Source organism: Hordeum vulgare, chromosome 5H, assembly GCF_904849725.1.
Source record: "Hordeum vulgare subsp. vulgare chromosome 5H, MorexV3_pseudomolecules_assembly, whole genome shotgun sequence".
Taxonomy (NCBI): Eukaryota; Viridiplantae; Streptophyta; class Magnoliopsida; order Poales; family Poaceae; genus Hordeum; species Hordeum vulgare.
The window spans coordinates 485,268,740-485,340,828 of NC_058522.1; the positions used below are offsets into that span (position 1 = coordinate 485,268,740).

General features: G+C 46.4%; 2 protein-coding genes, 1 long non-coding RNA gene and 1 pseudogene across 5 annotated transcripts; 2 read left to right on the forward strand and 2 right to left on the reverse strand.

Annotated features, from left to right (window-relative positions):
• Positions 1-19,552: 19,552 nt before the first annotated feature.
• On the forward strand, positions 19,553-31,271 carry LOC123397919. 3 transcript variants are annotated; one of them, XR_006610046.1, is made up of 6 exons: positions 19,553-19,931; positions 20,014-20,073; positions 29,345-29,467; positions 29,545-30,224; positions 30,398-30,519; positions 30,604-31,271. It is a non-coding gene; the product is annotated as an uncharacterized LOC123397919 (long non-coding RNA). The 3 variants fall into 3 exon arrangements; XR_006610044.1 differs by having other exon boundaries at positions 29,545-30,519; XR_006610045.1 differs by having other exon boundaries at positions 29,559-30,519.
• Positions 31,272-35,173: 3,902 nt separating this feature from the next.
• LOC123399694 (transport inhibitor response 1-like protein Os11g0515500) lies at positions 35,174-41,096 on the reverse strand. The gene is made up of 4 exons (XM_045094087.1): positions 40,883-41,096; positions 39,827-40,339; positions 37,124-37,616; positions 35,174-36,174 (listed from the first exon to the last, which is right to left on the reverse strand). The coding sequence occupies exons 2-4, from the start codon at positions 40,276-40,278 to the stop codon at positions 35,413-35,415; spliced, it is 1,707 nt and encodes a 568-aa protein (XP_044950022.1). The 5' UTR covers positions 40,279-40,339; positions 40,883-41,096; the 3' UTR covers positions 35,174-35,412.
• A 61-nt stretch (positions 41,097-41,157) lies between these two features.
• On the forward strand, positions 41,158-42,867 carry LOC123399695. The gene is made up of 3 exons (XM_045094088.1): positions 41,158-41,267; positions 41,446-41,523; positions 42,449-42,867. The coding sequence occupies exon 3, from the start codon at positions 42,458-42,460 to the stop codon at positions 42,665-42,667; it is 210 nt and encodes a 69-aa protein (XP_044950023.1). The 5' UTR covers positions 41,158-41,267; positions 41,446-41,523; positions 42,449-42,457; the 3' UTR covers positions 42,668-42,867.
• A 786-nt stretch (positions 42,868-43,653) lies between these two features.
• LOC123396963 lies at positions 43,654-46,492 on the reverse strand (annotated as a pseudogene).
• Positions 46,493-72,089: the final 25,597 nt, after the last annotated feature.

The window sequence follows — 72,089 nt, forward strand, 5'->3', positions numbered from 1 at the left end:
CAGCTTGCACCCCTTCATCATATGGATAGGAGTAGCGGCAGATGTTGCCAAGATGGTGGATTCAGACATATTGTTGTACTGCTTTGTAAGGTCCTCGAGAATAATCAATAAAATGGCCGCATGCATCTTCCAGATGCAGAGGCCGGGGTCATCCTCCTTTTCTAATAAAAAAATCTATTCGTCTTGTCTATAAATCAGTGGTGGCCAAGATGTGCTGACAACTCACATGCCTCTTCCCGTTTACCAATAAGTCAATGCATCTCAAAGCAAAAAAACATAGATATATCTACCTAATGTAATTGCTTGTAACTTCAGAGTGTTGGTAGAGTTGAGAAGAAAACACCCGGACAATGTTATAGCCAGTTATAAATCAAATCTGCAAAAGATGGAGAGGCGCCAAGAAGCTGAGGGATTTGATGCCAGGACCCATGGGCAGAGGAGAAGTGCCAGTGGCTGAAGATCTGACGTGTCACAGGCAGCATGAGAAGAGGAGAAGCGGTGACAGATCAAGCCTTGGCGCGGCAAGCGTCAGCACACTCACCTCTATCGCACCCTTCCTTCTTCCCCATCCTCCTTCTTTTACCCGTCCTCCTCCCTGGATCCTCCTCTGCCTCCCTTTTCTACCAGAAAAATTGAAGCCCTGCCATGACCTTAGAGCTCTCTCTGCCAACCATGGAGGCCCGCCTCCACGTGCCAGAACTTCACGATGCCGCATCGGATCCCTCTTTCTCCCGGCCCGCTGGATCCCGTCACCGCCGTTGTGCATCGAGCAGAGGCGTGTCCCCAACCGCTCGAGCCATTGTGTTGACCTGATCCAGAAGCTGCCCTCAAGCGCCGCGGCGGGGGCGGCGAGCGGGCAGAGGTGTGGCCGCGACGGCGGGTGGATTGAGGTCGGCCGTGGTGGCGCGCGGATTGTGGTCGGTTGCACGGGGAGTGGTCTGGCGGCAGTTAGGGGGATTTGGCTCAGTCTGGGCACATGCATGGTCGAAGTGAGGAGGCGTACGGTTTTTTTTTCCAGCGAACCTTTATTTCGTGGTAGATTAGGGATGAAGTGCAGGCTGAATACACAAAATATCAGGTTTTTTTTTGTAAAATCACCGCGGCGGGTTTTCCAAAGGAAGCAATAGCCTCTTTATTATTATAGTACAAATGCCCGTGCGTTGCATCGGACGAAGAAAGAGGTCAACTTAGCATTCAAATGGAAAAATGAACCACATAAAAGACTATTTACCTTCTACGAGTAGTACAAAAGCACATAATATTCAGTTCAGGGAGGGCGAGGCATCACTCGCCCTTTTTTTCGGGGACTACAGCGCGTTTACGCCGGCCTGAACCACTTCATAAAACTGAGAACTGTATGGGATTAATAGAAACGAAAAATAAGGAAAAATTACAATCTCACATATAGGTGATACAACATAGTGCTGTAATCCATTAAGAGCCCTTTCTTAATTTCATTTGAATACCTGTTGGGCCACAACATAAGATCATAAAAAATCTTGCTATAGTAATGTGCAATTCCTCAAAAACATCCCAAAAGAGCTTGGAGTTCCTGCGATTCCATATATTCCAAAGGACCGTGATAAGCACAGTAGAGTGAATCTTGTTGAAATAAGTTTCTTCTCAGAGATCTTCAACTGAATCAGCATTCAGTAGATGAAAACTTTGTAGTTCATACCACGGCAAGGCTAAGGAGGAGGAGCTGATTAACATATGAGAAATATTCTCTAATTCATCACAGAAAGGATAATGGTTCGACTGGCATATGAGCACTATCCACTCTAACTGTCTATTACCACTCTACCGATCAAATTGAGTACCAATATTACTATTAGCAGCAATATGGAGTATATATCAGGGTCAATCAGCAACATACATATATTAATAACGGCATATGAAGCAATCGGCAATATACATATATCGGTAGCAGCATATGAGGCAATGAGCCACACCTCGATTCTCTCTCTTATGTTCTCACCACAACCTGGCTAATAAAAAGAATCTATCCCTCCTCAACCTCCCTTCTTGTTGTGTTCATCTGCACTGGACAGTCACCCAAGCGCTTAGTTTTTATAATGAATGTAAACAATTAGTAAGCAGCAAAATCCTTGAAAATACTCTTCCAATGGATCGACATGTGTAAAGCATACATATATTACAGCCTTCTCAGCAAATTGAGGAATATTGGGCATCTCAATTCCTATGAGCAGAATTGGAGTTTCTGGAAAAGAGATTGTTAAATATTGAAGATGCCTCTTTGCCAGAATGGCTAATCAACATGTTTATAAAATAGACTGAATAACTATGTCAAGTTTCAGTGTTACATGAACACAACCTAACTACGACGACTCTGTATTGTCGTCGGGCGGTCGGAGACCACCCAATACATCCTCGTTTCCAAAAGTACGCTAATGGAATAGATTAAATTAACATGTAAAGCAATAGTAATCAGTACATATGAGCATTAGAATATACTTAGTCATTAGTCATTACTACATGGAGCTAGGGCTGTAGTTTGTTTTAGTAGCTGATGTAATTCTAGCATCACCTCAATTCGAACATTTCCAATTACGTTTATTTTAGTTTTCGCAAAGTTTTAAATAGCCGGCTATAGCCCAGATATAGCGGGGCTATAGCTGTTTGAGCAGGTGCCGCTATGTGGTATAGCCTGCTAAATTTGCGAAATAGCAGGCTATTTAGCATAGCCCGCTATTTTAAACACTTTGTCTCTGAACTAAAATTATATCTAGCAGCACCTCAATTTTTTTCATATACGTAAGTTAGTAGCTGATGTAATTCTAGCAGCACCTCAGTTGTCGCTGAGCTCTTCTGTACAACCTGAAACAAAGGAAATCCTATGTACAAGCTGAAACAAAGCAAATAAACTACAGGATGAAGGCTATAAAATATATATACGACTTGATGGAATACCTTAAAATAATTTTTTTGGTTATGCTCCATAGCAACATCCTCTTTCAGGTGCTTCCCTGGAATAGAAAGAAGAACAAACAATTATGATCGAGCAATTTGTTCCCTGATCCAGAAAGAAAAATAAATAGTGGATTAACTACTAATTTCTCAAATTAAACTTAAAGTATCTAAAACTGACACACGACGCATGAATTTGTCATTTTTATAAATCAGTAATATATTTATTAAATTCATGGACATTATTTGGAATTTGCAAAAAAATATAAAAATCCGGCGTTTTTTTAATCCTATTTTTAATTCAAAATAAAAATTCGTCAGCATTTTAATCCAAATTCCTATTTTTTAATATGCAAAAGATTTTGTAATTCTAAATTATTTAAATTATAAATAAACAAAAATGGAACGAAAAATTTTAAATAAAAAAAAAGAAACTATCAAAACAGGCATTAGCTATTTTTAAAATTTTAGGACATATTTTGAATTAGAAAGCATTTTATTAAATGCATTTAATAGTTTTTAATACATGGAATTGTATTTGAGATCATGGACTATTTTTATTGTACAAACATTTTTATAAAATTGCAAACATTTTATTGTATATGCGAGCATTTTTACAAAACTCCGAGCTGTTTTTGAAGTCATAAACATTTTAATTTTTTAAATTTGTTGATTTATAATTTTCAGTTTATTAAAATTATAAAGATTATTTAAAGTTCTAAATTATTTTAAAAAATAAAAATAAAACAGAACTGAAAATAAATAAATAAACGGAACTAAAAGCAGGCGCCTGTGCATGGGCTGGCCCATACGGTGTGCTGGATATTCTCCCAGCGTGCAGAGCGTAATATAGGGGGTTTTTACATGGTCGGTCCAGTTTAAGATTTTTCGTTTTGTGAAACGTTTTCTATTACTTATCGATGGCATGATGGGTAATTTATGTAAATTTTAGGAGTAATTTTCAAAACGAACGACCAGAAATCGAATTTACTTTATTATTAGGTAGATATTAGGTAAAGAAAGTTACCCTCTTCAAGGCTCAAGGATACGTTTTTCTTAGGAATACGTTCTTAGGAAAACGTTTGAAAACAATTCTGGAGGAAATCATCCTGGACGCTCGCATGCGGCATGCCACACGTCTTATCCCTAGTGCTCAGCAAGCGGCTGGTTTCTTTCTTGGGTTAGACTAGGTAGCGGCTCCGCATAAAACGCACTCCCGTGCGGCGGCTGGTATATACGCACACAAACACTGGCAAAAGGACAAAAAGGCATGCATGCATCTAATTGTACTACTTGCATCCATGCGACACCTAATTTTTCCTCTCTTCATTATACATGCTTTTATTGATGTCATCAAGATTCTCCCTCGTGCTTGAATTCAAAAAGTTTTATCTTTAAAATCGTTAATTTAATCGATGATCTGCTTTCACCATTGACTTTCTCGCGGTGAGTTCTTCAAAACTAGATCTCATGTTGACATGTTCCGTCAACTATTTTTTTTGTTCGTACTTGCCATATTTATTAACCCACTTGTCATATTATTAACCACTTACTTGCGTGAAAAAAATAACTTAATTGCCATTTTTTAATGTTGTTTCGTACAAAGTCTTGTAACAGTTTTCATTATATTTGATATAAAAGCATATCATAGGTTGTGTTTGTCAATTTAAATATGTCAACTTATCATATTTACATACAACTTTGCCAGAAAACTATTTTGTGTTTTGGTTAGTTTAACTATGTTGAGTTGTCATATTTAGAAACAATGACAAAAAAGATTTCTTGTGGTCAACGATTTTAAATATGTTGAGTTGTCATATTTTTTGCGCGTAATCGTCTAAAAAAAGTACTTCGTACTTATCAGTTTAATTATGTCGAGATGTCATATTTATACGCAATTTCCAAAAATATGATGATTAAGTTATTTTTTATCAAACAAGTAAGTACTTAATAATATGACAAGTAAGTGCAACAAATGTGGTGAGTACGAGCAAAAAAAAAACATTGTCGAAACATATCGACATGGGATCTAGTTTTAAAGATTTCGTCGAAACAAAGTCAATGACGAAAACGAACCATCGATCGAATTAACGGTTTAAGAGATAAAAGTTTTTAAATTCTGCTCATAGGGACAAAATCCAGCGTGTGCCCGCCGCACGGGAGCATCCATATGCACACGCTTCTCTTTAGATTTTCCCTTCTTTCTTCTACCCAAGGAGATCCCCTTTTCCCTTTTGTATCTCCTAACTCTCTCAGTCAAGTCTAAGACCCATCTTTCGCTTCCCTCGTCGGAGCAGCTCATGGGGGGCTTGCAACACCAGGCGGAGATGCATCACTCTGGAGCTCGGCGATCTGTAGCATCCGCATCAACCTGTAGCTCCCTACGTCGCTGATTTGCAGATCCCTACGCTGACCTTGCTGCTACTCAAGTATTGGTGTAGTAAGCGCGGCTCACTATGGACGTTTGATACCCTAACCTGCTATCCGAATCCGAACCAAATTCAATTATCCGAATTGCCGGGTAATTCAGATATCGGATTAGGGTTCGGTTATTATTTCCTGGTTATTCGGTTTTTGGGTTAGGGTTCGGGTTCCACTGAAAATCTGAAATACCCGTACTACCCGAATTATTCATACTAACCAAATTATTCATGCTATTATCATGTTGTTTTGTTATTCATACTAACTAAAATACCCATACTATTCTAATTATTCATACCAAAAGTTGATATGTGTTTCGAATATTTTGGATTTTTAGGGTATCCGAATTATGGTTCGGCTATTTTTTGGCACAAAAAGTTTCGGTTTCAATTTTTGACTACCGAATTACCCATAAACCGAATTATCCAAACTGAAATAACCAAAATACCCGAACGCCAAGGGTGAAGCGCGACAGTGCCCAGTCTTGCAGAGCACGCCAATGCAACGTCTTTGGTGTCGCGCGCGAGCGTCCGTGTCTCCTTGCTGCTATCGGTGTTGCGACAAGTTGGGGAGGGTGATGCTGCCATGAAGCGCGCACTACTATCGATGACGCTGCAATGAAGCGGGGCACTATTGCCGACGGCACGACAAGACGTGGACGACGTTGCTGCCATGAAGCAGGCCATGTTGTCGGCGACACTGCAATGAAGAGGGACACTGTTGCCGGTGGCACGACAAGACGAGGACGACGACACTGCCATGAAGCAGATGTTGTTGCCGGTGATGTTGCAATTGTTGGAATTATGCCCTAGAGGCAATAATAAATATAGTTATGATTATAATTCCTGTATCAAGATAATCGTTTATTATCCATGCTATAGTTGTATTGAATGAAGACTCATTTACATGTGTGGATACATAGACAAAACACTGTCCCTAGCAAGCCTCTAGTTGGCTAGCCAGTTGATCAAAGATAGTCGGTGTCTTCTGATTATGAACAAGGTGTTGTTGCTTGATAACTGGATCACGTCATTAGGAGAATCACGTGATGGACTAGACCCAAACTAATAGACGTAGCATGTTGATCGTGTCATTTTGTTGCTACTGTTTTCTGCGTGTCAAGTATTTGTTCCTATGACCATGAGATCATATAACTCACTAACACCGGAGGAATACTTTGTGTGTATCAAACGTCGCAACGTAACTGGGTGACTATAAAGATGCTCTACAGGTATCTCCGAAGGTGTTCGTTGAGTTAGTATGGATCGAGACTGGGATTTGTCACTCCGTGTGACGGAGAGGTATCTCGGGGCCCACTCGGTAATACAACATCACACACAAGCCTTGCAAGCAATGTGACTTAGTGTAAGTTGCGGGATCTTGTATTACGGAACGAGTAAAGAGACTTGCCGGTAAACGAGATTGAAATAGGTATACGGATACTGACGATCGAATCTCGGGCAAGTAACATACCGAAGGACAAAGGGAATGACATACGGGATTATATGAATCCTTGGCACTGAGGTTCAAACGATAAGATCTTCGTAGAATATGTAGGATCCAATATGGGCATCCAGGTCCCGCTATTGGATATTGACCGAGGAGTCTCTCGGGTCGTGTCTACATAGTTCTCGAACCCGCAGGGTCTGCACACTTAAGGTTCGACGTTGTTTTATGCGTATTTGAGTTATATGGTTGGTTACCGAATGTTGTTCGGAGTCCCGGATGAGCTCACAGACGTCACGAGGGTTTCCGGAATGGTCCGGAAACGAAGATTGATATATAGGATGACCTCATTCGATTACCAGAAGGTTTTCGTAGTTACCGGGAATGTCGAATGGGTTCCAGGAGTTCACCGGGGGGGGGGGGGGGCAACCCACCCCGGGGAAGCCCATAGGCATTGGGGGTGGCGCACCAGCCCTTAGTGGGCTGGTGGGACAGCCCAAAAGAGCCCTATGCACCATAGGAAGAAAAATCAAAGAGAAAAAAAAAGAGGAGGTGGGAAAAGGGGGAAGGACTCCTCCTTCCAAACCTAGTTGGACTCGGTTTGGAAGGGGAGGGCTGCCCCCCTTGGCTCGGCCGAAGCCCTTAGGGGTGCTTGGACCCCAAGGCAAGGCTCCCCCTCTTCCCCCTATATATACGGAGGTTTTAGGGATGATTTGATACAACTTTGCCACGGCAGCCCGACCACATATCTCCACGGTTTTACCTCTAGATCGCGTTTCTGCGGAGCTCGGGCGGAGCCCTGCTGAGACGAGACTATCACCAACCTCCGGAGCGCCATCACGCTGCCGGAGAACTCTTCTACCTCTCCGTCTCTCTTGCTGGATCAAGAAGGCCGAGATCATCGTCGAGCTGTACGTGTGCTGAACGCGGAGGTGCCGTCCGTTTGGCACTAGATCGTGGGACTGATCGTGGGACGGTTCGCGGGACGGATCGAGGGACGTGAGGACATTCCACTACATCAACCGCGTTCACTAACACTTCTGTTGTACGGTCGACAAGGGTACGTAGATCACACATCCCCTCTCGTAGATGGACATCACCATGATAGGTCTTCGTGCGCGTAGGAAATTTTTTGTTTCCCATGCGACGTTCTCCATCAGCGATGAACCAGACGCTAGTGCCGCGACGCTGCTGCCGACGAGGCAACAAGTTGAGGATGGCAACACTGCCAAGAAGCTACCGTTGCCGCCGCCGACGCTGCCATAAAGTGGGCGTTGTTGCGACTGCTGGCGACACTGCTACCGGCGATGGCTGGCGGAACAACAGTAGTGCTGCGAGGAGTGCCACCTCAGTGTTCCTGCATTCGGACGTTGCGGCATGGTGGGGGAACAAAGATTGTGGGCATCACGCGCGTTGACCAAATCTAATGGTCAACGTTGCATCCATATCACAATGATCGACGGCTCACGAGGCGGCTTAAGTTTTAAACTTATCATTCGACTGATTGGTAGCTGTCCTCATTTTCTTAAGGCCACTACTTGCGGTCGGCGCGCCGGCCTAATTGTATGGTCATCTGGTTATAGCATCTACATTTCAGCGGGAGGTAGTTTTTTTCGGTTTTGTGAAGCTTCTAAAACCTTCCTAGCTGTTTTTTCCATTTAGGTTTTTTCAACACTAGCTTTTGTTCGTTCTATCTCTTTTCCTTTTTTGTTTCTTTTCTTTACTCTCTTTCCTATTTATTTTCCATTTTCTTATTTATTTTTTCTAAAAGGCACAATCTTTTTCAGTTTGATGGAAACTTTTTTCAAACATTCTTTTTAAATCATTGACCTTTTTCAATTTTTGATGAACTATTTTTGAAAATTCTATGAACATTTCTGAATATCTATGAACTTTTTTTAGTTTTCATGAACGTTTTTTAGAATTGATAAAATTTTCTGTGAAAATCGCTGAACCTTTTCTAAAATCGATGAACTTTTGAAAGATTTGTGAACTTTTTATTCATCTCAATGAACTTTTTTAAAATTTTGATGAACATTTTTTAATATTTATGAACTCTGAAAATCGACGAACCTTTTCTAAAATCGATGAACTTTTAAAAGATTTGTGAACTTTTTTTAGTTCAATGATCTTTTTTTGAAATTCAATGTATATTTTAAAATTGGATGATTGTTTTTTGAAATTCACTGGAGTTTTTATTTGCTTTTCTTTTTTTGGAGTTTGGGAACTTTTTAAACCCACAAACATTTCTAATGAACCCATGATCTTTTTATTTCAAGAACATATTCAAAATTGCAAATACAATCCTTAATGGGCGCAACCCATTGTGGTCGTTGTAGGCTCTTTTTTTCAAACGGGCGCCTTCAGCGCCGAATATAAGCTCCCTCTACAATCGGGCGTTTCAGAGATCACGCGGTAATCATGAAGGAGTATAATGCGTGAAGGAATATGAGCTCCCTCTACAATCCTTAATAGAGACGAGGAGTAAAAAAAGGCATCCCCTAGGCGATAAAACTAGGGTTTCTCCCTCTTCCGGTGCTAGCCGCCGGAATTTATCTCTGATCGATGCCGTCTCTCTCCGGTCTGCCTCGGTTCGGGGTTGATCGTGACCATCGCTGTCTTTGGTTCCTCTCGCGACGAGGGATCGGATTTGGGAGATGGCAGCAAGTTCCAGCATGCAAGGCCGACGGGGGAAGGAGACTGCAGATGAGTTGTTGGCTCGGCTGAACTTACAGGAGGAGGAGGATGATGACTTCGTATGGGAAGAAGAACTCTCGGACTTGGGGGAGCGAAACGAAGTGGCTCGCTATAGCCCGGGTATATACACCGAAATCCTTTAGCCCTAACGCTCTGTACGGGGACATGCGAGCGGCATGGAATCCCGCGAGGACTGTGATGTGCAGGAAGATCAAAGACAACCTATTCACAACACAATTTGGATGTCTAGGTGATTGGAGCAAAGCAATGTTGGAGGTACCCTGGATGTTCAGAGATCACGCGGTAGTCATGAAGGAGTATGATGGATTCAAGAAGCCCGAGAGTGTTGCCCTCGACAAGCTATCGGTCTGGGCTCAGATTCATCTTCTCTCGGACAACTTTCTGATTGAACCGGCAGTCAGGGGGTTGGCATCTCATATTGGGCAAGTGGAGGAGGTCCAGTTAAAACTCCCGGCAGGGTTCTTTGGGGAGTTCGTCATGGTTAGAGTGAAAACTGATATAAATGCCAAGATAAAACGTTTTGTTATGGGGAATAAAGGTGAAGAAAGAGTGAGGTACCAAGTGAAGTATGAGAATCTCCCAATCTTTTGTTATAACTGTGGCGAATTTGGCCACTGGCATGAGTGTGGAGACGGAATTTATGATGAGTCCGCTTTTGAATGGGGAGATTTTGTTTTAGCTGACAATGTGAGATTCAAGCCTGCTGGCCGAGGGGAGTTTGGCACCCAGTGAGGCAGGGGATGACCTGGGAAGTCAGGGGGTGAGGAAGAGGGGGGGACCCTATAACCCTAACCAGAGTTGGTGTTTCAACGCGCAACAACAAAACCAACGCTATGTCTGGGCACCAACAAATGAAGTGACAAAACCGGGTGATCAGGTTGTGATAGTGGAGAAACACAATGGTGATCTAGAAGGGACAGATGGGAACCTAGCAAAGAACAAACGCACCTCTATGGAACATCTATCCAGCACACCAAAGGAGAAACAACTTGTGTGCGACAACAAAGATTATTACAGCTCTACAACTCTGGCGGTCATAAATAATCCCACTGGGGTGCCTCCGCTGCCCCCGGTCTATGTTTACCAAAGGAAATAGGTGAAGAGACCTAAGAAGAGGGATGGTAAAAGAGGGGTTTTGTTCCAGGAGCCAACGACTACAGAAGAGATGATGGTCAAGGAGCCTGAGGTGCGAAAGATGCTAGCGATGAAGTTGCAGGATCGGTGGGCTCCTTCAAGGACTGTCGCCGGGCACAATGAGTTCCCTATGTTGGAACTTCCGTGGTGCGGGTAAAGCTGCGACAGTCCGAGAACTTCACGAACTTGCGAAGAAAATTACCCCTACTGTGCTATGCATTGTTGAAACACAAATAAAGGGAGCGCGTGTAGAAGCTTTATCTACTTCCTTGGGCTATGACAATGCCTATGCTATAGATAGTCAAGGGAGAAGTGGTGGAATAGGAATATTCTGGAATAATACAATAAGTCTTGAGATCTTGGGTGACTCTGTTTATCATATTGATGCAAAGATTAAGGAGAGTGGTCGAGACCCATGGAGGTTGACTTGTGTGTATGGCGAGGCCCAGACCCACCTAAGACACCAGACGTGGGATCTTTTGAAGGGTTTGGCAACTTTGAATAACCTCCCTTGGCTATGCATGGGGGATTTCAACAAAGTTTTACGTTCGGATGAACATGAGGGGGTTGCTAACCGGAGTAATTGAAACGACCAAGATGCGACACTTTCCTTATTTGGGGGCGAGGCCTCAAAAGGGGAAAGGGTCACATCTAAGCGTCTCGCAAGAAGGATAACAATGCCATTACATAAATAGAGAGATGAGTATAAGATTCGGCTTACACTCGCCACATGCTAGATTACAATCCACACAAGCATTCATTATTCATACATAAGACAGGGTCCAACCACGGACAAGATAAACGAAAAAACATGCTATCCCATCTTGCTAGTCCCACGATCACGACCATGCGCCTCTAGTCCTCGGGATAAGTCACATACAGCCTGCCACTATCTTCGTCGAACTCCCATCTCAGCCGGTTATCATCGGGAACTCCTGCATCTGGGGTACCTGTATATCTATGGGTGTTTGTAGTAAACTGTGAGCCACGAGGACTCAGCAATCTCATGACCTTGGTATCGAGTCTAACTAAGTTAAATAGGTGAGGTACGTTAAGTGTTTGAGTTTGCAGCATCCTAACACTACTAGGAAAAACCTTATAGGCAGGACCTCAGTAGTAGCGCTGGAATTAAAAAAACACTACTGACAATTAGCAGCAGCGCTGATCTAGTAAAGCACTGCTAATAACACCTTAGCAGTAGCCCTGCTAATTGAAAAGGTGCTACTACTATGTGGAACGAGACGATGCCACCGACGGTAGCTGTAGTAGCAGCGTCGCCCAAAATCCAGCGCTACTGCTAAGCGTTTAGCGGTAGCACGTTGTTTTGCAGCATCGCTCCTGCTAGTTGGCCCCACTTAGTAGTAGCGCTCGCTGGTATGAAGCGCTACTACTAATAGAATAGCAGCAACGCTCCCTGTTATCCAGCGCTACTGCTAGTTGCGGCCGTCACCTTTTTACCCCCTCCCCTTCCCACTTTCACCTCTCTCCCCTCCTCTCCCCTCTCCACACTCTCCACACAATTGTTGCTCTTCTTCTCTCTTCCTCCTACCTCTCTTCTCTCCTCATTAATGTCCCCCTCCACCATAACTCTCCTTCATAAATGACTTCTCTCACATCTCTCTTTGTCCCACCTCTCTTTCTCTCCCCATTATATTAATTTCCCCGTCCACCATAACTCCCTCTCCATTAGTTAGATAGCTAGATTCACCTCTCCTCCCCAACAAATAGATCTAGCTAGTTATTTAGCCATCTACGCATGCTCTTTCGATCGGTCTCTCTCATCACCTCACTCGATCGGTCTCTCTCAGGAGATATACATATATAGGTGAGTACAAAGTTGTTCACTTAAAGAATGGGAATATGTGTGTGAATGAGAATATGTGTATTTGGGAGATATATATATATATATATATATATATATATATATATATATATATATATATATATATATATATATATATATATATATATATATATATATATATATATATGGAGAGATTTGTGCGAGTGTGGCATGCCCTCCGATCGAGTTGCTTATGTTTTGCCGAAATGTCGATTTATTTCCGTTTCGGTGAATTTCAAGCAAACTTACTATGTCCTATTTTTAGGCAAGGTCATGCCAAAAATTTATATGACTTTGAAGCATGCATTATTTATTTTATAACCCTTTTGCTTGTTATACCGTGCAGTCGGTCATGAAGGTGAGTGGATGGAAGGTGGAGTGGTACATGCAATCCGCGATGATGGACATGCATGCAAATAATCGGACTAGGATTAGATGTTCGTGTGCAAGATGCAATGAAGGAGTCCTTTTTGACCATTTTGATCGTGGCACTTTGAAGGCGCACCTGCTGATGAATGGTTTCATGGATGGCTATACTCGGTGGATAAGTGAAGATAATGATGATGAGGAGGACGTCCAAACGGTAGGGAATAATGACATGGATCTAGACGAAGAGATGACCGATCGACACGAAGACGATGGTGCCGGACATGGCGGTGAGGAAGATTACGGAAATGACGACGGCGGAGAAGATTCTGGACACGGCAAGAAGAGTCCGGACATGGCGGAGAAGAGGTGGTGGTCACGCCGCAGTATTTGATGCTACTAAGTGCAGTAGTGCAAGACCCTCATGTTCAAGACCTCCTTCACAAGAATACGACTAGCGAGAGAGATGCTTCTAGAGAGGAGGCCAAGCTGGCTGAACTTGAAGTGGACTCGAGGACTCCATTGTATGACGGTTGCGATCCCGAGGTGACCCGCTTGAGTTTCACGCTCGAACTTCTAAAGACGAAGGCCAAAAACAAATGAACAGACAAAAGCCTCGATGAGCATTTGAAGCCCCTGCAAATTTTTCTGGATTTTTTCGAGCTTCGGAAAATTAGGTAAAAGCCCCTACAAAATAGACATCAGCAGACATAAACTGGCACTGGGTGCACTGAGTTAGTAGGTTAGTCCAAATATATGTAAAATGATATAGAAGTGTAGAAAAACATATAACATTGTCACCCAAAAGATCATGGAACAAGCAGAAATTATAGATACGTTTGGGACGTATCAATTACTCCTGCAATTCCTGAGATTTCCCCCACTGACTCTGATGACGAGCCAGAGCCAAACTATGAGTTTGTACCAAGGTCTAAGACTCAACCTTCATGGGCATCCAAGCTCAAGATGATGATGAAGAATCTTCTTTGCTTTCAGGTTAAGGGACAGTACAAGGGACATGTAGTGGCCAAGAAGGCACGCAGTCGTGACAAGCTGATCAGGAGGAAGATTGGCCTAGATGTCTAGAGCGGGTCTAAGGACAAGATCACTGTTGAGGAGGACTGGATCAAGGCGCACTGTCCATGGACCGAGTCTGAGGAGGAGGTGTATGTTGCTTCTGCCGAGTCCGAGGGAGATGATGATGAAGAGGACTGAGCTCCCCATCACTTTGGCTTGTTTTAGTTCTCTATGCCCCTTTTGGTGTCTTGATGCCAAAGGGGGAGAGAGTGTTTAGGCTGGATTTTTCGAGTCACGAGTGCTTTCTCTTTTATCTGTTGTTTCCTCTCGTGAACTCACTCATTTTATCTGCTTGCTTTGGTTTGTGTTGTTCATACTTATCTGAACTAAAGTATGGTGTAAGACATATGCTACCTCTCCTACTCTATTATGTGTACTTTAGTTATTATGTGAGATTATATTCTCTATGCTTGCATCCATGCTTAACTCAGTTGTTGTATATGCAAGTATATGGCCGTGTCTATAAAATCCAGGGGGAGTGTTGATCCTAGTGTGTGATTTTTGCATTCCAAAAGCATATTCAAATAGAGCACACATCTAGGGGGAGCCTGTCTATATTTTATAGATATTGGGTTTGCCTAAGTCTCTCTGTTTATTCTTGAAATGGCAAACCCCGTATTGTCATCAACCCACCAAAAAAGGGGAGATTGTAAGAGCACAATTTATCCTAAGTAGTTTTGGTGGTTGATGATGATGCCCCTTGGGTACTAATCGTGTGCATTAAGCTTTTAGAGATTATCACGTGACATGAGACAGTTATTATCCCATAAGTGGTTAAAAGAGAAGACAGTGATTTTCCTATTGATTTAGTGTTGGTGGATTTGAGTCGTAGGAAAATTTGTACTATCAAGAGGGGATCCGTATTTGGAATGGTTGGGAGGAACAATCACGTACACATTTGCACCCCATCCGGTTCCCGACACTTTTGAGCATGTATTATGTCCCTAAGGCCCTAAAGGTCATATAAGCGGAAGTACCGCGCTGAAGAGCGGTAGTACCACCCCAGCGGTACTGCCTCCCTCGGGTTCCGGTTCCACTTCCGCTTATATTTTCTCTCTCGTGCTTTCGGGGCCTTTGCCCATTTTGAGCGAAAGTACCGCTCAGAGCAGAGCGGTAGTACCGCTCTGGCGGTACTGCCACACTCCTCTTCTGGACCCACTTTCTCTTATTTTATGTCTCTATTGTCTTTGGCACTCGAGCAGTTTTTGAGCGGCAGTAAAACGCAGAAGTACCACTCTAGGCGGTACTGACGTACTGCCATCCTCATTTCTGCTAAGTTTGGGCGTCCTTTAGTGCCAAGCATAAGTACCGTTGGCGGGAACGGTAGTACCGCTTTGGCGGAACTACCGCCTTCGGGACCGTGACTAACTGACTGTGATGCCTGGTACTTCCGTGCAAGCGGAGTACCGCTCCCCTATGAGGTACTACCGCTTATGCACGACTTGTGGGGAGAAAAATGGTCAGATTCTTCTCCCCTATATAAGTAGGTCTTCTTCCCTAAGAGACCTCATCTTTCTTCCTCAAAAAGCTTCATTGTTGCTCCTAAGCTTAATCTTGCTCGATCTCTCTCCCTAGCCATCAGTTCTTGTTGATGCTCTAGGGTTTGGAGGAGAAGGCTTTAATATACACTTCCACCAAGAGAAATGTTGTTCCCGCATTAATCCCTTGTAGATATTGTTACTCTTGGGTGTTTGAGCACCCTAGACAGAAGAGGTTACCTCGAAGCCATATTTCATTGTGGTGAAGCTTCGTGGTTTCGTTAGGAGCCTCCAGTTCAGTTGCGGAGATTGCCCCAAACTTGTTTGTAATGGTTAGGTCACCGCCTTCAAGGGCACCACTAGTGGAATAACGTCATCTCGCACTGTGTGAGGGCGTGAGGAGAATACGATGGCCTTAGTGGCATCTTGGCGAGCATTGTGCCTCCACACTGATGTAACGGAGACGTAATTCCCTTCAAAGGGAAGGAACTTCAGAAACACATACTCGTCTTCATCGGTTCCACTTGTGGTTACTTCTTACCTTTACTTGTATTTGTTACTTGTTTGTTATTGTTGTTGTTAGCATTATATAGGTTGCTCATCTAGTTGCATATCTAGACAACCTATTTGTTGCTAAACGTAATTTGTTAAAAAAGCTTAAAATTGGTAGTTTCCTATTCACGTCCCCCCTCTAGTCAACCATACCGATCCTTTCACCAAGGAAGCCGAAACAATCATGCCTTCCTTCATTAGCTACTCATCAGGAGAGGGATATCTCACGGAGAAATGCTCATTGAGAGAGGACGACACGTCGATGTTGTGGCTAGGCCACAACAGCCGTTTGTCACGCCCATCCCTAGACCACGAGGTCTTCCGCTCTGTAATTGCTTTTTTGGAGTTGAGGGGAATCTGAAATTGCCCAAACATGAGCTAGCAAATCATTAATGAGTGGATTCATTCAACTTGAAATACGACTAAATTGCAAAAAAAAGCATCACAATTTCGTGGAGTCATGTGAAAAGCCATAAAGCATTAACGGTTTGATAAAATGGTTGGTTTGGTAAAAGAAAATTATTTGCGAAAAACTCCACACACTCTCTTGATCGCTTTTTGGGTAATTCATGTACTGTGAACATTTTCCGGTTTTCAAAATGGATAAACGATATAGTGATCGACTTTTTTGGGTTCGGGCTTTGGATTTCATATTTTTCTGCCTGCCCATCGCGACCTCACGAGTGCCCTCTCTGCCTTGGCGCTGGCCATACTGTGATGATTTCAACATAAAAGTTTCATAGCTCACAACTATTCGTACGTAATCTCTACAAACCGAACCTCGCAGCCAGCAAGCCCGTCAGGTGAGGGAGAGAAAAACCTACTATCGCAGAAACTGACGGAGGGACAAAGAAAACGTGTGCAATCACTTCGATTGGGACGGGGAAGAATCCATCGCCGTCGGGCCAAGGGAGCCGAAACAATCACGTCTACCTTCACTAGCTACTCATCACGAGAGGGAGATCTCATGGAGACATGCTCGTTGAGAGAGGAGGGACGTCAACGTTGCGGCTAGGCCACAACAGCCGTGAGCGACGCCCAACCCTAGACCATGAGGTCTTCGTCTCTGTAATTGCTTCTGTTTGGAAGGGGGGAGGGGAATCTGAAATTCCCAAACATGATCGAGCAAAGCATGAACCAGTGTATTTATTCAAAATGAAACACGACTAAATTGCAAAAAAAAGCATCACAATTCCGTGGAGCAGTGCGGAAAGCCATAAAACACTAATGGTTTGCAAAAATGATTGGTTTCGGTACAAAGAAAATATTTGCCAAAAACGCTAGACACACTGTTGATCGCTTTTTAGGTAATTCGAGTACCGTGAACATTTGCCCGAACTATCCGAATTACATTCGGGTTTCCAAGATTGATACGTGATATAGTGATCGATTTTTTTTGGGTTCGGGCTTTGGATTTCATGTTTTCTGCCAGCCCATCGTGACCTCACGAGTGCCCTCTCAGCCTTGGCGCTGGCCATACCATGACGATTTCAGCATAAAAGTTTCATAGATGAAAACTATCCGTATATAATCTCTACAAACCGAACCTCGCAGCCAGCAACCCGGTGAGGTGAGGATGAGAAAAACCTACTGTCGCAAAACTGACGGAGGGACAAAGAGAACGTGTGCAACCGCTACGATTGGGACGGAGAAGAAAACCCTCGCCGTCGGGCCAAGGGAGTTGAAACAACCATGCCTGCCTTCACTAGCTACTCATCAGGAGAGGGAGATCTCACAGAGACATGCTCGTTGAGAGAGGAGGAGACATCGACGTTGTTACTAGGACACAACAGCCGTCAATGACGCCCAACCCTAGACCGCGAGGTCTTTGGCTCTGTAATTGCTTTTCTTCGGAAGGAGGGAGGGGGTAATCTGAAATTCCCAAACATGAGCTAGCAAAGCATGAACGAGTGCATTAATTCAAACTGAAATATGACTAAATTGCAAAAAAGAAAGCATCACAATTTCGTGGAGTGGTGCGGAAAGCCAAAAAACACTAACGGTTTGCAAAAATGATTGGTTTCGGTACAAAGAAAATATTTGCCAAAAATGCTAGACACACTCTTGATTGCTTTTTGGGTGATTCGGGTACCATGAACATTCGCGCGAACTATCCGAATTACATCCGGGTTTCCAAAATTGATACCTATAGTGATCGGTTTATGAGTTTAGCTTTGGGTTTCATGTCTTGTGCCCATCGTGACCTCGGGAATGCCCTTTCTGCCTTAGCGATGGCCATAACATGACAATTTTAACATAAAAGTTTCATAGCTGACAACTAGCCGTACGTTATCTCTACAAGCCAAACCTCGTAGCCAGCAAGCTGGTGAGGTGTCGCAGAAATCGACGGAGGGACAAAAAGAATGTGTGCAAAAGAAAAAGCACCACAATTCCGTCGAGCGGTGCGAAAAGCCACAAGCACTAAAAAATAACTAGTTTCGTTAAAAAAGAAAATTGTTGCCAAAAACGCTAGACACTTTGTGTTGATGGTTTTTTTGCAATAATGCTAGACATACAAAAACTTACAAAGGTTTACTTAACCTTTCAAACTAACTCTTCTCTCCCCCCTGATTTTTAGTGGGGGTGGGGCCCCTCATCCCACAATTACCAATTACAATCTTACACATCAGTTTGTACGTAAAATCTTTACGTAAGCCTTTGTAGGTGTAGCATTACTCATTTTTTTGACACAAAGATCTGACGCTCTCAGTGCCAACATCTCTACTATTAAAGCAGGATATGCCGTCATGATGGTTCAACCTCCACGATGGTTCGACCTCCGAGCGATCGATCCCACCTCGCAAGAAAGAAAAAAACCATCGTACGATCCCACCTTTCCTTCTTTCGACCTCCTCTTCCCACGCCCACGTCCCTCTCCCAGTTTCCCCCACCTCTCGCCCCAGATCCGTCCTCTCTCTCTCTCTCATGTGAAAAATCTCCGCCGCCGCCACCACACGCAGATGAACTGCCCACGCCCAAGGTGCCCCGCCGTCCAGGCTGAGGCGGAGCGCGCGGCCACGGCAGCCGGGGTAGTGACGGTGGAGGAGTGGAGGACCTGCTGCCCCTGTTGATCCCTTCGGCGATGCAGCGGGCGCGCCCCCCGATCTCGCGGTTCCCAGTGGGCGCCGTTGGGCTTGGCGAGAGCGGACGCGTCTACGCCGGCATGAACCTCGATTTCCTGGGCGCCCCTCTCTCCCAGGCGGTCCACGCCGAGTAGTTCCTCATCGCCAACGCCGCTGCCGCCGGGGAGCCCGCGCTCCGCGTCATCGCCGTCTCCCACACGCCCTGCCGGCAGTTCCTACAGGAGATCCGCGGCGCCGCCGGGATCCGCATCCTGGTGACCTCCGACGCCGCCGACGGCTGCGCGGCCAAGTGGCGCACGCTGGCGTCGCTCCTGCCCCACCCCTTCGGCCCCCAAACCGTCGTCTTGCCACTCCGTCCTTCGTCCTTCTCGCACGGACCACACCGAACCGCGAGAGAAAAAGGAGAAAAGAGAAGGAAGAATCGGCCGTTCGATCGCGCGGCCGAAACCCTAGGCCGCAGCCCGCCTTCGCCGCCGCTCGCCCTCACCGCCGCCGCCATGAGCCTCTCCGCCCTCTCCCGCGCGCTCGCGCGCTCCTCGCGGTCGCGTCAGGTAAGTCCAGCCTCTCTCCCTCCGGCCCCGCCGCCTGCTCTCATCCCCGCCCATTCCGTCCAGCGTCTCCGGGTGCATCGGCTCATGGTGTGCGATGTTCGCCCCCCCTAGGGTTATCTGCTCGGGGGCCATGGCGTGTTCCGTGCGCCGCTACCTTCGCCTTCGCAGCTTCCGGGGGGTGACAGCGCCGGGCTGTGGCTCGTGCGTCGCTACCTGACGCCCGCTCTAGGGAGCCGGGCTGCGGCGGCCAATGGGGCCGGGAAGGTTCGAGGCTGGAGGTCCCTGCTCGCCAACTCGCAGTCCCGGCGGATGTTCTCGGACCAGTCGAAAAAGAGTAAGCTTTCTTCCTTGCTTTGTTGTTCCTTTCATCCGCTTAACCGGTGCCGTGTTGATGATGCGCCCCCTAAATGTTTCAGATTTCCCCAAGGAGAAGGAGGTGCCAAAAGGGGATGTGGGCAACAAGTCTGAATCCAAGAGTATGTATGTTGACTTTGCCGCTTTTATTTGAGCAGGCTACTTGAATTTAGGTCAGCCGATAGGGCTCACAAGCATGGGTGTTGTATTCATGAATCACATACAAATGTAAGAAATATTATCCCTGTCGTAAAGTCATTTTTGTGCATCATGAAGATTTGCTCACTTCCTCTCTAGCTAGATGTTGCATTATTTTCGTTATGTGACTCCGTATAGTTTATAGATGGGACATGTAATTTCAGTGCATGATGTTCAGGTGTAGCCACCATTACCATTGGACTGTTGGAATTATGCCCTAGAGGCAATAATAAATATAGTTATTATTATAATTCCTGTATCAAGATAATCGTTTATTATCCATGCTATAATTGTATTGAATGAAGACTCATTTACATGTGTGGATACATAGACAAAACACCATCCCTAGCAAGCCTCTAGTTGGCTAGCCAGATGATCAAAGATAGTCAGTGTCTTCTGATTATGAACAAGGTGTTGTTGCTTGATAACTGGATCACGTCATTAGGAGAATCACGTGATGGACTAGACCCAAACTAATAGACATAGCATGTTGATCGTGTCATTTTGTTGCTACTGTTTTCTGCGTGTCAAGTATTTATTCCTATGACCATGAGATCATATAATTCACTGACACCGGAGGAATGCTTTGTGTGTATCAAACGTCGCAACGTAACTGGGTGACTATAAAGATGCTCTACAGGTATCTCCGAAGGTGTTAGTTGAGTTAGTATGAATCAAGACTGGGATTTGACACTCCGTGTGACGGAGAGGTATCTCGGGGCTCACTCGGTAATACAACATCACACACAAGCCTTGCAAGCAATGTGACTTATTGTAAGTTCCAGGATCTTGTATTCGGAACGAGTAAAGAGACTTGCCGGTAAACGAGATTGAAATAGGTATGCGGATGCTGACGATCGAATCTCGGGCAAGTAACATACCGAAGGACAAAGGGAATGACATACGGGATTATATGAATCCTTGGCACTGAGGTTCAAATGATAAGATCTTCGTAGAATATGTAGGATCCAATATGGGCATCCAGGTCCCGCTATTGGATATTGACCGAGGAGTCTCTCGGGTCATGTCTACATAGTTCTCGAACCCGCAGGGTCTGCACACTTAAGGTTCGACGTTGTTTTATGCGTATTTGAGTTATATGGTTGGTTACCGAATGTTGTTCGGAGTCCTGGATGAGATCACGGACGTCACGAGGGTTTTCGGAATGGTCCGGAAACGAAGATTGATATATAGGATGACCTCATTTGATTACCGGAAGGTTTTCGGAGTTACCGGGAATGTACCGGGAATGATGAATGGGTTCCGGGAGTTCACCCGGGGGGGCAACCCACCCCGGGGAAGCCCATAGGCCTTGAGGGTGGCGCACCAGCCCTTAGTGGGCTGGTGGGGCAGCCCAAAAGGCCCCTATGCGCCTAGGAAAGAAAATCAAAGAGAAAAGAAAAAAAAGGAGGTGGGAAGGGAAGGAAGGACTCCCACCCACCAAACCAAGTCCAACTCGATTTGGGGGGGGGGGAGCCTTCCCCCTTGGACTCGGCCGACCCCCTTGGGACTCCTTGAGCCCCAAGGCAAGTTCCCCTCCCTCCCACCTATATATACGGAGGTTTTAGGGCTGATTTGAGACGACTTTTCCACGGCAGCCCGACCACATACCTCCACGGTTTTTCCTCTAGATCGCGTTTTTGCGGAGCTCGGGCGGAGCCCTGCTGAGACAAGGTCATCACCAACCTCTGGAGCGCCGTCACGCTGTCGGAGAACTCTTCTACCTCTCCGTCTCTCTTGCTGGATCAAGAAGGCCGAGATCATCGTCGAGCTGTACGTGTGCTGAACGCGGAGGTGCCGTCCGTTCGGTACTAGATCGTGGGACTGATCGCGGGATTGTTCGCGGGGCGGATCGAGGGACGTGAGGACGTTCCACTACATAAACCGCGTTCACTAACGCTTCTGCTGTACGTTCTACAAGGGTACGTAGATCGCTCATCCCCTCTCGTCGATGGTACGGCAACCGGCAGGAGCCATAGGGTTGTCTTTATACTAACGTTTGTGCTTGCAGATGCGTTTACTATTTTGCTAGGAGGTAGCTTTAGTAGTAATAGCATGAGTAGCACGACAACCCCGATGGCAACACGTTGATGGAGATCATGGTGTGGCGCCGGTGACAAGAAGATCGTGTCGGTGCTTTGGTGATGGAGATCAAGAAGCACGTGATGATGGCCATATCATGTCACTTATGAATTGCATGTGATGTTAATCCTTTTATGCACCTTGTTTTGCTTAGAACGACGGTAGCATTATGAGGTGATCTCTCACTAAAATTTCAAGACGAAATTGTGTTCTCCCCGACTGTGCACCGTTGCTACAGTTCGTCGTTTCGAGACACCACGTGATGATCGGGTGTGATAGCCTCAACGTTCACATACAACGGGTGCAAAACAGTTGCGCACGCGGAACACTCGGGTTAAGCTTGACGAGCCTAGCATATGCAGACATGGCCTCGGAACACATGAGACCGAAAGGTCGATCATGAATCATATAGATGATATGATTAGCATAGGGATGCTTACCACTGAAACTATACTCAACTCACGTGATGATCGGACTTGAGCTAGTGTAAGTGGATCATGAACCACTCAAATGACTAGAGAGATGTACTTTTTGAGTGGGAGTTTAGCAAATAATTTGGTTAAGTTAAACTCTAATTATCTTGAACATAGTCTAAGTCCACTTTGAATATATTTGTGTTGTAGATCATGGCTCACGCGACAGTCACCCTGAATTTTAATACGTTCCTAGAGAAAGCTAAGCTGAAAGATGATGGAAGCAACTTTGTAGACTGGGCTCATAATCTTAAGCTAATCTTGCAAGCTGGGAAGAAGGATTATGTCCTTAATGCTGCGCTAGGAGATGAACCACCCGCTACGGCTGATGAGGATGTTAAGAACGCTTGGTTAGCACGTAAGGAGGACTACTCAATAGTTCAATGTGCAGTCTTGTATGGCTTAGAACCGGGACTTCAACGTCGCTTTGAGCGTCATGGAGCATTTGAGATGTTCCAGGAGTTGAAGTTTATCTTTCAGAAGAACGCCCGAATCGAGAGGTATGAGACCTCTGATAAATTCTATGCTTGCAAGATGGAGGAGAACTCGTCTGTCAGTGAACATGTGCTCAAAATGTCTGGGTACTCAAACCGTCTAGCTGAGCTGGGGATTGAACTCCCGCAAGAAGCTATCACTGACAGAATCCTTCAATCGCTGCCGCCAAGCTATAAAGGCTTTGTGTTGAACTACAACATGCAAGGGATGAACAAGTCAACCGGCGAGTTGTTTGCGATGCTGAAAGTCGCAGAGTCTGAACTCCGTAAAGAACATCAAGTGTTGATGGTGAATAAGACCACTAGTTTCAAGAGAAACGGCAAAGGCAAGAAGGGTAATTCAAAGAAGAGCGGCAAGCCTGTTGCCAATCCGACGAAGAAACCCAAAGCTGGACCTAAGCCTGAAACAGAGTGCTACTATTGCAAGGGTATGGGTCACTGGAAGCGCAACTGCCCCAAGTATCTGGCTGATAAGAAGGCGGCCAAAGAAAAATCAGGTATATTTGATATACATGTTATTGACGTGTACTTAACCGGCTCTCGTAGTAGTGCCTGGGTATTCGATACCGGTTCTGTTGCTCATATTTGCAACTCGAAACAGGAACTACGGAATAGACGAAGGCTGGCAAAAGATGAAGTGACGATGCGCGTAGGAAATGGTTCCAAGGTTGATGCAATCGCTGTCGGCACAGTTTCACTTCAGTTACCATCAGGATTAGTGATGAACTTAAATCATTGTTATTTAGTGCCTGCGTTGAGCATGAACATTATATCAGGATCTTGTTTATTGCGAGACGGTTACTACTTTAAGTCAGAGAATAATGGTTGTTCTATTTCTATGAGTAACATCTTTTATGGTCATGCACCTAATGTGAGAGGATTGTTCATATTGAATCTTGATAGCGATACACATATACATAACATTGAGACCAAAAGAGTTAGAGTTAACAATGATAGCGCCATATTTTTGTGGCACTGCCGCTTAGGTCATATTGGTATAAAGCGCATGAAGAAACTCCATGCTGATGGACTTTTGGAGTCACTTGACTTTGATTCACTTGACACGTGCGAACCATGCCTCATGGGCAAGATGACTAAGACTCCATTCCCCGGAACTATGGAGCATGCAAGTGACTTGTTGGAAATCATACATACCGATGTGTGTGGTCCGATGAGCGTAGAGGCGCGCGGCGGATATCGTTATTTTCTCACCTTCACTGACGATTTGAGTAGATATGGTTATGTCTACTTGATGAAGCACAAGTCTGAAACATTTGAAAAGTTCAAGCAATTTCAGAGTGAAGTGGAAAATCATCGTAACAAGAAGATCAAGTTCCTACGGTCTGATCGTGGGGGTGAATATCTGAGTTTCGAGTTTGGTGGTCACTTAAGACAATGTGGAATTGTTTCACAGTTGACACCGCCTGGAACACCACAGCGTAATGGTGTGTCCGAACATCGTAATCGTACTTTACTAGAGATGGTGCTATCTATGATGTCTCTTACCGATTTGCCGTTATCGTTTTGGGGTTATGCATTAGAAACAGCTGCATTCACTTTAAATAGGGCACCATCAAAATCCGTTGAGACGACACCATACGAACTGTGGTATGGCAAAAGGCCAAAGTTGTCGTTTCTTAAAGTTTGGGGATGTGATGCTTATGTCAAAAAGCTTCAGCCTGAAAAGATGGAACCCAAAGCGGAAAAGTGCGTCTTCATAGGTTACCCAAAAGAGATAGTTGGGTACACATTCTATCTCAAATCCGAGGGCAAAGTGTTTGTTGCTAAAAACGGAGCTTTTCTCGAGAAGGAGTTTCTCTCGAGAGAATTGAGTGGGAGGAAGATAGAACTTGACGAGGTTGTCGAACCTCTCATCCCTCTGGATGGTGGCGCAGGACAAGGGGAACCCTCTGTCGTTGCGACACCGGTTGAGGAGGAAGTTAATGATAATGATCATGAAACTCCGGTTCAAGTTTATATCGAACCACGCAGGTCGACGAGACCACGTACTGCTCCAGAGTGGTACGGTAATCCCGTCTTGTCAATCATGTTGTTAGACAACAATGAACCTGAAAATTATGAAGAAGCAATGGTGGGCCCAGATTCCAACAAATGGCTAGAAGCCATGAAGTCCGAGATAGGATCCATGTATGAGAACAAAGTGTGGACTCTGGAAGTACTACCTGAGGGCCGCAAGGCTATTCAGAACAAATGGATCTTTAAGAGGAAGACGGACGCTGACGGCAATGTGACCGTTTATAAAGCTCGACTTGTGGCAAAGGGTTTTTCACAAGTTCAAGGAGTTGACTACGATGAGACATTCTCACCCGTAGCGATGCTTAAGTCCGTCAGAATCATGTTAGCAATAGTTGCATTTCTCGATTATGAAATCTGGCAGATGGATGTCAAAACGGCGTTCCTTAACGGTTTCCTTAAGGAAGAGTTGTATATGATACAACCCGAAGGTTTTGTCGATCCTAAGAATGCTAACAAGGTGTGCAAGCTCCAGCGATCCATTTATGGACTGGTGCAAGCATCTCGGAGTTGGAACAAGCGCTTTGATGAGGTGATCAAAGCATTTGGGTTTATACAAGTGGTTGGAGAATCTTGTATTTACAAGAAAGTGAGTGGGAGCTCTGTGGCATTTCTAATATTATATGTGGATGACATATTGCTGATTGGAAACAACATGGAGTTTTTGGAGAGCATAAAGGATTACTTGAATAAAAGTTTCTCTATGAAGGACCTAGGAGAAGCTGCTTACATTCTAGGCATTAAGATCTATAGGGATAGATCAAAACGCCTGATAGGACTTTCACAAAGCACATACCTTGATAAAGTTTTGAAGAGGTTCAAAATGGAACAGTCCAAGAAAGGGTTCTTGCCAGTTTTACAAGGTACGAGATTGAGTAAGACTCAGTGCCCAGCAACTGATGAAGATAGAGAGCATATGCGCTCCGTCCCCTTTGCTTCAGCCATAGGTTCTATCATGTATGCAATGTTGTGCACTAGACCGGATATTAGCCTGGCCATAAGTATGGCAGGTAGGTTCCAGAGTAATCCAGGAGTGGATCACTGGACGGCGGTCAAGAATATCCTGAAGTACCTGAAAAGGACTAAGGAGATGTTTCTCGTGTATGGAGGTGACGAAGAGCTCGCCGTAAAAGGTTACGTCGATGCAAGCTTTGACACAGATCAGGACGACTCTAAGTCGCAAACCGGATACGTATTTATTCTTAATGGGGGTGCACTAAGCTGGTGCAGTTCCAAGCAGAGCGTCGTAGCAGATTCTACATGTGAAGCAGAGTACATGGCTGCCTCGGAGGCAGCTAAGGAGGGTGTCTGGATGAAGCAATTCATGACGGATCTTGGAGTGGTGCCAAGCGCACTGAATCCAATAACCTTGTTCTGTGACAACACGGGTGCCATTGCCCTAGCAAAGGAACCACGGTTTCACAAGAAGTCCAGACACATCAAACGACGCTTCAACCTCATCCGCGACTACGTCGAAGGAGAGGACGTAAATATATGCAAAGTGCACACGGATCTGAATGTAGCAGACCCGCTGACTAAACCTCTTCCACGGGCAAAGCATGATCAACGCCAGAACTGTATGGGTGTTAGATTTATTACAATGTAATTCGCATAATGATGTGAGGGCTAGATTATTTACTCTAGTGCAAGTGGGAGACTGTTGGAATTATGCCCTAGAGGCAATAATAAATATAGTTATTATTATAATTCCTGTATCAAGATAATCGTTTATTATCCATGCTATAATTGTATTGAATGAAGACTCATTTACATGTGTGGATACATAGACAAAACACCGTCCCTAGCAAGCCTCTAGTTGGCTAGCCAGATGATCAAAGATAGTCAGTGTCTTCTGATTATGAACAAGGTGTTGTTGCTTGATAACTGGATCACGTCATTAGGAGAATCACGTGATGGACTAGACCCAAACTAATAGACGTAGCATGTTGATCGTGTCATTTTGTTGCTACAGTTTTCTGCGTGTCAAGTATTTATTCCTATGACCATGAGATCATATAATTCACTGACACCGAGGAATGCTTTGTGTGTATCAAACGTCACAACGTAACTGGGTGACTATAAAGATGCTCTACAGGTATCTCCGAAGGTGTTAGTTGAGTTAGTATGAATCAACACTGGGATTTGACACTCCGTGTGACGGAGAGGTATCTCGGGGCCCACTCGGTAATACAACATCACACACAAGCCTTGCAAGCAATGTGACTTATTGTAAGTTGCGGGATCTTGTATTACGGAACGAGTAAAGAGACTTGCCGGTAAACGAGATTGAAATAGGTATGCGGATGCTGACGATCGAATCTCGGGCAAGTAACATACTGAAGGACAAAGGGAATGACATACGGGATTATATGAATCCTTGGCACTGAGGTTCAAATGATAAGATCTTCGTAGAATATGTAGGATCCAATATGGGCATCCAGGTCCCGCTATTGGATATTGACCGAGGAGTCTCTCGGGTCATGTCTACATAGTTTTCGAACCCGCAGGGTCTGCACACTTAAGGTTCGACGTTGTTTTATGCGTATTTGAGTTATATGGTTGGTTACCGAATGTTGTTCGGAGTCCCGGATGAGATCACGGACGTCACGAGTGTTTCCGGAATGGTTCGGAAACGAAGATTGATATATAGGATGACCTCATTTGATTACCGGAAGGTTTTCGGAGTTACCGGGAATGTACCGAGAATGACGAATGGGTTCCGGGAGTTCACCGGGGGGGGGGCAACCCACCCCGGGGAAGCCCATAGGCCTTGAGGGTGGCGCACCAGCCCTTAGTGGGCTGGTGGGGCAGCCCAAAAGGGCCCTATGCACCTAGGAAAGAAAATCAAAGAGAAAAGAAAAAAAAAGGAGGTGAGAAGGGAAGGAAGGACTCCCACCCACCAAACCAAGTCCAACTCGGTTTGGGGGGGAGCCTTCCCCCTTGGACTCGGCCGACCCCCTTGGGACTCCTTGAGCCCCAAGGCAAGGTCCCCTCCCTCCCACCTATATATACAGAGGTTTTAGGGCTGATTTGAGACGACTTTTCCACGGCAGCCCGACCACATACCTCCACGGTTTTTCCTCTAGATCGCGTTTTTGCGGAGCTCGGGCGGAGCCCTGCTGAGACAAGGTCATCACCAACCTCCGGAGCGCCGTCACGCTGCCGGAGAACTCTTCTACCTCTCCGTCTCTCTTGTTGGATCAAGAAGGCCGAGATCATCGTCGAGCTGTACGTGTGCTGAACGCGGAGGTGTCGTCCGTTCGGTACTAGATCGTGGGACTGATCGCGAGATTGTTCGCGGGGCGGATCGAGGGACGTGAGGACGTTCCACTACATCAACCACGTTCACTAACGCTTCTGCTGTACGGTCTACAAGGGTACGTAGATCGCTCATCCCCTCTCATAGATGGACATCACCATGATAGGTCTTCGTGCGCGTAGGAAAATTTTTGTTTCCCATGCGACGTTCCCCTACATGGACTGTGTATAGTTATCTATACATTAGTTCTCTTCTTTTGCAAGGATGGCCTCTACCGAAAAAATCTCTGAAATTTTTAGTGTACAAGGAGTTTGTAGAAAATGTTTTCTGGTGTTGGGAGTTTTGAGCTTATTAGGAGCACTATTGATTCTATAGCAACTTGTAGCATTTATCGCTTCTATATTATCTTATTGCGTCTCTCTATTTCTAGGAAGTAGATCAAGCCCACCAGTTTCTACTAATTAAGTTATATGTATCATTTGTTCCATGCTTGAGAAAAACTTGTTGTGTCATTATTAAAGCCTCTAATATACCCCTATAAAAGCATAAACGAGCGGTTTGCATGGTCGCGTGAATGTCTTTGCCTCCTCCTACCTTCACTCAATCGCTACCATGCCGTGGTCAAAAGTTCACTTGCGGTCATCCCGCCTTTCGCCCATCACATGAACAGTTTACCTATTGTGAGTTCAAGCTCACTAAGATCTACCTCGTTAGGTATTACTAAGTTAATGTGTGTTGCAAATTTGCAATTGGTACATTACTGTGGTATTTATTTATTTAAGTGGATATCTTTAGAACATATTATTACTGGATCTTTGGGCACATTATTTAGATGTTGTGTTGGGCTGGACAGGAATATTCCCAGTCGGGCGGATTTGGAATGGTAAGACGCCAGTGCAGTGGTGCCGGGATGAAGGTGCGGTCGTTGCAGTCCTGGGCAGCGCTGGTTCATGCACATGTCCTATCCGCGGCAATGGTAATGTTCTTTGTGATTTGGGGTATCTATTTTCATTATTGTTTTCTGATGTATGTCATTGACTGGGCTAAATGTAGTTATGATCTCTCAGCTGTTATGGAGAAGAGAATATTGAGACTTGGGAAAGCAGTATATCAGGATCTGAATGGAGAAGCCGAGTTGGATGACCAAGGTGTACTCTGCTGGTCAATCCTTCGTCTCTATCGGAGTTCACGTGAGTGCCCTATGGAAGATTTTCCAGAGACCAATAAGCATCTAAATGTCATATCCTTGAAAATTCAAACGATGACTTTTCATAGTATGTAAAGGAGTGCATAGATACTTTCCATCGCAAGAAAAAGGAACTCATAGATATTTTACTTGATTTTTTGAGTTCATGTTGGCCTTAACTATCAAACATTTTCTCCACCTTTGCCATGGGATCACATTGTTGGCACACACTTCTTCGCGTAAGGAAATGCTAATCAAATTCAGAATAAATTCCTTAGTTGTGATTCCTGAACTATTTCCTAATACACTCCCTTTTTTTGACAGTCCAGCTCACATCATGCCTCTTCTTGAGATAGTCCGCACCCCTCATGCCTCTCTACAAGCAGTTGTCACCTTGCTGGATGTAGGGAAACTGTACTGGCTTTGCGGTCAACCGGATGTTTTTTTCATACACTCAGGCAGCACTCTTGCTTGTTGATCATGGAATGGATGTTTACAAGATCAACCAGGCTTGTACTGAATTCAGGATGCCAATTGGTTCATTCAGGTATTTAGACAACACAAAATATCTTTGGCAGTATCTAATCTCTCTCATTTGCGATGATTCAAACGGGAATGCTCATAAGTGAGACTCAGCATCATTTCGCTTGCCTCATGCACTTATGCTGATCAAATCATGTTGAATCACGCACCATTTTCACTTAAAGAGCTTCTTTGTAGAATAACAGATTTGGTTGGTTTTGGAGTTGCTCTAGCCACAGGCATGCAGTACCTTGAAAACTTCCGTGAGCGGGTGTACAAGTTAATGATGATTCCTCTCATGATTGAAGACAAAAGAACAGGTAAACTAATCATTTATAACTTGCAGCGTTTCCTTGGTTCCCATTAGTGATTATGCTTTTCTTGTTTCTGTTGCTGTTCCACAGGTGAAGCCTCCCAAAAGGGGTTTTACAGGTATTAGGGTAAGAGGAAGGCGAGCCCTAATCTTGAAATCATGAACTATGTCGAGGAGTCGAGGAGAATTGCCGGAGCCACACCGGATCCCCAGGTTTGGTTTCACTTTCCAGTGTTTTTACCTACGTTCCTTTTTTCTTCACTTTAGCAACATCATCTTTTCTTGAGGGTTTGTGAAATAAAAAAATAAAATGTCAACATATGCTTCCTAATGCACATTTTAAAAAGGTTCTTATGAGGTTAGTGTTGACTTGTAGATAATGCATGTTGATGGTCAAATAAGGAAGGCAACTTTCTAATTAACCTGTTGTGTTTGATGAAATCTCATTATTTCGTGGACTAGATATAACCTAAACAAGTTTCTGAACACGATAGTTCACTACAGTAACTGCAATCCAGACGCTGCTCGCGTCGACCTTTGTCGCTGACATACGCCTACGACTCCCCGTGCTAGCCTTTCCTGAGATTCATGCATAGCCACCGCCTGTGCTCTGCAAAGCGCCGGACGCATAGGGACGGCTCACTGAGATTGAGGCAGGGTACGTGTGTCTTGCGTACGACTTGGTCTGGACAGTCACCTGTGTCCTTGACGTCGACAGTGACCCTTATTTGATTTAACCGCTGTCCTCCAATTGCACGGCTCGACCTCCACATGCGTAGAGCCTCTTCATTGCGCCTGGGTGTTGTGGATAAGCTCATTGTTAAGTGCAGAATGCACCCATCACAGTCGGTAGTTCGTGAGGAAGCTCAGGAAGATCAAGGAGAAGGAGAGTGGCGACGTGCACATGATGGGCACCAAGGAGTAAGTGGGCTGAGTCTGTTACAGGCTTCCGACCTTCTTTGTTCGTCACCATGGTAATCAATCTCATGTTGGATCTTTCGGTACTAGCTGTTTTGTTATCGTTGGGTATGTAGAAAATGGAACGTTGTCAGACCTATTTTTACAGCTATAAACATTGATTCTTGATGGTTTTATATGAAGAGGGAATTTATTGTACTGTGATGTAGCATATGGCATTTTTGTATCTGAAAAAGATGACATAGACTGGTTGCAGATTGTGCGCACGAGGGTGTTTGATTGAGATGGAGCCACTGACGGTCGACGATGTGATCTGGCAGCCGGAGAGTGTCGAGAAATAACTTTTTCACCTTGAGGAAGGAGGAGCGGTAGGCTTAACATCTGCATTTGCTTTCCTCCATGAAATAGTTGTTGTGTACGTACATACATGCATGATTGATGGCAACTCAATTGTTTTTCACAAAAAAATAGCAATTCAACTGACCAAACCGAACTGAAGCTGATGGTGGTGTACCGTGTATGTGTGCGTGTGCATATGGTGTAGTGAAGGAGAGGTAACCAACATGTACAGGTGGAAAGAGGAAGGATTCAGATTCTGCCATGTCTGCAAGGTGATCATCCCGAACAGTAAAGAATCAAAACCCTCCTTCGTCGGCTGGCTGTAGTCTCGTCACGGGTGCCGAGCAGAGACACAGATTGCAATGCCTACTCACCTTGAGGTTCATCTGTTCAAAATACTGGTGTCCGCCTCTTCGTGAGACAATGCCCACCTGATCGTTGTCGGTTGCGTCAAGGTCCTGCTCCAAAGATATTGTTCCTTTCATGCTTCACAAGATGATGAAGTTCAGCCATTACAGCAGGAAGGCCATGTTGGTCATGCTCTAGGCGATATGACAAAGTAAATGAGCATCAAGGTGATATGTTGTATCCCATAGATTGTATAACAACGTCTGAAGCCGGGTTGGTGGGGCTGCTCCTCAGACGACGCAAATCTCGAGACAATATTTACAGGGTGAACACTAATAGAGGCCTCGCTGGTTACTATTCCAAGATGACACATATAATGTTGTTCTAACCAGCATGAATGTCTTGTATGCTCGAAAAGGGGATTTTAATTCCTTATGTTTGATAGTATATGCCAGATTATTGCAACTGCTAAGAAATGTAAAAAAAGAATTTCTTCGCTTGGAAGTTTAATATTTGGTCATACCTTTGTGTAGCTTTGATGTGCTTGCAGACGATAACATAATGTGACATCGAGATCGACATGGTGAATATAGCCACTATTATCTTTTTCAGTGTTCCAAATTCATACTTCAGGGTGGAGGTATATGCACCGACATGAATTACATTTGAATACATGCACTTTGCTTTTGAATTCTCATTTAGAGTTGCTCATCTTTGGTAGATTGTGTGTGCTGCGTGTTGCATGCAAGAAAGTCATTTGAAGATTTGACTTACATCCTTTCGTAGAGCAGCTTCCTGGACAAATTGTCCTAATGCACGCAGAAAGAAGTAGTGGAACTGATGCGGGAGAGAGAGGGAGGGAGTGAGGGAGGGAGAGAGAAGTTTCTCATGACACTATCAATTGCAGGTATACATTACTAAGACAAGCATAGTATTAAATATGAGAATTGCATAGTTATATGTTTAAATTTTAAGTGTGTATAGACGAAGGTGGAATGGAGGATTAGAATTAAGCCGGGTGCGCCATCAACCATGGTAACGAGCATCACAAACTTGGATTGGAGAGGCGGAAGAAATGGATGAAGGAATAACAAGAAATACAAAAAAACTCATATACACAAGGATTTTGCATATTTTGTTAGTCACAATTGATGCTGAATCATAAGAACATATATGCCCCGTGACAACGCACGGGCAGTTAACTAGTGGCAAGTAAAAGTAAAACCCACGCGGTTATACTGTGTGGTTAGGTGGCCGTAGAGTCGAGTGGTCAGCATTGCATCTATCTATAATTCTGTATATCCTCATCTCTGCGCATTTCATCAAGCACCTTCCACGCACTGCCGGCGGTCACTTGGCCCCATGAAACTGAGCGGAGACGAACAGAGTAGCAAGCTGGAGCTTAGGCATAGGAGCACTGCAGAGGGCGGCTGCACGGTGACCTCGGCGTCCATGGGCATGAATCACGGCTCAATGCTAGCCGAGACCGGTCCTCCCCACCGTACCCGTAGCCGAACCGGGTGAACTCGCTCCATCGCGACGTGGACGAGCTGCGGTGGTTGGGGCCCGCGAGAGCGAGACCAAGAACGCAACGGTTCTTGGTTTCGTCGGCGCCAATCTCCCGCCCTTCCCCCACTCCTATATATACCCAACGCTGGAATCGTAACCGCCATCCCCATCCCCATCCCCAACCGCAACCGCCCACCGGAGAAGAGGAGAGGAGCCGCAGCCGGAGAAGAGCGCGGAGGGCCAGGACCAGGAGCTTCGCTCGCCGAGAGCCAGAGCGCGATGGCGCCGCCGATGCCGGTCGACTCGCTCTGGCACGCGCGCCAGCTGCTCAGCGCAGGCCGGCGCCGCCGGGTCGTGTACGTCGCCGGGATCGAGTCGCTTGCTCATGCCGCCGCCATGGGCGAGCTTCTCCACCACGCCAGAGACTTGCTCCCCAAGACCCGCCGGTGGGCGGTGTGCCGCTTCCACGACATGCGCAACCTCGGCGCAATCTCCTGCATCCTCACCAAGCTGCGCCGCATCGACCTCCCCGGCCTCCACCGGGAGCCGCTCTGCCTTCAGCGCATACAGCGCGTGCGCCAGCGCGCCTTCCGCGTCCACGCGCTCTCCTTCCGCGTCGGCCCCGGCGCTCCAGGCCAGCGCACCCGCGCCCTGGCCGTGCGCCTCCTGCTCCTCGCCAACGACGCGCAGGCGCTCCTCGCCAACGACGCGCAGGCCCTCCCCCTCCACGCTCTGCGCCAGCGCGTGGAGCAGGACATCGAGGCCGTCAGGGCGGAGCTGCAGCGCCCGGTCGACATGTGTGAGCAGGCTGCGGCCTGAAGCCCCGCCGCGTCCTCGATTTCGCCGGTTCGACTTACGGCAAGGAATCGGCATGCATCCACTTGGACTTGGACTTGGAAAGCTCGTCAGGTATTCACAGTAGTTCGATTCGACTCAGGCCAAGAATTTTGCAGCGGACAAGGAAATTTTACTCTGTAAATGTAAAGAAACAGAGCTCTCTTTCATCTTCCTAGCTAGTGTCAGTACTATAGTCGAGTTGCAACAAGTTCTTTGTGTTTTTTTGCACTGGTGAGATGGAAATACTCTTTGGTTTTGGTAACCAAAGTTCTCCCTTCATCATCATTAGGCTCTTCTACTACTACCTTTCTTGTTTTTTTTTTTTTCATTTCCTTCTTTGTTTCTATTCTACATAGAAATTGCCACGTTACCCCTACATTCTGTTTCCTACAATTGCCATGGTTTAGCCATTGTTTCCATTCAGTTATGTCCCCTACATTATGTTTCCTACAATTGCCATGGTTTAGCCATTGTTTCCATTCAGTTATGTCCTTACACCAAATACAGTATTTCCGATCGGACGAATAGAATAGCCTTGCATTCTACCATGGACGAAACCTTCACATCCAAAGTTATTCAAAACCCAAATGAGTCGAACTCAAAACTAACTGTAACCACATCCAAATGTCAAAGCTTCACGATTACTGCCTTTCTGACTTGCGCGATTCTAAGAGTCATACTGTACTAGTTCACTACTCTGTATAACAATATTTACACACAAATACCACATTTTAACTGATTGCCCATTGCATTCTGTATCAAATGCATATATGTAAACAAAGTATCTGATCACCAACCAAGCATACACTGCTTCCATCGACTTGGTAAGTGAAATAGCAGGATGATCGAAACTCTAGCCTTGAGCACGCGCAGGTTCTTCCGCGGTTAAGTCACCGTAAAAAAATTACAAGCCACACAGAAACCGACTAACCACGATAGTACAGGTAATTTACAGTGCCGAGACGAATCCAGGGGCATCACCCCTCGGCCCGGCGAGTGTCCTGTAGACATACAGCTTCTCCACCTTCTTTGCATCGCACGAGACTCCATCCACCTGGCTGACGACCTCGACGTTTAGGTTTGGCATGGTTGCCGCGAGGGACCTGCAGCCACCCAGGGTGATGTCGCACGACGACATCCAAAGAGAGCGCATCGCCTCGTACCTGTGCATGCCTGCAAGAAGCGCCGTGTCGCCAAACGGGCAGTTTCTCATCTCCAGCTTCCTCAGATTCTTGCAGCCATTGAGCACGTAGATCATGCCATCATCACTATCTCCTGCAAACGCAACAGAGAGCGTCTCCAGCCTCTCAGCGTACATGCCGATGTACAGGAACACGCTGTCCGTGAGAAGGCCAGACATAGATAGACGCCTGAGGCCCTTGCATGACCGGACGATTGCCCCAAAACCCTCATCCAGTGGCTGGCCTGTCACGGCATCCACTGACCCATGCAAGCAGATACGCAGTCTGAAGGATGTGATTCGCGAGCAATTCTTTGCCACCGTAATCAGAGCAGAATTAGTCATTCGGCTGCAGGAATAGAGAACAGAGCTTAGCTTCCGACAGCCTGAAGATACTGCAACCAGCCCTTCCTCTGTCACATCAGTGCTTGCTAACACATCTGCATTTGCAGGAAATACCCTCAACTCTTGCAGCTCCAGGCAACAAGAGGCTACAACCTTCAATCCTGCATCGCCAATGTGATCTAGTACCTAAAACCATTAAGACAAGGTGAATTAAAACATTTTATAAGAAGACACAACCAGCAAGGACAAAACGCAAATGAAAGAAACATATGAACAACAAAAGTTTACTCTTAAGAATCCTTTTATCAGAAGTGTTCCACTACTATAACTCTTCAAGTAACCTTTCAATACTAGTTACAGAGCTGTTAAAACACCCACACAAGGACCTTCGGAATCAGAAACATGCACACAAAGAGATGTTAAAACACCCAAAATTATGTCAGCTCTTTGTGTGTGGTTTGTGTGGGCGAGCACGTTAAGTAACACTGACAATCAAGTACAATAGCTATTAAACAATGTTTCCTGACATCAATCAACCCGTATAAGTTATTACTAAATCATCATTTTTTCTTACTCTCAAAATACAGTTGACAGATTTTTCGCACCTACAACTTTTCCTTGTGCACAGCATGGCTAGAAATGCATACTACAAACCATTGTAGCATTACCGAAGACGCCAAGAGGGATAAAAAGGGTGTAATTCCAAAGTTTGCTGGTATCTTTAAGATTATTATATCTTGCCACATTCGCAGGGTCTGATATTTTCAAATGCCTATACTAGTACAGACTAGATCGTTAAATCAGTCAACAGGTAAACGTGTGTTCTTAACTTCTTATGCAGCCTCTCTTAAAGAGTAAGAAGACATAAGAAGTTGAACTAAATGCATTTTGTGTGTTAAATAAACAAAATTCTTGCCTAGAAAGTACAACTTTAAAACAGCAAACTGGGCAACATTCCTTGCTAATTGCAGTACAACAGGATTGACAAAAGCAGAACTTCCAAATATATAAACATCTCATTTCATAGGCTTGAAGTGAAACAACACAACCAACAAAGTAAAGTAACTGCATGAAGTAATTCAACATAATAAGAAACAGGCTAAATTTCCCCAACACCAGTGCTAGTAAACCTTACCCACAAGTGTCGGAGATTCTGACAATGGCGAATAGCTCCAATAAGATCAGCTGTCTGAAACGTTGGAGCATAGCTAAGGTTCAAGCATGTTAGGTTCTTGCAAATATAATGAATTACTGGAGTAATCCAACGTGGAGAATCCCAAAAGCCAGACAAACTATTCAGAGAACTGCATTGTTGAATAGCATTGTAGAGACTGAGTGCATCAGCATTATTGTTTTGAGCAACCAATCCAGTACCTAAATCCACCAGCTTAGGAGCGGAAGTAAGAATGTTGGCTAAAACAGCTGCTGGAACTGCACGATTTAACCTTAAGCTTTTAAGATTTGGACTCCTTGCAACAAGACTTTCCAATGCATTAGCACTCACTGTTCCATCCAAGCAAGCAAAATTCAAGGATTCTAATGATGTCGAAGGCTTGGGGAAACAACTAAACCAATGAGGGCCTCGAAACTCCACCTGACTCCCATGTAAGTCAAGTTCCTTGAGAAACCTATAATGAAGAGTTACAAATTAAGTAATATGAGTTGCAATTACTGAAAGAACTTTCTGAAGCAACACTTAACAAACTGAAGAGAGGTCTAGATGAATTAATCTTCATCGAACAGGACATGTGTATGAGACAATAACTTCCAAGATACACAAATCTTGCCAGGTAATAACATTCTAATTGTTACCAACATAATCTGGTTTACGAATGACATCATTTTTGGTGACTCCTGATGCAAACGACCTACCAATTCTACAGAAAACAAACAGACAGTGCGCAAACTATTGAATTGCCTTAAAGATGGTATCACCAAATATATGTCACATAAATTATAATAATTCAATTTGGAGTCACATGGAAATGATGCTTTATGACTAGACATGAGAAAAATATGTAAATATTACTGGAAGTGTAATAATAGCTGTAATTGTTAATAATAAATATGAAACAATTTTTTAGTGCCTTATGTACTTACAGGTTTTACAAATGTCATGGGTGGAGATCAGAACGTGAGGCCTCGGGCCTACATTAAGTGGGCTGCACAATGCTAGTAACAACCATGTACACCTAAGATTAATAAGAAGATATCTTCCACTATCTTATCTTTGAAGTTGCGAGAACCGAGCGGTGTTCTGTTGGCTAGAACACACGCCTGTGAGCTCCCCCACCCGCGTTTGAGGCGCAGCCTCCGCAGGTGCCTCAGTTTTACCTCAACAACACACAGTTTAGAGAGGGAACTACCCCCTTTAACCACTTTTTTTTTATCTTTCAAGTTGTGATCTCCAGGTTTCATTGTGTGAGACTTAAGGAGTATCATTGTTTAAGAGGGCAGGCTCACCAATATAAGGCGTGCCGTATGACACAGCACCTAAAGAATGAAGAACCAATTTGTTATCTCCTACAAAGTTCATCGCTTGCACCTAGGATCTGACTTTACCCCGACCAAGCTGAGACTGCCAGTACAAGCAGCTACCCTTAGGTAGTGTTTACCCCGTTGCGGTCCTTGGTACTAAGGAATTGCAGTTTATAATGCTGAAATTCCCTAGCCTTATGTAAATGCCGATCAGTGGGCACATGGAATCCACACGCAGAGACCAAATTATGCAACTACAGTAACAAGTTTGTGGTGAGTTTCAAAACTAAAAGTAAAAAATACGTACGATGATTATGGGTAAGCATAGTGAATAATTACCATTATTTACCTACTAAGAGTTGGTAGCACTTCAAATGTGAGCTCTTCAAGAGGTTTATGGAGTGGACGTACAACCCCACCACCTAGGTTCAAGTCCTCATAGACATGAATTTAGATTTCTATCTATACTGTAGGGGTTTCCATGGCAGTTTGCTTTCAGAAAAAACGTGAGCCCTTCGATTATATTGATGGGAGGGTCGAGACACTCTAGATAAGGCATATTTGAAACTGGCAATAAATTACTGGTGAAAGAACCCTCGAGTATTCTAATCCTCCTTTAAATTGGAATAATATGACATAACTAACATTACTACATTAGCGCCTTCCTCTCTTTCCGATGTTCTGGTGATGCTACATTGCTATATGTAAATCACCAACAGTCCACATATATCATTTAAAGTTATTGGTGAAAGAGCCATCAAGATTCCACTTATATAAATGCAGCATACCTAACTTTTTTATATTGACCAGATCTCGAAATGTATACATGCAGTCATGCAGATTATATAACACTGGAAACATGGAAAGCCCAAGTATGCAATGCATTTACAATCTCTTAAATGAGTTTGCACAAACTGGTTTGAAGAAACATCCCTTAAATAAGATTTTTCTTTAATAAACTGAAGTGCATCCACAATCTCAGTCATGATTGTTTATCATAACTCATGGAATGGAGATAGAGCAATGCCAACTGCCAAGGACTTATCAAGGCTTTCTGTAGGATCTTTTACATTACATTGATAGTTTATGGGTTTCCATTCAAAAACAGACATAACATAAATTCTGGTATCCAAGATTCAACAAACTGTACAAGGATAAACAAGCTTCCATGATCTGTTACAAAATTATAGAGCATCACGATAAATTGGATATGGCAAGAAGGTTGAATACGGATTGCAGTTTATGAGGCCATGCTGGTGATAACCCATTTAACATTCAACATCTAATGGGAGACATCCACATTCAGTAATATTATCATAACATGAAAAGTAAATGACTTCCAAGCTTGTAGCATTCTGACCTGCAATTGGTGGCAATAGTAGCAAGACCATCCGTGCTGAACCCCTCACAGCTAACAAGGACTAGTGACCTCAAATTGGGGAATGAACGGGCAAGGTGATTGAGGCAATCATCAGTGATAACCATCCGCTTCAGGCGGAGCTCTTCAAGGCCAGGGCATGTACGGGCACATGCATCCACCCATGGCTCCGCTGTGGCACCCCACCCCGCGGGGACAAGGTTGAAGTCAGCAAAACATGGCCTGCCCTTCACGGTCAGCGAGCGCAGGCAGGGGAAACGTGCGTGCACTCGCTCAGGGCGCACCGCATAGCAGTTGGAAATGAAGACGGAGCGGCGAGTGAGGCCCTCGACGCGGTACCACGCGTGGCACACGAGAGATGCAGCGTTGCGGTCACGATGCGACGACACGAAGCCAAGGATGTGCTCCACCACTTCGTCTGGAAAGTAGGGCATCTTGCCGGCTCCCGGGATCCTAACAAGCCACAATTATTTTTTTACAGCTTCCGGTTGTGGCCTGTTCAGTCACACAAGCACAAGAAACAAAACACTGTATTAGCATCGGGTACCAGTTTATGACCATTTGCTCGAAATTGGCACTGGACTGCCTGACATGTGCTATATACTCATACTCAAAGAAGCACTTGTTCATAAATTTCCAAGAATCAACACAGTAAACTAAGCAACAGGCACACGAACGTTTGCATCTTCCCTTAAGTAGAAAGTGTTCGGAAGAAAATCACCGAACAACACCATCCCCCTAAAACCCGGAAACATGCAGAAATTGAGTTCCAAGAGCACAATCGACGGGCTAAACCGCGCAAAGAAGCCCTCCGACCGGACACCCAAAGAGCTACATGGGGTTCGGCTGGACTGGAACCCCAAATTTCCCCCCTTTTTTTTTCTTCCGGAAAAGGAACTCACGGCTATCATCAGCTCGCCAAGCAGCCAACGAATCCGCCGGAAAGTGGATGAATTAAACTGCTCGCACCTCACAGCAAGGTAAGAAAAGACGAGATCAAAATCATCCGGACAGTGCAAGCAAGTTAGGGTTCGTCACCAGCAAGGAACCAGTCCCCGTCCGTCCGGACGGACGGATCGCCAGTACAGCGGAGCGGAGAAGCCGTGGAGGAGGACGACGACGACGACAGCGGAGTGAGAGGCAAATCCCTTGGCGGTGGCCGGCGGCGTTCCTCTGGCTCGGTGGGAGTGCTCGGCGGGCGGAGTGCGACGACCGTCAGAGGGGGAACGAACGCGATGGAGCTATTGTTATCATCGAAACGTTTTTTTTTTCCTCCCTTTATTATCTCGCCCCTCCTCCCCTCTCACTAACAGGCGGGCCCCCACTGACAGAACCCTCTCCAGCGCCTCCCTCTCTCTCTCTCTCTCTCTCTCACGAGTCGCCAACAGAGGAGCGGCGGCGGCGTCCGGCGGCGCGCGTCGAGGTGCGGCCCCTCTCCTCTCCTTCCCCTCTCTCTCCGTCTCCTCCGCTTGGGCCTCCCCCTGCCCTCTCTCCCTCGGACGTCCCCATGGATGACTGACGGCGGCGACGGCGGATGCCCTCTCTCCCTGCCCTGGTCCCCCCCTCTCCCCCCTGATCTGTTTTTCTTCTCTGACCTGCAGCGCGAAGGAGGCCAGGACCAAGAGGCAGGCCGGCGACCAGCAGCACCCCTGTCTTCTTCGCTGCCGATTCCTCCCCAGGTACAACCCTAAGCTGTTCGATCTGCTTGGGCAGTGGATTGGCTGATTGTGTGCATGCTGATCCGAGGCGCTGTTCGTGTGCGATTTGGGTGTATGCGATGGCTCGCGTTTATAGTACCTTGTATGGCATGCCTCTTTCTGATTGGTTAGCTGCAGCTCGGAGGACAACATAGTTCAGTTTTGTGCATGTCATCTTCAAGTTACTTTTTTCTTTTGTTCCAGTTTTCTGTAGTAGATGGACAGCAAGAGGAAGGTGCTAATTTAAGCGGCTGTCTCACGTGTGCTTATTTCCATGCCACACATGTTGCTACGATAACTAGGCTCGGCTAGAACAATGAATATGCAGGGATGCAGACTATCTGTACAAAAAAAAGTAGCCAAATGGCCTGGATCAAAATATGGGCTGTTCAGTTTCAGATCAGCAGCAGCAGCAGCAGCCGGAAACTAGAGCACAGCGTATTTCCAGTAGAATCGCCCATGTAGCTGCTGAAGTTATATTTCCATGCCCGCGTCTGCATACCATGCCAACTTCTCTTGTAACCAAGTGTTCTAGTGGCCAGAAATGACCACAAAGAGTCGAGAATCTTGAAGTACTAGTACCATTGATAATCTCTCTGCAATCATATGACCGGACCCTTTTTTTGGATGTGTTACTCCTGCTATATTGCAAACTTGGAATATAATTGTTATGATAGGTCCTACATTAATCATGGTGTATGCTTTCTTAGGGAAATCATGGTGAATGTTGATCGTGATTTTGTAAGTAGTATTTTTGAGAGGTGAATGCTGCTCATGATTTTGTAACTTATGCGTGTCTGTTGAGGAAATGGACGTTTCTTCCGCCGTTAACATCTGGAAACTTGATAGTAATAGATATGTATTGCTATTCACCCCTGTTGTCTGACAACCTTGCGAATGATTCCAGGTTGGAAGGATGAGGAAGGGACTTCATCCCCAGATGCAGTGGATCTCGTACGTGACGCAGAGCGGCCGGCTGATCAACATCATGATGACCAAGGTGAACCACACCGGTAAGGTGTACCACATGAGGGCGAAGCGCCAGATGGCCCAAAGCCTGGGCCAGATTGCCAAGTTCAAACGCCGGTACGAGCAGGAAGCGTCGGAGGAGAATCAAGACAAGTAGGGCACCGCTGTTTGCAGGGGAGCCATAGATTCTCCTTAGCCTTAAGCTGCATCATCAGATTTTTTTTGTTAATGAACTTTGTTCGTTGAATTTTGTTTCCGTTGTCACGGATAATGCTTTTTAAACCTCTGCAAGTTTGTGTCACTCACATGTTGGGATTCTCGAAGCTATAATAAAACAAAAAGAAATGTAACCAATTAGTTTCTGTTTTGACACCAGTTATGGTTGGGCATGACAACATGTGTTTGTTCTGTTTGTACTGTATTAGTTTGTTTCAGAAAATGTCTTTGTTCAGTTTCTACTGTATTAGTTTGTTTCAGAACATGTGTTTTGAGAGATTGACGACTGGTATTGGTATTGTTGCTTGAAATCCTTCTTGTACTTGAGATATCGATGTGAACAATGCTCCGCGGTTCTTGTGTTGCTTACCTTGCAGGCTTGCACATGAGCTTCTGAGAACTGAGTACAACAATTTTGGTTACTTCAAGTTCAAGATGATATGAGTTTTGTAGGGATGGTGGTTGGCTAAAATTTGATTTAGTTTAGCCTGGAGGAGGAAGATGAAAGAGATGGAGGCACTAAAGCTGTGGAGGCGGCAGTGCTCACAGTTCACAAACGAATATGATGCTCCAACTTACCGGGACCTAATCTTTTCCATAAGCAGCTAGGGAATCCACCTCACAATCGTACGAGAACAATTGGTAAAACATCCATCGGTAAAACACGCTGGCCTCTTCTAATATTGTTCATTTCCTGTTCATTTTCCAACATGGAATGAACAAAATCCTGCATAACATCCAGCACCTGTATATTTTTCCCACTTTATCTGTCTACATAAAACATTAACACAATTTTACATCATAAAACATTGGGCACTTGTGTTGTGGTAAATTAAGAAACTAACTACGGCTGTCAAATTTCACACAACGCATCATAAAAAATACACTTTGGCATGATTCAGCATTGCACAGTTGCTAATTAGGCGTCTAAATCTTCAACAGATGGCACCGATTGCAGGGCTCCACGACTTTTACCACGACTCTGGAGGGAACCTTCCCCTGGACGTGTGTTCTGATAGCCAAAAGCGCCCTGGGAGCCTCCATGAAGATATCCCTCCCCATAGGGATGCCTCTGTCAGCTGGGGCCCAAGTGCGGATACCACTCCCCGTATAGTACATCCTCCAGAACTGTGACAGACATGAGTGGTGTCCAAAGCGAGGCGCTCCAGCGATGGCGCGTTCTCCACAATGTGGCATGTTAGCTCAACAAAGCTCTTCGCGGAGCAGAAGCCGACGATCGTCACGCTCCTTATAGGCTGTTGCTTAGGCTGTTGTGGTGGTGTTGCGGTAGCCGCTTCAGGGCTTGTTCGGTTGCAAGGGGTTTGAAGGGGATTGGAGTAGATTGGAGAGGATTAAATCCTACAAGTTAAATTCCTCCTCGATGCCCTCCAAACCTCTTCAATCCTCTCCGAGAGAGGTTTAACCGAACAAGGCCTCAGGCATGAGGAATCCCCGATAACTGAATCATGCTTCATCTCAGGCTGCTGTACCTACACTAGGTATGATTGCAAGATGAAACGTAACTTACTTCAAAGATGAAAGTCTCCAGGCAAGGAGAAGCTTCAAGAAATGAAACCAGAGAAAGGTAATCATAATCTGGTGAAATAGCTTCATCTCCAATCAGAGAAATATGCAAGTACTTGAGGCGGCAGAATTTGCTAGGTCGCAATGGTGTGCTGATCATCTGCATAAATACACCTAAGATTAGTTATATGATGACCAGGCACGACAACTGCTATATGCAAACAGCTAGTTTATACCCATCTAAAATTTCAGAATATACCTCATTAGCCAAGGATATGACAAGTCTTTCAACATTTGGCGCAAAGGACAGAAGCTTGGTACGAGCATGCAAGACACTGTTGGACCGATTGGATTGTAAACACTCCATTTCACATTCTTTAGTTGCAATGCACTTCCAAGTGAAATCAATTCTGAGCTACCAAAGAAGTGAAAGGTGGAGATATTTGAGCATTACTGTCTATCACTTGCAGTTCTCTGCATAGATGCACTCTCAGGAATGTAAGGCGCTGCAGCACAGAAGGTATCTTCAGGCAAACTATCTCGCAGCAATTCAGGAGTCCCAAAAGCTCCAATGCAGTACAATTGGAGAGAAGGCCCTCTAGCTCACCATCAGCAATCCGTACCTTACTCAGAAATAACGTTGTCAAGCTTCTCCAACGACCAAGCTCGGCCGAGGGACGAAAGGCACAAATGGCTATGTGAAGATACCGAATTGAGTTTTCACCCCCCATTAAATAAAAGTGAGCATGGGAAATTGTATGGTTCCCTAGGAATATGAGGCAGCCAAATGTCGAGTTCTTCAATTCCTGCTGTAACAGCAATATGAAGCCAACTATTAATATAACAGGAATCAACCCTGTTACAGTCATTAAGTCCAAGATTTAGTGTCTTCATGCTAACACCCGAATGATGTTTAAGAATATGGTCAACTTTGCTGATGAGATCTCTTGTCATTTCCTCGTTTCCAATAACAGCTCCACTCAGACCAAGTATTTTCGGACATAAGTCAAGGTTGGGGTAGCATCTCCATGATCTCAGAAATGTGTGCGATGCACAAGCCATGCGGGCAGCGTCTCTCAGTGGCATTAGGGCATGAATATGCCGACAGATGTCCTGGATACAGAAGCACAGGATAATATTCTTGGGGTTATAAAAGAAATTTATAAATTGACTGCAAAAGCTTGTTGTATTGACATAGTACAAAGGAAGACCACGCACTGATATGCATAGTTCATACCGATTACCAAGTACCAATATACAATTGCAATGCTACTTAAATTGGGTATATGGCAGTCCACAAGACTTATTTCTGTGCACTTGCTCCAGTCAACATTCAAATGCTCATTTGATGATGATATATCAGACAATGTGACACAGTCAGATACAATAAAAGAGCCAGTATAGCAACAAAATGAAAATAAAGATGTACATTCTAGACAGGGTATGAATAGAAAATCTGAACATTCAGGGCCACACAAAATATATTTAACAAGCCAGATAGAAAGAACAGCCTTCCATCATACGTAATTCAAGTTCCCACTACAACTGGAACTATGAAGCACAGAGCAATGACTCTAATCCAATATGAACGTTCTAAGACAATGATAATGGGAAGCCATTCATGGAAGCTTGTATGCATTTTCTCTCTCTCGGGGAGAACTGGTTACGCACTTACAGCTGAATTGCTAAGGTTTTGGCAATGTCGCCAAACATTCCACAAATGCTCAAATTGTCAAAACCAGTGTAACTTGCTAACCCCAACTATTCTTCGAGTTTTATCCGGCAAGAAAAAAAAGGCTACAATCCAGATCTGTGCACCTCTAGCACAGACTACGGTGATTTGCTTGCAAATTAAATCATCAGGTCAATTATACCTCAGGAAGGTCGTCCATTGATCATATTACTGGCCACCATGAGAAACATCATCTTCCTGGCAGGGTGAACCCTTCTGTTTGCAGAGCGAAGCAATCGATCCATCTAGGGTAGGTACATCAGAGTCATGATGATGATGTGATGAGAGTAGACAACAAGCACAAGCAGACTAACATGCATCCAATCCGTTCCCGTCACCTCAAGATCTAAAAACAAATCATCTCCACATTGACACACTAGTAGAAAACAGGGCTTTGGTCCACACGAGAGAAGGGATTTAATTCCGGTTCTGTTACGAACCGGGACCAATGGGTGCATCAGTCCCGGTTCTTGAGCCCACGACGTCGGCCGGACTAGAGTCCCGGTTCATCTAACCCCTTTGGTCTCGGTTCCACACAGGAACCGGGACCAATGGTCCTTGCTCCTGGCGCAGTGCCTTTAGTCCCGTTTCGTATCTAGAACAGGGATAAAAGGTGAGTCTTCTGTCCCTTTTTCAATTTCAGGGTCATTTAGCTCAATATAATCAGTAAATGCATGAAACAAAATAACAAATGAAATCAGAAAGGGTTGGAAATTGATGATGTGACTTTGAATGGTGCATGTTGAACGCACAAAAAGTCTGGAGTTGAAATAAGTTTAAAAAAATGAAATCCCTTTGTAGCAAGTGAGTTTTCGTGTGAAATCCTGATACTTCGAAAGAAATTGTCCATTTTGTACACGAAGTGCATCCAGTTTTTACCGTAACCCTCTTAACTTTTTAGCACATGCTATGTGAGTGAAATGATGATACCATGACAACTTTCAACCTATTCAGAGTTCATTTGTAGTGCTTTTCATTTTCATTGTAGACATGTGCACCTCTAGCACAGACTATGATGATTTGCTTGCAAATTAAATCATCAGTTCAACTATACCTCGGGAAGGTCGTCCATTGATCGTAACCATGAAAAACATCATCTTCCTGGCAGGGTGACCCCTTCTATTTGCAGAGCGAAGCAATCGATCCATCTAGGGTAGGTAGATCACAATCATGATGAGAGGTTTTCTTAGGTGCAACCCTCCCCCCCTCACTAAACGTATAAGGGTAGTATGGTCATTGCACGTTCTGTACCGTATCTGTCGCCCCGCCCGCCCGCCCGTCGTACATACGCCACGTCACCCACGCGTCGGCGGTTTGGTTGAAAAAAAACCTAGCTTCATCACGCCCGACTACGCCGCCGCGACGTCTCCACCGCCATCCCCGGCGCCGACGTGGCTCCCCCCCCCCCCCCGCACGTCTCCGCCGACGCCGCGAGTCTAGCACATGTCGCCTCCACCGCCGACAGGACACCCCCACCGTCTCGTCTCCGCCGCCGCACACGTCTCCACCGGCGACGTGACCCTCTCCCTCCGCTTCGACGCCAGCGGTTGCAGTGACCGACGTGGCACCGACGTTGAACGATGTCTATCAACCCTTCGACGACGGACAATAAGTTTTTTCATTTAATCCATACAATTTTTCACGATTTCATTGTACATTGATACAATACCTATTGAAAGGTTTATTAATAGATCAAGACAACACCGGATATGCTGGCGATGACTCTAGTAGTGAGGATGAATCTTCGTCATTGAATGCAAATAAATCACTCGGACACAACTATATGAGTCAGGATGAATCATATAGTGGTAATGTAAGTGTTGTGTATGTTGACTATAAATGATGAAAATATAAGTTATTACATTAACACTTACAATCGCTATTGAATTTAAATAGGTGCATGCTATTGATGACAATGACGATTATGACAGCGATGATCAATCTTATGCTGAAAGTGGAACCCAGGTATGTTTTAAATATGTTGTTATATTATTACTAACATACAAATTGTATTACCACTTACACTTTTGAATCTGCACAGAGAAATACCGATGGTGAGGATGATGACAATGCATCTAATGAAGGAAATATGAGTGAAGTAAGTTATATTACATGTTCAAATTACTCATGAAAACTAACATATCAAAAGACTGACGAACATGGTGATATGTCTTATTTTGCACGGTGGTGTTGATGGTTCTAATGGGAATGATGAGCATGTTGGCGATCTTGATTTTGACCTTGACATCAGCTATGATGAATATCAGCAAGAGACATTTGATAGGCATTGGGAGTCATGGCCAAGACATTCAGGTCAGAAGGAGAGGCGTACATGTTCTATAACCAGTACGCCAAAGATCGTGGATTCAGTATCAGGAGGGACTTGAAAAGATTTGGAAAAGGTTTCCAAAAAGTTTTACGCATGAGGAGGTATCTCTGTTCCAGGGCAGGAAAACGACAAGCAAAATTTTTAACCATGGAAGGCCGGACCCGCAGACTGAGACCGGAGAGTTGATGTTTCTGTGAAACCCATTTAAAAGTGAAGCTTGATAGAAAGAATGGACTTTGGTATGTCAGCAGTTTCTTCGATGATCACAGCCATGTTCTTGCAAAACCGGACGAAGTCCCTTTCCTCCGGTCTCACAATGTAATCAAAGATTTCCAGAAAGCAGAGATTTTAGCTATGGCAGGAGCTGGGATAAGAAAGCATATCATTTTTGATAACTTTGTGAGAAGGTACGGTTCGTACGTTAAGACAGGGTTTGGAAGGAGGAAATTGTATAATATGTGCTACAGGGAGAAGATGAAACTGCTTGTCCAAGGTGATGCTGACACTGCTATAGGAATCATGTTGGCTAGAAAGGACAGGGATCCGGATTTCTTCTTTGAGCATACCGTTGACGTTGAAGGTAGGCTGAACTACCTGTTCTGGTGTGATTCGCAATCACGTCGGGATTATCTTGACTATGGTGATGTCACTGTGTTCGACAGTACGTACACGATGAATAGGTATGGAATACCATTTATCCTTTTTGTTGGTCTCAACAATCACCGTTGCACTACGATTTTTGCATGCGCCATTGTTTCAGATGAGACTGAAGGTACGTATGTTTGGCTGCTAGAGACGTTTTTGAAAGCTAACTGCCATAAGAAGCCCAGTCTGTAATTACTGATGGAGATGCAGCGATGATAAGGGCTATCAGGAAGGTGCTTCCTGACGTGTGGCATCGTCTATGTTCATGGCATATGAAAAAAACATGCAGAAACACCTCCATCACAAGTCATTGAAGGAATTCAGGTCACTCTTGTACTACGCCACCACACATGCAGTTTTCGAGGAGAGATGGGCCGCGTTTGTTCAGAAATGGCAGACGGAGAAAACAAAAACATGGCTCCATAGGATGTACAGGAAGAAGCAGCTTTGGGCTGCATCATATTTGTCTGGTGGGTTATTTCTTGGTATGCATAGTAATCAGAGGAGCGAGAGTCTGAACTCATGCCTGCACCTACATCTGGACTACGGTATAACAATTGTTGATATGATTGTACACTATGAGAATTGCATCATGCGCCTGCGCGAGAATGAATCGCATGACGACTGCGTGGCCTCACAGACTCTACTAGTAGCAGTGACTGAGTGTAAGACCATTGAGGTGTTTGCTGCCAAAGCATTCACGAAGGCAAACTTTTACATCTTGCAGGAAGATTTAAAAAAGGTACATCAACTTGAGGTAATTGATAGATTAAGAGGAGCAGACAGTCACAGATTCTTGGTTGCTTGGAAAAATAACAGGGATCATAGGTTTAATGTGGACTACGCATCAGGTAACTCTGCAGAAACTATAAAGTACAGTTGTTGAAGTATGACTCGCAAAGGCCTTCCTTGCAAGCATATTCTTCATGTTTTGAATGCACTCAACTTACCTGCAATACTAAGTGTTGTATCCTGCGACGGTTCAGGAAGAAAGCAAGATCTGGATTGCCCGTGAAGCGCACCAGCGATCTGTTTTCATGGGGTTGGACGGGTAAGGAGGCCAGAGCTAGATATAGTACGTTGAGCAGTGTATCTGCAGAAGCTGCTCATATCGCATGTCATAACCCATTCTTATTCGACAAGATGCTGGCAGCAATGAAAGAAGTTATAGCGAATAAGGACATCTTGAATAATGAAGAACCCAGTCAACAAAGCTTTGTGAGTAATGATGAATTTCAGCCTAAGTAGAATCATATTTTTATTCGTGATCCAGTGAAGGTGTCCACCAAAAGGGCACCTAAACAGAATATTAGAGGTCAGGGTAAGAATGCTCGTGAGGTGACCAAAAATGAAAGACCAAAAGCATTTGATGAGAAAAGCGGACGTCTATATAGACTATGCAGACTTCCAGGTCATAACAAGGCCACTTGCAACCAAATCCAGAGAGTGCGTATGTTGTTTGTTATTTTACTTATGTTGTTTCGTTTCGGAAATTATTTTCTTATAACCTATAATTTATTTCATGCAGTAATTGGGGTTGAAGACAGAAGCGGTGTTATTGTAATCTTTAGATTTTTATATCTGCAATAATATTGTGTTACATAAGACAATATGTATATGTTTTTTTGTTATTTAAGACAATACATATATGCTTTTCATGTTATATGTTGTTCATTTTATATAAGACAATACTACGAGCACTTCAGCCGACATCGATTGTGTTATTTTTAAAATGCAAAATGCATGTACCGACGCCATGACGGCGCTGTGTGTTCTGGTGAAACCCCGTCGCGTCGACCGCATGCGCCGACGTCACGCGGGAGCAGTTAACCCCGTCGTGCCGACTGCATGCGCCGACGTCAACGCGGGGGCCGCTGATCCCGTCGTTTTCTGGGCAAAAAACGTCGCGCCGACTGCATCCCCGACACCACGAGAACGCAGATGCCTGGTGGTTTTTTCGTGCAAAAAAAGACGTCGCGGGGACTGCATGCGCCGACGTCACGCGGGGCCGTTGATCCCGTCGTTTTCCGGGCTAAATTCGTCGCGCCGACTGCATGTCCCGACGCCACGCGAACGCAGAAAACGTCGCGCCGACTGCATGCACGACAACATAGCACAGTTGATAGAATTTTCAACAACAACGTAATATTTATATATTACTAAAACTATATAATTACTATTACGTATAAAATGTTTAAACACAAAATATGATAAAATCATCTATTCCCGTAGTAAACTCAAACACGCATGAATCTCCTCTGATGTCATCTATTTCTTTCTCCTTGCAATCCTAATAACTTTGTCTTTAATTTCCCAAAGTATGTTCTTCAAAGAAAAAATCAATTGCGCTATCATTAGCTCCCTTGCATCATCAATTGATCTCTGCAAAGCAACACTCAAATTATTTTAGTCCACTATAAGTGTTCATAGTAAAGAGTACTAATATTAGTTTTGTACCTGATGGGGTTATAGTCCTAGGGTAGGGTCATAGGCCTGCCCTATGGGTCCTACCCAAGGACTACCCTTCATAAGGGATAAGACCCTTAGTCAGTTCCGACTGAATTAAGGACTTCCCATCATCCAGTCGGTGACGATTCCTCCATCATCCAGTCGGAGATGAGCATTCAGAGCGTATCAAACTTACCGACTGGATTCCACTTTGTACATCGTAACCCCCCTGGAGGGCAACGGGCATACGTTTCCATGTACCTTTGTTAGCATTTAAGACATACGTTACCTGTAACATAGGCATTTATTCACCACTACTCCACCCCTGTGCACTGAACCGTTGTGAAGGGCAGCGCACTCTACAGAAGCCGCCCTTCCCCACTGGTGCAGGGGTTAGCAATTCACTGTAATCCATATTCCACTCGACAACAAGCTCCCAAGAGCACTGAGACATAGGGCTTTTACCTCCACCGTAGAGGGGCCTGAACTCATACAACCTCGCCGTAGCTAAGGCTCTGCCCATCCTTTCATACCCTACACATCTACTGTCAGACTTATACCCACGACAGTTGGCCCCCACCGTGGGGCAGGCGTCTAAGCGACTTCCGGCGAGTTTGCGACTACATCTTTTCATCATGTCATCCGGTGGAGATTTGAGCATGGGTCACGAGATCCTCTTCGGCGCTCTCTCCTTCATCGTCGACGATTCGACATGGCTTCGGGATGCCCCTCTCGACGTCGAGGCACTCCCTGATCGCGGGGCCACGCACTTCCGTGCTGGCGCTCGCGGTATCCTTCTTCTCCAGCAGTCGGCTCCGGTGTCGACCTACGCCGCCGTCGAGCGCCGCAGCAAGCGGTCCCGCCGTCCGCGGCTCCAGCGTTGGGTGCAACACGCCCAGGCGTGCCAGCACGCGTCCTCACAAGTGGCGGTCCTAGAATCGGTTGTAGTGGTGCCGCCGTCCCAGTGCTCGGACTCAGTTCCGACTGAGTTTCCTTCCGAGTACTTGGGTCGCGGGCCTGCAGCTAAAGTGCACATGGCCAACTCCCATGAAAGTCCCCGCCAGACCGGCCAGAACGAGCACGAGGTCGGCGAAACATCCGGCGCTCGCCGTCAGCCCCGCCGTTCTGCCAGTCGGCACACTCGGCGGAGCAACGTGGAGGTGTTCCGCACACCCGTCCTCAACCTGGCTGCCGCCGCCAAGATAGCCGATTCCCTCCAGCCGACTGATTCAGAGGCTGGCAGAGGGATCGAGCAAATCCGTGCCCTGCTGCACACGACGCAACAACAAAATTCGGCGGTCTCTCAGTCGCACAACAGGATCCACAATAGTTCTGTTCACGCAAACACGCATCGGTCAGTTCACAGCCCCGGTTCTCATCAGCGACACAGGGGAGGCAGCCGTTCCATGAATCCCGAAGATTGTCGCCGTTCACGCACCCCTCCGCGGGGTGGGCCCTACGGGCCCCGACATCATGATGATCGGCGTTCGGTCGGTGACACTTATGATCCAAGGCCCGACGCGAGAGGGCATATCGCCCAGAGAAGGGTCGACAGGGGTCGGGCCCACCACGATGGTCACGATATGAACCGTCTGAGTGGAAGCAGGACCATCATCTCTGGTCCCGAGTGTTTCAGTCGAGCCATCCGTTCGGCTGACATCCCTCCCAACTTCCGATTGGCGACGGGGATCAGCAAGTTTATAGGAGAATCCAAGCCAGAAACATGGTTGGACGACTACCGAGTGGCAGTCCAGATCGGAGGAGGGGACGACCACGTCGCCATGAAACACCTCCCTCTAATGCTCGACGGCTCAACACGAGCGTGGCTGAACCAGTTGGCTCCCTCAAGCATCTACAGCTGGGCAGACCTGGCCCGAGTCTTCATCAGGACCTTCGAAGGGACGTGCAAACGCCCTGCTGGTCTCGTGGAGCTCCAGCACTGTGTCCAGAAGCAGAATGAGCCCCTGCGCGATTTCATTCAGCGTTGGACGACCCTCTACCACACGGTGGATAACGTCACAGAGCACCAAGTAGTCTGCGCCTTCAAGGCAGGCGTGCGGTATAGAGATCTGTACCTGAAGTTCGGTCGAACAGGCGACATCTCCATGAGTAAGATGATGAAGATAGCGGCACGCTATGCAAATGGTGAAGAAGAGGACCGCATTCGTAGCGGCAAGCACAAAGAAGTCGCCGATGGAGATGGGAACAACACTCGGAAGCAGAAGCAGAAAGCTCCGTCCACTCCGCAGGCAGAGGCCGCAGCCGTTACCAATGCCAAGTTCAAGGGCAAGGGGAAGGCTCAGTTCACCCCCAAGAAGAAGCAGTTCGGAAACCCCATCCTGGACCAGCCATGTCCAATTCACACGAAGATGGATGAAGAGGTCAACACCATATATCCGAAGCATACCACTCGGCAATGTCGCCTCCTGATCCAGGGGTTCGGCGAAGGGCAGCCGAGTAAAAAGGACAATGAACAGGATGAGGAGGACAAGGAGGATCCGTTCCCCCAAGTCCATGCAACACTGATGATTTTTGCTGACGTTGAGAGCAAGAGTCGACTAAAGCTGGTGAACAGGGAGGTGAACATGGCCACGCTGACCAACCCCACATTCCTCAAATGGTCTCAGACTGCGATCACCTTTGACCAGTCAGATCATCCATCACACGTACCCACCCCAGGGAGGCAGGCTCTGGTCGTCGACCCGGTGGTGGAAGGAGTCCGACTGCGCAAAGTCCTCATGGACGGCGGCAATGGCTTGAACATCATGTACGCTGACACTCTCAAGGGGATGGGCATTCCGATGTCCAAACTTAGCGAGAGCAGCATGTAGTTCCATGGAGTCGTCCCTGGACGAAAGGCCAAGTCACTCGACCAGATCGCGTTGGACGTCGTCTTCGGCTCCGACAAGAACTTCCGCAAGGAAAAGCTGACGTTCGAGGTGGTGGACTTCCAGAGTGCGTACCACGCAATTCTGGGCCGCCCGGCGTATGCGCGTTTCATGGCCCGTCCATGTTACGTGTACCTGAAGCTGAAGATGCCAGGCCCGAAAGGTGTGATCACTATCACAGGCAATCGGCAGCGGGCCGAGGAGTGTCTGCAGCAGGGATCGAGGATCGCCGATCAGCAGATGGATGTCCTCGAGCTTGACGAGTACAAGAAGACAGTCGACCCCGCTGACTTGATGTGTTCGAAGAAGCCAGCTTCGGAGTCCGCATTCCAGTCGGCGGGAGAGACGAAGAAGGTCAGCATCCACCCGACGGACGACACCGCTGCCCCGACGAATATCTCCACCACCCTCGATCCTAAATAGGAAGCCGAGCTCATCCAATTCCTCCGTGAGAACTGTTGGAATTATGCCCTAGAGGCAATAATAAATATAGTTATTATTATAATTCCTGTATCAAGATAATCGTTTATTATCCATGCTATAATTGTATTGAATGAAGACTTATATACATGTGTGGATACATAGACAAAACACTGTCCCTAGCAAGCCTCTAGTTGGCTAGCCAGTTGATCAAAGATAGTCAGTGTCTTCTGATTATGAACAAGGTGTTGTTGCTTGATAACTGGATCACGTCATTAGGAGAATCACGTGATGGACTAGACCCAAACTAATAGACGTAGCATGTTGATCGTGTCATTTTGTTGCTACTGTTTTCTGCGTGTCAAGTATTTGTTCCTATGACCATGAGATCGTATAACTCACTGACACCGGAGGAATACTTTGTGTGTATCAAACGTCGCAACGTAACTGGGTGACTATAAAGATGCTCTACAGGTATCTCCGAAGGTGTTCGTTGAGTTAGTATGGATCGAGACTGGGATTTGTCACTCCGTGTGACGGAGAGGTATCTCGGGGCCCACTCGGTAATACAACATCACACACAAGCCTTGCAAGCAATGTGACTTAGTGTAAGTTGCGGGATCTTGTATTACGGAACGAGTAAAGAGACTTGCCGGTAAACGAGATTGAAATAGGTATGCGGATACTGACGATCGAATCTCGGGCAAGTAACATACCGAAGGACAAAGGGAATGACATACGGGATTATATGAATCCTTGGCACTAAGATTCAAACGATAAGATCTTCGTAGAATATGTAGGATCCAATATGGGCATCTAGGTCCCGCTATTGGATATTGACCGAGGAGTCTCTCGGGTCATGTCTACATAGTTCTCGAACCCGCAGGGTCTGCACACTTAGGTTCGACGTTGTTTTATGCGTATTTGAGTTATATGGTTGGTTACCGAATGTAGTTCGGAGTCCCGGATGAGATCACAGACGTCACGAGGGTTTCCAGAATGGTCCGGAAACGAAGATTGATATATAGGATGACCTCATTTGATTACTGGAAGGTTTTCGGAGTTACCGGGAATGTGCCGGGAATAACGAATGGGTTCCAGGAGTTCACCGGGGGGGGGGGGCAACCCACCCCGGGGAAGCCCATAGGCCTTGGGGGTGGCGCACCAGCCCTTAGTGGGCTGGTGGGACAGCCCAAGAAGGCTCTATGCGCCATAGGAAGAAAATCAAAGAGAAAAGAAAAAAAAGAGAGGAGGTGGGAAAGGGGGGAAGGACTCCTCCTTCCAAACCTAGTTGGACTCGGTTTGGAAGGGGAGGGTTCCCTCCTTAGGCTCGGCCGACCCCCTTGGGAGTCCTTGGACCCCAAGGCAAGGCTCCCCCTCCTCCCCCTATATATACGGAGGTTTTAGGGCTGATTTGACACAAGTTTGCCACGGCAGCCCGACCACATATCTCCACGGTTTTACCTCTAGATCGCGTTTCTGCGGAGCTCGGGCGGAGCCCTGCCGAGACAAGATCATCACCACCCTCTGGAGCGCCGTCACGCTGCCGGAGAACTCTTCTACCTCTCCGTCTCTCTTGCTGGATCAAGAAGGCCGAGATCATCGTCGAGCTGTACGTGTGCTGAACGCGGAGGTGCCGTTCGTTCGGCACTAGTTCGTGGGACTGATCGCGGGATGGTTCGCGGGGCGGATCGAGGGATGTGAGGACGTTCCACTACATCAACCGCGTTCACTAATACTTCTGCTGTACGGTCTACAAGGTTACGTAGATCACACATCCCCTCTCGTAGATGGTCATCACCATGATAGGTCTTCGTGCGCGTAGGAAAATTTTTGTTTCCCATGCGACGTTCCCCAACAGTGGTATCAGAGCTAGGTTCATACGTCGATGTCTTCTCGAGTAGAACACAAAAGTTTTTGTGGGCGGTGATGTGCGTTTTGCTGCCCTCCTTAGTCTTTTCTTGATTCCGCGGTATTGTTGGATCGAAGCGGCTCGGACCGACATTACTCGTACGCTTACGAGAGACTGGTTTCATCGCTACGAGTAACTCCGTTGCTCAAAGATGACTGGCGGGTGTCAGTTTCTCCAACTTTAGTTGAATCGGATTTGACCGAGGAGGTCCTTGGATGAGGTTAAATAGCAACTCATATATCTCTGTTGTGGTGTTTGCGTAAGTAAGATGCGATCCTACTAGATACCCATGGTCACCACGTAAAACATGCAACAACAAAATTAGAGGACGTCTAACTTGTTTTTGCAGGGTATGCTTGTGATGTGATATGGCCAACGATGTGATGTGATATATTGGATGTATTTGATGATCATGTTGTAATAGATAATATCGACTTGCATGTCGATGGTACGGCAACCGGCAGGAGCCATAGGGTTGTCTTTATACTAACGTTTGTGCTTGCAGATGCGTTTACTATTTTGCTAGGATGTAGCTTTAGTAGTAATAGCATGAGTAGCACGACAACCCCGATGGCGACACGTTGATGGAGATCATGGTGTGGCGCCGGTGACAAGAAGGTCGTGCCGGTGCTTGGTGATGGAGATCAAGGAGCACGTGATGATGGCCATATCATGTCACTTATGAATTGCATGTGATGTTAATCCTTTTATGCACCTTATTTTGCTTAGTACGACAGTAGCATTATGAGGTGATCTCTCACTAAAATTTCAAGACGAAATTGTGTTCTCCCCAACTGTGCACCATTGCTACAGTTCGTCGTTTCGAGACACCACGTGATGATCGGGTGTGATAGACTCAACGTTCACATACAACGGGTGCAAAACAGTTGCGCACGCCGAACACTCGGGTTAAGCTTGACGAGCCTAGCATGTGCAGACATGGCCTCGGAACACATGAGACCGAAAGGTCGATCATGAATCATATAGATGATATGATTAGCATGGGGATGCTTACCACTGAAACTATGCTCAACTCACGTGATGATCGGACTTGAGCTAGTGTAAGTGGATCATGAACCACTCAAATGACTAGAGAGATGTACTTTTTGAGTGGGAGTTTAGCGAGTAATTTGATTAAGTTAAACTCTAATTATCTTGAACATAATCTAAGTCCACTTTGAATATATTTGTGTTGTAGATCATGGCTCACGCGACAGTCACCCTGAATTTTAATACGTTCCTAGAGAAAGCTAAGTTGAAAGATGATGGAAGCAACTTTGTAGACTGGGCTCGTAATCTTAAGCTAATCTTACAAGCTGGGAAGAAGGATTATGTCCTTAATGCTGCGCTAGGAGATGGAACACCCGCTACGGATGATCAGGATGTTAAGAACGCTTGGTTAGCACGTAAGGAGGACTACTCAGTAGTTCAATGTGCAGTCTTGTATGGCTTAGAACCGGGACTTCTACGTCGCTTTGAGCGTCATGGAGCATTTGAGATGTTCCAGGAGTTGAAGTTTATCTTTCAGAAGAATGCCCGGATCGAGAGGTATGAGACCTCCGATAAATTCTATGCTTGCAAGATGGAGGAGAACTCGTCTGTCAGTGAACATGTGCTCAAAATGTCGGGGTACTCAAACCGTCTAGCTGAGCTGGGGATTGAACTCCCGCAAGAAGCTATCACTGACAGAATCCTTCAATCACTGCCGCCAAGCTATAAAGGCTTTGTGTTGAACTACAACATGCAAGGGATGAACAAGTCTCCCGGCGAGTTGTTTGCGATGCTGAAAGTCCCAGAGTCTGAACTCCGTAAAGAGCATCAAGTGTTGATGGTGAATAAGACCACTAGTTTCAAGAGAAACGGGAAAGGCAAGAAGGGTAATTCAAAGAAGAGCGGCAAGCCTGTTGCCAATCCGACGAAGAAACCCAAAGCTGGACCTAAGCCTGAAACAGAGTGCTACTATTGCAAGGGTATGGGTCACTGGAAGCGCAATTGCCCCAAGTATCTGGCTGATAAGAAGGTGGCCAAAGAAAAATCAGGTATATTTGATATACATGTTATTGATGTGTACTTAACCGGCTCTCGTAGTAGTGCCTGGGTATTCGATACCGGTTCTGTTGCTCATATTTGCAACTCGAAACAGGAACTGCGAAATAGACGAAGGCTGGCGAAAGATGAAGTGACGATGCACGTAGGAAATGGTTCCAAGGTTGATGCAATCGCCGTCGGCACAGTTTCACTTGAGTTACCATCAGGATTAGTTATGAACTTGAATCATTGTTATTTAGTGCCTGCGTTGAGCATGAACATTATATCTGGATCTTGTTTATTGCGAGACGGTTACGCTTTTAAGTCAGAGAATAATGGTTGTTCTATTTCTATGAGTAACATCTTTTATGGTCATGCACCCAATGTGAGAGGATTGTTCATATTGAATCTTGATAGCGATACACACATACATAACATTGAGACCAAAAAAGTTAGAGTTAACAATGATAGCGCCATATTTTTGTGGCACTGCCGCTTAGGTCATATTGGTGTAAAGCGCATGAAGAAACTCCATGCCGATGGACTTTTGGAGTCACTTGACTTTGATTCACTTGACACGTGCGAACCATGCCTCATGGGCAAGATGACTAAAACTCTGTTCTCCGGAACAATGGAGCGTTCAAGTGACTTGTTGGAAATCATACATACCGATGTGTGTGGTCCGATGAGCGTAGAGGCACGCGGCGGATATCGTTATTTTCTCACCTTCACCGACGATTTGAGTAGATATGGTTATGTCTACTTAATGAAGCACAAGTCTGAAACATTTGAAAAGTTCAAGCAATTTCAGTGTGAAGTTGAAAATCATCGTAACAAGAAGATCAAGATCCTACGGTCTGATCGTGGGGGTGAATATCTGAGTTTCGAGTTTGGTGCTCACTTAAGACAATGTGGAATTGTTTCACAGTTGACACCGCCTGGAACACCACAGCGTAATGGTGTGTCCGAACGTCGTAATTGTACTTTATTAGAGATGGTGTGATCTATGATGTCTCTTACCGATTTGCCGTTATCGTTTTGGGGTTATGCATTAGAAACAGCTGCATTCACTTTAAATAGGGCACCATCAAAATCCGTTGAGACGACACCATACGAACTGTGGTATGGCAAAAGGTCAAAGTCGTCGTTTCTTAAAGTTTGGGGGTGTGATGTTTATGTCAAAAAGCTTCAGCCTGAAAAGCTGGAACCCAAAGCGAAAAAGTGCATCTTCATAGGTTACCCAAAAGAGACAGTTGGGTACACCTTCTATCTCAAATCCGAGGGCAAAGTGTTTGTTGCTAAAAACGGAGCTTTTCTCGAGAAGGAGTTTCTCTCGAGAGAATTGAGTGGGAGGAAGATAGAACTTGATGAGGTTGTCGAACCTCTCATCCCTCTAGATGGTGGCGCAGGGCAAGGGGAAACCTTTGTCGTTGCGATGCCGGTTGAGGAGGAAGTTAATGATGATGATCATGAAACTCCGGTTCAAGTTTCTGTCGAACCACGCAGGTCAACGAGACCACGTGCTACTCCAGAGTGGTACGGTAATCCCGTCTTGTCAATCATGTTGTTAGACAACAATGAACCTGCAAGTTATGAAGAAGCAATGCTGGGCCCGGATTCCAACAAATGGCTAGAAGCCATGAAGTCCGAGATAGGATCCATGTATGAGAACAAAGTGTGGACTTTGGAAGTACTACCTGAGGGCCGCAAGGCTATTTAGAACAAATCGATCTTTAAGAGGAAGACGGACGCTGACAGCAATGTGACCGTTTATAAAGCTCGACTTGCGGCAAAGGGTTTTTCACAAGTTCAAGGAGTTGACTACGATGAGACATTCTCACCCGTAGCGATGCTTAAGTCCGTCAGAATCATGTTAGCAATAGTTGCATTTTTTGATTATGAAATCTGGCAGATGGATGTCAAAACGGCGTTCCTTAACGGTTTCCTTAAGGAAGAGTTGTATATGATGCAACCCGAAGGTTTTTTCGATCCTAAGAATGCTAACAAAGTGTGCAAGCTCCAGCGATCCATTTATGGACTGGTGCAAGCATCTCGGAGTTGGAACAAACGCTTTGATGAGGTGATCAAAGCATTTGGGCTTATATAAGTGGTTGGAGAATCTTGTATTTACAAGAAAGTGAGTGGGAGCTCTGTGGCGTTTCTAATATTATATGTGGATGACATATTGGTGATTGGAAACAACGCAGAGTTTTTGGAGAGCATAAATGATTACTTGAATAAAAGTTTCTCTATGAAGGACCTAGGAGAAGCTGCTTACATTCTAGGCATTAAGATCTACAGGGATAGATCAAAACGCCTGATAGGACTTTCACAAAGCACATACCTTGATAAAGTTTTGAAGAGGTTCAAAATGGAACAGTCCAAGAAAGGGTTCTTGCCAGTTTTACAAGGTACGAGATTGAGTAAGACTCAGTGCCCAGCAACTGATGAGGATAGAGAGCATATGAGCACCGTCCCTATGCTTCAGCCATAGGTTATATCATGTATGCAATGTTGTGCACTAGACCGGACGTTAGCCTAGCCATAAGTATGGCAGGTAGGTTCCAGAGTAATCCAGGAGTGGATCACTGGACGGCGGTCAAGAATATCCTGAAGTACCTGAAAAGGACTAAGGAGATGTTTCTCGTGTATGGAGGTGACGAAGAGCTCGCCGTAAAAGGTTACGTCGATGCAAGCTTCGACACAGATCCGGACGACTCTAAGTCACAGACCGGATACGTATTTATTCTTAATGGGGGTGCGCTAAGCTGGTGCAGTTCCAAGCAGAGCGTCGTAGCAGATTCTACATGTGAAGCGGAGTACATGGCTGCCTCGGAGGCGGCTAAGGAGGGTGTCTGGATGAAGCAGTTCATGACGGATCTTGGAGTGGTGCCAAGTGCATTGAATCCAATAACCTTGTTCTGTGACAACACGGGTGCCATTGCCCTAGCAAAGGAACTACGGTTTCACAAGAAGTCCAGACACATCAAACGACGCTTCAACCTCATCCGCGACTACGTCGAAGGGGAGGACGTAAATATATGCAAAGTGCACACGGATCTGAATGTAGCAGACCCGCTGACTAAACCTCTTCCACGGGCAAAGCATGATCAACACCAGAACTGTATGGGTGTTAGATTTATTACAATGTAATTCACATGATGATGTGAGGGCTAGATTATTGACTCTAGTGCAAGTGGGAGACTGTTGGAATTATGCCCTAGAGGCAATAATAAATATAGTTATTATTATAATTCCTGTATCAAGATAATCGTTTATTATCCATGCTATAATTGTATTGAATGAAGACTTATATACATGTGTGGATACATAGACAAAACACTGTCCCTAGCAAGCCTCTAGTTGGCTAGCCAGTTGATCAAAGATAGTCAGTGTCTTTTGATTATGAACAAGGTGTTGTTGCTTGATAAGTGGATCACGTCATTAGGAGACTCACATGATGGACTAGACCCAAACTAATAGACGTAGCATGTTGATCGTGTCATTTTGTTGCTACTGTTTTCTGCGTGTCAAGTATTTGTTCCTATGACCATGAGATCGTATAACTCACTGACACCGGAGGAATACTTTGTGTGTATCAAACGTCGCAACGTAACTGGGTGACTATAAAGATGCTCTACAGGTATCTCCGAAGGTGTTCGTTGAGTTAGTATGGATCGAGACTGGGATTTGTCACTCCGTGTGACAGAGAGGTATCTCGGGGCCCACTCGGTAATACAACATCACACACAAGCCTTGCAAGCAATGTGACTTAGTGTAAGTTGCGGGATCTTGTATTACGGAACGAGTAAAGAGACTTGCCGGTAACGAGATTGAAATAGGTATGCGGATACTGACGATCGAATCTCGGGCAAGTAACATACCGAAGGACAAAGGGAATGACATACGGGATTATATGAATCCTTGGCACTGAGATTCAAACGATAAGATCTTCGTAGAATATGTAGGATCCAATATGGGCATCCAGGTCCCGCTATTGGATATTGTCTGAGGAGTCTCTCGGGTCATGTCTACATAGTTCTCGAACCCGCAGGGTCTGCACACTTAAGGTTCGACGTTGTTTTATGCGTATTTGAGTTATATGGTTGGTTACCGAATGTAGTTTGGAGTCCGGGATGAGATCACAGACATCACGAGGGTTTCCTGAATGGTCCGGAAACGAATATTGATATATAGGATGACCTCATTTGATTACCGGAAGGTTTTCGGAGTTACCGGGAATGTACCGGGAATGACGAATGGGTTCCGGGAGTTCACCGGGGGGGGGGGGGGCAATCCACCCCGGGGAAGCCCATAGGCTTGGGGGTGGCGCACCAGCCCTTTGTGGGCTGGTGGGACAGCCCAAGAAGGCTCTATGCGCCATAGGAATAAAATCAAAGAGAAAAGAAAAAAAAGAGAGGAGGTGGGAAAAGGGGGAAGGACTCCTCCTTCCAAACCTAGTTGGACTCGGTTTCGAAGGGGAGGGTTCCCTCCTTAGGCTCGGCCGACCCCCTTGGGAGTCCTTGTACCCCAAGGCAAGGCTCCCCCTCCTCCCCCTATATATACGGAGGTTTTAGGGCTGATTTGACACAAGTTTGCCACGGCAGCCCGACCACATATCTCCACGGTTTTACCTCTAGATCGCGTTTCTGCGGAGCTCGGGCGGAGCCCTGCCAAGACAAGATCATCACCAACCTCCGGAGCGCCGTCACGCTGCCGGAGAACTCGTCTACCTCTCCGTCTCTCTTGCTGGATCAAGAAGGCCGAGATCATCGTCGAGCTGTACGTGTGCTGAACGCGGAGGTGCCGTCCGTTCGGTACTAGATCGTGGGACTGATCGCGGGACGGTTCGTGGGGCGGATCGAGGGACGTGAGGACGTTCCACTACATCAACCGCGTTCACTAACGCTTCTGCTGTACGGTCTACAAGGGTACGTAGATCACACATCCCCTCTCGTAGATGGTCATCACCATGATAGGTCTTCGTGCGCGTAGGAAATTTTTTGTTTCCCATGCGACGTTCCCCAACAAGAACTGGGACATCTTTGCATGGAAGCCAGCTGACATGCCAGGTGTACCCAGGGAGTTGGCTGAGCACCGACTGCATGTGGATCCCGCCGCTCGGCATGTCCGAGAACGCCTGCGTCGGTCCGCCGCGCACAAGAGGAAGGCAATCGGAGAAGAGGTGGCTAAGCTTTTGGCAGCCAACTTCATTCGCGAGGTACACCACTCCGAGTGGCTTGCCAATGTTGTCATGGTGCCCAAGAAGGACAAGTCGCTTCGAATGTGCATCGACTTCAAGCATCTCAATAAAGTCCGCCCGAAAGACCATTTTCCGCTCCCCCGCATCGATCAAATTGTCGATTCGACTGCGGGTTGCGAGCGTTTGTCGTTCCTTGATGCCTACTCGGGCTATCATCAGATCCGTCGGTATGGCCCCGATGAATTAAAAACAGCCTTCATCACCCCATTCGGGTGCTTCTGCTACATCACTATGCCATTTGGTTTGAAGAATGCAGGAGCAACCTTTATGCGCATGATCCAAAAATGCCTCCTCGACCAGATCGGTCGGAACGTGGAGGCGTATATGGATGATATCGTAGTCAAGTCACGCAAAGGTTCCGACCTGCTGACTGACTTGGCAGAAACATTCGCCAACCTTCATAGGTACGATATCAAGCTCAACCCAGCCAAGTGTTCATTCGGTGTTCCCAGCGGAAAGTTACTCGGTTTCTTCGTTTCTGAACGAGGGATCGATGTCAACCCCGAAAAGATCGGGACCATCGTCCGAATGGAGCGGCCGGTCAGAATACACGATGTTCAAAGGCTCACAGGTTGCCTAGCGGCTTTGAGCAGGTTTGTCAGTCGACTCGGCGAGAAGGCACTTTCGAGTGGAGAAACGAAGCCCAAATCATGAAGAAATCAGATACTTTTGAGTGGACAGACGAAGCCCAAATTGCATTCGACGATCTCAAAGTCCTACTTTCCACCCAGCCGGTTCTTACTGCTCCGCTCAGTAAAGAACCCCTTCTTCTGTACATCGCGGCTACAAATCAAGTCATCAACACTGTTCTCACAGTCGAACGGGAAGAAGAAGGCAAAGAATACAAGGTTCAGCGGCCAGTGTATTATGTCTCCGAAGTCCTGACTCCTTCCAAGCAGAGGTATGTCCACTATCAAAAAGTTATCTACGGGATTTACATGACTGCGAAGAAGGTGGCTCATTATTTCCAAGACCACTCGGTGTCTGTCGTTTCTGATGCTCCGTTGTCGGAAATCCTCCACAATCGGGATGCATCGGGTCGAGTGGCGAAGTGGGCAATGGAGATGTTATACTGCGACATCAAGTTCGAGGCCAAGAAAGCTATAAACTCTCAAGCTATGGCTGACTTCATAGCAGAATGGGTAGAACAACAGCAACCGACCCACATCTACTCGGCTCATTGGACAATGTTCTTCGATGGGTCCAAGATGTTGAATGGCTCCGGCGCTGGCGTTGTGATCGTATTGCCAAAAGGTGACAAACTCAAGTATGTGTTGCAGATACACTTTGATTCCTCAAACAACGAGGTAGAGTATGAAGCTCTCCTTTATGGACTGCGCACGGCCATCGCACTCGGCGTCCGTCGCCTGATGGTCTATGGCGATTCGGATTTGGTGGTTAATCAAGTGATGAAGGAGTGGGACGTCAGGAACCCCACCATGACCACATACTGCAATGCAGTGAGGAAGCTCGAGAAAAAGTTTGAAGATCTGGAACTCCACCATGTTCCACGACTGAAAAACCAAGCAGCTGATGAGTTGGCAAAACTCGGATCCACTCGGAGACCAGTCCTGGGTGACGTCTGCCTCGAGCACCTCCACCTTCCCTCAGTTAAAGAAGATCCTTTTACAGAGGAACCAGTACAACCAAAGAGCTCGACAGATCCGACTGAAGTCGAAGTCCCTGCTGTGGTTGATTTGATCATGGAGATTCTTGCTATCATCCCCGATTGGACTGTGTCGTTCATTGCATATATCCCGAGGCAAGAATTACCAAAAGACGAAGTCCAAGCCAGACAGATCGTCCGCAGGTCAAAGTCGTTCACTGTCATTGATGACTAGTTGTACAAGGATGCATCTCCCCTGAGGAGGGACAATTAATCCTGGAAGAAATTCACTCGGGAACTTGCGGTCATCACGCCTCCTCAAGGGCAATCATCGCCAAAGCATTCAGAGCTGGCTTCTTCTGGCTGTAGGCGAATGAAATGGCGAAGGATATGGTCGACCGATGCGAAGACTGTCAGTTCTACTCTAACAAATCCCACAAGCCAACATCTGCGTTGAAGACAACCCCTCTTGTTTGGCCGTTTGCAGTGTGGGGATTAGATACAGTCGATCCATTCAGGACAGGCCAAGGGGGATTCACACATCTGTTGGTGGCAGTCGACAAGTTCACAAAGTGGATTGAAGCCAAGCCCATCAAGAAGCTCGACGCCCTTACGACCATCAAGTTTGTCAGGGACATCATCTCCAGATTCGGGGTACCTCATAGCATAATCACTGACAATGGAACAAACTTTGACTCGGACAGATTCAAAGGTTTCTGTACAGGCCAAGGTATCCGAGTGGATTTTGCATCTGTGGCGCATCCTCAAACAAACGGGCAAGCAGAGCGGGCGAATGGACTTATTCTGCAAGGTTTGAAGCCTCGACTCCTCCGAGAAGTGGGACATACCGCCGGCGCATGGGTCACCGAGCTTCCTTCGGTGCTTTGGGGTCTCCGCACAACCCCAAATAGATCTACAGGGCGATCCCCGTTCTTCCTCGTTTACGGAGCAGAGGCAGTCCTTCCGAGTGACTTGCTTCACAATGCTCCACGAGTTGAACTCTTCTCTGAAGCTGAAGCAGAGCAAGCAAGGCAAGACGGAGTGGATCTTCTAGAGGAGGAGTGCGAGATGGCACTGACTCACTCAACCATTTATCAACAAGGTCTGCGGCGCTTTCACGCGCGACACGTCAGGAGTCATACATTCCAAGCAGGCGACCTGGTGCTCCGAGTGGATCAGCAGAGACCTCACAAGTTGGCTCCCGCCTGGGAAGGACCCTTCATCATCTCCAAGGTGCTGAACAACGGAGCATATCGACTCTACAACCTCGACAGGGAAACGGATGAGCCGCGAGCATGGAACGGAGATCTCCTGAAGCGCTTCTACACGTGACCGTCGACTGAAGCAATGTAAAGATCAAGTATCGTTGAAGTAATAGAAAGCAGATTGGGTTTTTGCAGATTCAAAATTCTTCCGCGTTCGCAGACTCCGGTCTCAAAAAAACTTAGCTGCGATCCAGAATCGCCTAAGTAATAACTTTCTCCGAGTGTGCACTAAACGTCGCACTCGGGGACTTAGCTGCGATCCAGAATCGCCTAAGTAATAACTTTCTCCGAGTGTGCACTAAACGTCGCACTCGGGGACTTAGCTGCGATCCAGAATCGCCTAAGTATAAACTTTCTCCGAGTGTGCACTAAACGTCGCACTCGGGGACTTAGCTGCGATCCAGAATCGCCTAAGTAATAACTTTCTCCGAGTGTGCACTAAACGTCGCACTCGGGGACTTAGCTGCGATCCAGAATCGCCTAAGTAATAACTTTCTCCGAGTGTGCACTAAACGTCGCACTCGGGGACTTAGCTGCGATCCAGAATCGCCTAAGTAATAACTTTCTCCGAGTGTGCACTAAACGTCGCACTCGGGGACTTAGTTGCGATCAAGAATCGCCTAAGTATTAACTTTCTCCGAGTGTGCACTAAACGTCGCACTCGGAGACTTAGCTGCGATCAAGAATCGCCTAAGTATTAACTTTCTCCGAGTGTGCACTAAACGTCGCACTCGAGGACTTAGCTACGATCCAGAATTGCCTAAGTATTAACTTTCTCCGAGTGTGCGCTAAACGTCGCACTTGGGGACTTAGCTGTGATCCAGAATCGCCTAAGTATTAACTTTCTCCGAGTGTGCGCTAAACGTCGCACTCGGGGACTTAGCTGCGATCCAGAATCGCCTAAGTACAAACTTTCTCCGAGTGTGCCCTAAACGTCGCACTCGAGGACTTAGCTGCGATCAAGAATCGCCTAAGTACAAACTTTCTCCGAGTGTGCACTAAACGTCGCACTCAGGGACTTAGACGCGATCCAGAATCGCCTAAGTACTAACTTTCTCCGAATGTGCACTAAACGTCGCCTCGGAGACTTGTCTGCGATCAAGAATCACCTAAATAGAAAGCTTCCTTCGAGTGTATCTTACAGATCCACTCGGAGACTTAGCAGACCCTCATTGAGGCTCATGTAGATGTCACGACAACTGACAATTACATGAGTAGCAGAACCTCATTGAGGCTCATGTAGATGTCAAGACAACTGACAATTACATGAGTAACAACTCGCTCCGAGTACGACCTTACAGTCGCACTCGAAGACTTAGCCGCGATCACGAATCGCCTAAGTACACAATTGCCTTCGAGTGTATCCTACAGATCCACTCGGAGACTCAGAAGACCCTCAGTGAGGCTCATGCAGATGTCAAGACAACTGATAATTACATGCTCCGCATGTTTGCCATTGGCTTCACCAAGAAACGCCAAACCAAAACCACAAGCCAAAATCGTGTCAACAACTCTTTGGCAAAGGAAGAGCAAAAGATTCGATTCAAATTCAAAGTTCGTCTAAAGATAGTTGGTTCGGTGTAGATCAAGCTTATCCACACCGAACCACGAATGTGACGGCCAACAGCAGTGGCCCAAGTTTCATACAACTAACACTCGGCATACCGAGGTAAAAGTTTTCTCAAACGTCGTTAGGACTGGCACTGGGACTGGCAAGCTCCACGAAAGTGTCGAGGTCGATCCCGTCTGCGATGCGAGTGGCGCTCTCAAGGAAGGTCTCCATGAAATCTTCGAATCGAAGCTTTTTGGTGTTGGCGACTTGCAACGCCTTCAGCTTCTCTTCGCGAGCCTCCTTGCAGTGCACTCGGACCAGCGATAGCGCCACGTCCGCACCACACCGAGCCGCAGACTTCTTCCACGCCTGCACTCGGTTCGGGACCTCCTCCAGCCGAGTCATCAACCCTTCCATCTCTTGCCGAGACTCGTCTTCGGGCCACAGCTCCTTGTCGATTCGGTCGACGACCTCTCTCAGTCGACCGATGAAAGGTCCCACTTTGCCCAGGCGAATGTGCGCTCGGAGCATGTCTCGATTGGCGTCCTCGCCGAGTGGAACGTTCGGAAGAATCGACCGCTCAACGTCAGGTGCTTCAGCCTCAGCGTCCATGCAAAAATCTGCAAAGACAAGACGAGCAAAAAGTAAGCGCAGAATGAAATACACAGTCAAGAATCACTCGGAAAAACAGAACTTACCACCGAGAAGCGCAATCATCTTCCTTGCCTAGTCACTGACGTACTTCTCCTGTGCTATGCACCGCCTGTTCATCACCTGCATCTATCCCATCAGCTCGGTTCTTTGTTTCCCCATTTTCTCCATTTAGGCCACCAATGCCTTGTTTGCCTCACGGGACTCCTCCAAGGACTTCTCTCGTTCAGCCAGAACACCCTTCAGACCAGCCAAGGCAAGCATTGCTGCATCCAGTTCTGCAACAAACTGAATCTTTTCAGCCCTCAGAGTGTTGTACGCTGATCCCATCTCGCAAGTCTTCTACAAGTCAGCGCCAAGAGACGATCAGACAAATTCAACAAGGACAACAATACAAACTCGAAGTTCTTCAGACCCCTGCCGACACAAGCAGTCGACAGCAGTCTCGGGGACTACACCTAGTGGGTTCACTAAGAGTGACCCCACTGGCATGAAGCTCAAACAGGTCCGCCCTATTGAGATACATAACAAAAAAAACAAGCCTATGAGGCTACTACTACTCGACCTGAGTAAAATTACTCTCGGGGACTAATCCAGTAGGCGCACTCGGAGTGCCCCCACCGGTAACATTCGAACAGATTAGTTTTGATCTGATCAAGTTAAAGAAAACGTATATAAAGACGACTGCCGGTGCAAGCACTCGATAGAAGTCTCGGGGACTACACCCACTGGGTTCACTAAGAGTGAACCCACTGCAAAATAATCATGTTGTATCCGAGTATATTGCTTAAACATCTAGTGGGTTACAAGGGGAAAGCAAATACTTACTAGCCCACTTACTCGGATATCGTCCCGGAGTTCCAAGCTTCGCTTGTACACAGACGTGATGGAGTCGTACGCTCTCTTGGCATCATCCGCCATCAACTCCGCCTGCACCATGGCCCCCTTAGCAGCTCCCACCTGATCTTCCGGGAGGCGCTGGGCGTCGTACTGGACGGTCGACGGACCTGGCACCGCAAGAGACTCCTTGGGCATCCCAAGTCCTGCTCCAGTCGGTTCAGCAGCGATGAGCGCCGTTTCAGTCGACGACATCGTCTCAGTCGGCGGCGCGTCCATGGCGGGAGTAGTAACAGACGGAACAGCCTCAAGGACAGGCGCCGCAGCTTGCTCGGACCTCTTCTGGTCGTCATCCTCCACATGAATCACCTCTGAAGGAAGCCCGACCAAACGACGTGAGACCACAGTAAAAAGGGCAAGATCAAAGACAGAATTCGTGAAACAATAGTGTAAGCCCTCGGAGTCGCCACGACGTACCTTGCTGGGAAGTGACAACGTTGTCCGTATCCATGGGATCGTCTTCCTGGCGTGGCGGAGAAGTGGCGGAGGTGGCAGCTCTGTCGAGTAAAATTCACTCGACCAATAAGCATGAGTTCAATCAAATACTGGAAGAAGATAGAAGAACAATGCACTTACGCTGAGGTGACGGGAACGGTGACCCTCATCCGCGGCAAAGCCTTCCGAGGCTGGCATCCACTCGGTTTTGCCACCTTAGAGGGCTGGCCCGCGGGCTCAGCAGCAGAGTCCCTGGTCCTCTTTGTGCTCCGAGCACTCGGAACCACGGGAGTGGCTGGCAAGGCACTCGGAACCACAGGAGCAGCTGGCGGGGCACTCGAGGCCGCCGGAGGAGCCGACGGAGCCACGGGTTCGTGACGGCGTTTAGTTCGAGGCTCTGGTAGTGGGGGTGGCGAGTTCTGTTCCTCATCTTCCTCCTCTTCTTCTTCGGACTCGTCCTTCGTCTCCCCACTGTCGGAGACATACTCGACGCTCTCCATGCTGCCCTCCTGGCTACCTTCCTCTTCCTTGGCCGGATTCCCGTTCGAGACAGGAGAATACCAGTTGGTCCACGCCTGCACGAGATACAGTTGACAACATCAGACGTCAGACAGTGATACAAGAAAAAGCGATAAATCTAACACAATTATGTGCACTCGACAAGTTATACTCACCTCATTCGGAGGAGGGTTGTCCGCGTGGAAGGGCTTCACTCACCGGGCTCCTCTGGGGTTATCGCAGGCACCTGTGATGTTGAGGACCCACGACGCCACAAGCTCCCCGGTCACGCACTCGGGGTTAGTCCGAGTGGAGTCCTCAGGCCCCGTATAGTGCCACATGGCGTGGTGTCGAGCTTGCAAAGGCTGGATACGCCGACCTAGAAAAATCTCCAGCAAATCTGTGCCAGTGACCCCCTTTCGGACGACCTCTACCAGCGCATCAACCAGAGGCTGGATCTGGATCTTCTCCATCTTCGTGAGCGTAAGCTGCCTAGGCGGAGCCGGTCGGTCTAGGCTAAAAGGTGGTAGTCCAGTGGCGGCATTCGGGCAAGCAACGTCCTGGCAGTAGAACCAAGTCGACTGCCAGTTCCTGACGGATTCAGACAACTGAAGAGCGGGATATCTACTTTTACTTTTCTTTTGGAAGCCTAAGCCTCCGCAGAGCTGGAGGAGGTGAGTTTTGTCATCCGACTGGCTAAGCCTTTTGATGGTTTGAGATCTAGCAGAGAAGATGTGCTTAAAGAGCCCCCAATGGGGAGGACAGCCGATAAAACACTCGCAGAGCACGACGAAGGCAGAGAGATGAGCTATTGCGTGGGGAGGAAAATGGTGGAGCTGCGCCCCGAAGTGGTTCATTATACCTCTGAAGAAGGGATGAGGAGGCAGAGAGAAGCCTCGGTACACGTGACTGAGCAGCAAGATGCGCTCCCCCTCCTGGGGCGCCGGCTCCGTCTCGCCCTCCGTCGGCAGCCTTCATGTCTTGTGCTCGATCATGCCTTGCTCCACCAGCTCCAGCATGTCCGCCACCGTCACCGTGGAGGGGAGGAAATCCCCCTGGATCCAACCCGTCGACAGTGCTCGCTGCCGCCGCTGAGCAGGAGCCGCCGCCTTCCCCTTCTTCTTCCGTGCCTCGAGCTTGCTCGTCTGCCCCTTTGTCATGGTGGAGGCTGTAGATCCGCGGGGGAGAGGGAGAAGGAAGGAGCTTGAGATGCGCAGGAGGTGACGAGAGAAGCGGGGCAAGTGCGAGCTATCAGGCGAGTGCAACAAAA

Coding starts and splice junctions, on each gene's coding strand:
- LOC123399694 (XM_045094087.1), bottom strand. CDS start 40,278: ATGCCCTACTTTCCAGACGAAGTGGTGGAGCACATCCTTGGCTTCGTG. Junction 37,617..39,826: donor ACTATTGCCACCAATTGCAG/GTCAGAATGCTA, acceptor TCTTCATTATAG/GTTTCTCAAGGAACTTGACT. Junction 36,175..37,123: donor AGAATCTCCGACACTTGTGG/GTAAGGTTTACT, acceptor TAATGGTTTTAG/GTACTAGATCACATTGGCGA.
- LOC123399695 (XM_045094088.1), top strand. CDS start 42,458: ATGAGGAAGGGACTTCATCCCCAGATGCAGTGGATCTCGTACGTGACG.